The sequence below is a fragment of the Procambarus clarkii genome, chromosome 91 (assembly GCF_040958095.1).
Source record: "Procambarus clarkii isolate CNS0578487 chromosome 91, FALCON_Pclarkii_2.0, whole genome shotgun sequence".
Lineage (NCBI taxonomy): Eukaryota > Metazoa > Arthropoda > Malacostraca > Decapoda > Cambaridae > Procambarus > Procambarus clarkii.
In genome coordinates, this window is record NC_091240.1 from 1005597 (window position 1) to 1066544 (window position 60948).

Consider the following 60948-nt stretch of genomic DNA (forward strand, 5'->3'; position numbering starts at 1 on the left):
ACGCATCAGAGGGTGAGAGACTAATCCTTAACATCATGATTTAACAAGCGTGAAATTTGTAGTAGTTTCCCCTAACCAGAAGCGTACGAAACTGGGTAACCCACCTTAAAAACGAGAAAGGTCGGGGAATTAATGATGACAAGGAAATGGGTGGTATTTTAAATAAGTACTTTGTCTATTTCCTAGAGTAAAAGCTTCTATCATCTGTGGGACAAATCTATATCGGTGATAAGAGGACAAATTGGACAGGATTAGAAAAAAAAAAACCTGCTAGGGCATTAAACAGTACGTAAAGTACTACACAGAGCACAGTGTTTCGAACAGTGCTTCGCTGAAGACCTCTCTTCGAACCACATCTCTGTAAATGCTTCACCCACGTACTGCAAATCTAAATAATTTCAAACAACCTAAACATCTAACTTAACCTACGACTAACTATAAATAAAAATCTAATATAACAAATTTATGAAAAAACTATTTTGACTACGTCTTTGGGATCGATTGATAAAGATTAAGCAACACACAAAAGGTGGCACGGGCATGAACAGCCCGTAATGTTTGGGCTCGACCACCGTTTGGACGAGCCTAGTTTGATCAAAAGTTGAAATGCTTGTTAACCCAGATGCCAAACTCGGCTTTGTAAGTGAAAACCACTTTACACACGCAGCCCGTCCTCTAAACAAGCAGCCTCAAAGTTCATCCTATGCATTAGCCAAACCCAATGTTTATGAATGAAAAAGATTTACACAAAACTCACAACTGATGACGTCCGAACACTTCCGGAACAAGTGCTTCATTGACCAATTTTGTTCGAATCACAACGCTGTAAATGCTTCACCCACGTACTACAAATACAAATAATCGCCAACAGAACCTAAACACCTAATCTAACCTATCCTATGCCTATATATACACAATATGCTAATATATTATAATATTAATTTATATTTGAGAAAATTCCCGTTTTGAATAAACAGCATGTTAAAATTTATGAATGCGTCTGTGGGGTCGACCGCTGGATGTAATGGACTTGAGTCGAGGACGGGTTGCTGTAAATGCTTCACCCACGTACTACAAATAATCGCCAACAGAACCTAAACACCTAACCTAACCAATGCCTAAATATGCACAATATGCTAATATATAAAAATAATAATTTATATTTGAGAAAAGTTCTGATTTGAATGAACAGAATGTTAAAATTTATGAATGCGTCTTTGGGGGCGACCGCTGGATGGAGTGGACTTTGTCTGAGAACGGGTTGAAATCCTTCACCCACGTACTTCAAATACAAATAATTGCAAACAGAACCTAAACACCTAACCAAACCTATGCCTAACTATACATAGAACCGTAATATACAACAATACATAAATGGGCACAGACCTATTTTTAAACAGTATGTTAAAATTGATGAATGTGTCCTCTGTTTTAACGAGCCTGGCCTGAGGACGGGTTGAAATATAAATAGTTGTAAAAATATAAAAATCTAATACTCATATTATTAATTAATATAATAAAATACAGATTTTTAATACACTTGTTAAAATTTATGAATGCGTTTTTGGAGTCGGCTTGAGCATGAACGAGTATAGTCTGAGGACAGGTTGATATTAAATCCTCCAGCAGGCTCCTTGCCTGCTTAAGGTAACAATAGTGTTAAGTAGTTTATTGGCTATTGTTTCAGTGGCAATTTAATGTCGGGAAGTAGCTCGACGTCGCTCTAAAGCTTAATGTTAAAGGAAGAATAAATCTGACCTCGTTGAGGCGGGTTATATTATCCAATGGATTAACATTAAGACAATTTTACATATTGATTTTGTGTCTATCTTGTGTGTGATTTAGTGGAGCTTTGGTGGCGCGAGGGGTTATTGTTCACCTTGACTAGGACGAGTGTCGGGGCCAGCTGCTGTGTGAGAGCTAAGATGGTGTCCGTGTATCGTAGCCAAGCCAGCAGGAAACTACTACTGGCCTCGTGCCTCAGCCAACCAACCATAATGTTTCAATTCTAGCTTAAAAGTAATCTAACAAGCTCTTTACTAGTTGTTGCGCCAACCTTCAGGCTCTGGACGAGAGCCTTGAATCAACTGGGGAAGAATCTGTTCTGCTCCAGTTCACTCCCACTGCAGGATACTGGGCTAGCACCCCCTACCCCGCCCCCGAAGGTCGCCAGCCCCGACAGTCTTCCTGTAGATACAAAACAGGGTCTAGGGAAGACCTTGAGGCCACCAGGATGTGGAGGAATGCCCTGGGTAGCCGCCTTCGCCTCGCCCACCGCCTACTCTGCCTACTCTAGTGACCAAGTTTCTCGCTTTCGAATCTTGTTCATTTCTAAGCACGTAGGATATAGGATTTTTCGCATATCCCATTTATTGTCCCAAAGTTTGCAAGTAGATCCACACCTCAGAGTTCCACAGTTCATAGTATTGTTGAACTGACAGCTATAATAAAAAAAAAGAGTAGAGAGTTATATACCTCAACTAGACGACGAATATAAAGGACATATATATTGTCTACTTACACCAAGGATACCAGAGATGGAGTATATATACAGAAGTACTGCGTACACCGTTCACCAAAGCTCAAATAAAAAATAGTCGTCTATAGCAGTTTTATATAATTATCTTGGTGGCAACCTCTGTTGTTCTTAGCTGGGTTTTTATGGTCTCGTGTAGTGGCGGGAAAACCTGTTTCCAGCCCCATCAAAACAATATAATCAAGTTATAAACTATTTTACCTTCCGCATACCTGCTATTATTGAATAATAATTCGGTATTTACGATCTGTTTTATTATTTACGGACGGTCGGCTTGTTATGTGATAAGGAAAGTCACGTAAATAGTACTTGAAAATACTAGAAAATAGTACTTGCAGGTTACGGCCCAACCGCTTTGACTAGACGGTAGAGGGACAATCTTGCTTCTTTTCAGGTCGGCGTGGTCGTCCAGTTAAGTGGTTGGGCACCATTCCTTCCCTCCGTCCTATCCTAAATCCTTATCCTCATATCCCTTCCAAGTGCTATATAGTCGTAATGGCTTGGTACTTTCTGCTGATACTTACCTTAACGTACAGATTACAGCCATATGTCTTGTAGTCCACGATCTAGTGTTTGTAGTCTACACGAAAGTGTTTTGTAGCCTAAGATCCTATGACAGTAAATTACACTTGAGCGCATCCAGTCGACTTCCAGCTGCTTGTATTATACTATGAACTGATTAAACCTAAGATCAGTTTCTTGCAATTTACAGTTAGGTGCTTGTATAGTCTACGGTTTAGTGCATGTGACGACGGAGCAATTGCTGCATCCTACAGTTTCGCGCCTGTAGCTTGAACCCGCGTCTGTGATGGTATGTGCCTGTAGGCTGTGGGCAAGTGGTGGTGGATCGTATCAAAGGGTTAGAAAGAAGCTTCTCCGTTAACGGGCAGCGAGACGCTGGTGTTAGCGTGGGCGTTTTGGCATCTAGTTCAGTTTATGATGTTGGTGAGTGTGCGTCGACTTGGTGTTCCGTAGCTTCATAGTCTCTCCGGCTTGGTGCCTTCTTTTGATAATTACTCATTAAGTGTTCATTAGTGCTTGGTGCTCCAAAGAGCTATAGCGCCTTGGTACTCTGTCCGAAAACTCTCCTCGTTACTGCTCCGTTGCTGTACATGTGCAACAAATAAACTGCTGCACTCAGTCATTTGTTTAAATTTCCTTATCCTATGTATTTGAAAAATACGGGTAATGACAAAAGACAAAATACAAGACTACTTGTGAAAATAGTGTTCTTGGTTTTTCTCCACGGCGTCTATCCACATCTGAATGGGAGCTGGGCCACAACTTATCAACCATATACGGATCCACAGACGAAACCTGTGGATCTCTCTAATACTTGTGGCAGCTTTTGAGCTCCGAAACACACTCGGATTATTTATAACAATAAAATAACTTTACGAGCTTCGCAACATTATAATCCAGTGTCTAATGTAAACAAAGCCGCCTTGATTGTTGAAGATGTACAGGATTCGTAACTGGATGAGTATATGTGCGATTAGTCCTGGCCCAGGCTTCTCGGATATGACGAGAGTATATTCAATACCAGATCTTTGGGTTGAATTGCACAGATGTTTTATTAAATGAGACTCGGAGAGGAAACACAATTTTTAATAAAGAATTAGTGTGTGTGTGTTAGGACATTACTCCAGTCATGTGTTGAGCGTCAACTGCGTCATTCTCAGCTGGTACTAAACAAACCGATAAAATATTGCCGGAAAATTAGTAAAAGATTTGTAATTATTATATTGATCGCTTAATTAGTTATTCCTTAAATTTTAATTTAGGAACCGGTAGAAACGAGCAGCAACACCAGTAATATTAGGAGAGAGTTGGTGGCGTGCGTCAGGGTCCGGCCCCACCCGGCCCCGTCGACCAGGAGGCCTGGTCGACGACCAGGCCGCGGGGACACTAAGCCCCGGAAGCACCTCAAGGTAGCCACTCCGGGCTCTGGTAAAAAACAAAATAGCCAAACTTGTGCACTTTTTACGTCATCGCTGCACTATAAACAACGTACCTGTTCTGTCCTAACCCTTCATAGACGCGCCTTAACTAACCTTATATTAATCTAGCCCCTTCCTAACCTTTTTTGTCATCATAACCTAGCCAAGCATAACTAAAATAAAATAAACACTGGTTCGGCGCTAGTGACGTCATTGGTTTAATTCTTCGGCAAAGGGGGGGGGGGGATATTTTGGATACTAGGGATACCCATGCCCAACTATATATGTTCTTCGGTGTCGTCCTGTCCCGACGGGAGACATCTCCCGTCACGCAGGGTGCAGTCGCACCTCCACAGATCTCCAGTATCATCTATTGATACTGGTAATGGCTCAAAAGGGCCACCACTTACGGGCTATTCATGCCCGTGCCACCTTTTTGGTGGCTTAATCTTCATTGATCATCAATTCATGTCCTGTCCCCCCGACCCCTAGATCCAATTCTCGCGTTTATCGCCAACTCAGGACCCTCAAACTATCCTCTCCTTTAACCTCCAACAACTTTTATCCTAGCCTCATCGTCTTCCCAGAGTTCCTTTCCTTAATCACCGTCAACCGTCAACCTCCACCTCTACTTTACCGTTGCTTTATGTTGTAAGAGGAGTGGGCTTCATGATGGTATAACGGTATAGGAGGAATAGCCTCATATTTGCGCTTTCAACCTCGTTCTTTTTTCCTTTAAAATCATAATTGTCATCTTAAACTCACTATTTATACACTCGAGATCACTTGCTTCTCTTGCATTATTGAAACTATTTTTTCACAAATCTTTGCTAGCCTCTGCCATAGATGTTTCTTCTTTCTCCATTATTTCGCTTCCTTAAAATTAATGACTACATTTTGCTGTATGAAATTACTCCTTTCCAGCTTAGCTTTACCAGGCGATTAAAAAAAACTTGTAATCCTGCTTTTTTTTCATTGAGTACCGAGAACTGTAATTATTAATTTTCTATATAAACCACTAGATGGGGTACCCAGCAGTACCTGTCTCGACCCCAAAAGGTTGCCCCCATTTAAATGTTGGTCCCCAAGAATGCAAATCTCTCATAAGTAAATGCGCTTTGCTTTTTTGTATTAACACATTTAGGTACATGTGGACTTGTGCAGCTACAGGTCATCTTGCAAAGTTTAATGAGGTTAACCCCAAGCCTCTGAATTCCAACCTTTGACAGATTTTTTTGTATACGTAAGTTACTGCCCGAAACCCTATGCGTGTTAGTGGCTCTGCAAGAATGTAAGAACACCAATGTTATGTACTCCAACAACCCAATGTACCTTCTTGTATTTCAATAAATAAATATAAATAATAATAAATAAACGTTTTAAGATGGGAGGTTGAGGCTGGACTATTAAGAGATGTTTGTGTATTATCTAAATCTATTACTATTTTCATATTAATATCTTCGTGTCTATAAATAGTTTTAATGTGTGAGGCTTGCTAAATTTTAAGGGCATCGATAACTGGCCTGCAGGGGTATGGTTATCTTCTTATCTTGAGATCATTTCGGGGCTTTAGTGTCCCCGTTGCCCGGTCCTCGACCAGGTCTCCACCCCCAGGAAGCAGCCCGTGACAGCTGACTAACACCCAGGTACCTATTTTACTGCTAGGTAACAGGGGCATAGGGTGAAAGAAGCTCTGCCCATTGTTTCTCTCCGGCGCCTGGGATCGAACCCGGGACCACAGGATCATAAGACCAGTGTGCTGTCCGCTCGGCCGACCGGCTCCCTAACACCAACACTCACGCAGGATCTGGCGACTATCACTTGTTATATTTTGTTTGTAAATCTCACCCACTCTTATTATTTTCGTTTTCTCTTTTAAGCACTTTCTATTCTATAGGTTGATTGTTGCCACCGGAGGCGGCTAGTTTGTTGTGCACCCCATATTCATCCTGTGAGCGGTAGCGCAAAAGCATTACAGAGGGCACAAAAGATCTTTATCAGACCTCATCTTAGATTATTGCATAAAAATTTCATAGACGTTCATGTATCCCGGGACACCACTTACGTAGCCCGTAATTCTTTTTCCAAACACTTATATCGCAATTAGCGGCTGCATTATCGTGGCACTAGTTACCAAATTATCTCTTAAGTTATTAATGAGATAATGATAAATAGGCGATTAATAAAGTAAGCATTTTTTATTTGCGAGTAAAACATGTATGCAATAATAATAATGATCGGCTTTAAATAATGTTTGTGAATAAATATTTGTATTTAAGCATTTAATAAAGTAGTGAATTATAGATAGGAACGAAGAGAACAGATAAAAATAATAGCAAATCTTAAAAGTGAGCCTTTCTTGTACGGAATTAATTAGACTTTAGTACCTCAGAAAGCACAATAAAATGTTGATGCGCATTAATTATTATAATAGGATATTTTCCTCAATAATTTTTTAATGCTTATCGTTTACATAATACATCAAAAGCTTTTTAGTATTAAGATGGACTGATGTTCAGTTCCAAAGATCATTGAAGAATCTGACAGTAGGAAGAAAATTAATAATAATTTACTGTGTTGGGGGGACAGGAAGCCAGAGTGTGTTCATACACGTTAGGCTTTTATCGAACTATTTCCCCCGCCCCCCCTCAATGTCGAATTACTGATCCCGCCCAGGATGCAATCCCATAACAAGCTCACTAACTCCTGAGTACCTACTTGCTGTTAGGTGAAAGGAAATGTGCCCGCCCGGGATTTGAACCCGAAATTGTCGATTGTGCGTCGAGAACGAACCCGACTGTGCTACCGAGACCCTAAACAACAACAAACGAATACGCGGAAGGAATGACGGTTACAAACTAGAACACACAATACACACGAATAAAAATTAATAAATGTATGTTTTAACACAGTGTAGGCTTAGCCAACTAATACAGGAAACTGGAAGGTTCCTTTCACCACTCGGGAGACTTGACAAGCTAACTTGAATTGCTTCCGGGGCTTAGCGTCCCCGCGGCTCGGTCGTCGACCAGGCTTGCCAGCTTGGTGAGACTGACAAAAACAATAGAGTATATTTAAAGCCTCCTTTGTGCAGTTGGGATTAAAGCTTCTGACCAGGTACTCGAACCGATTAGGATATTTAACGTCATGTTTTACCTAAAGCTCGATCCGCTACTCGAAATACATTCTGGTCCCGAATAACGGCTGTGTGAAACTTAAGGAACGGTTCCCAATTTGTCCCATGGGTTTTGCCTTGGGTTTGAACCCACGTGGCGAGCCTAATAGGGTGCTATAGCACCCTACTCAAGTAGATGCTGCGTAATATAAGTCAATAAACGTTGTATTTTGCTTTATAGTTTTCCTATAAACAAAAACATAAAGCCGTAGACAGGCAGAATCTGATAACAATTAGGACTTTTTAAATATTTTGTTTATATGAATGATAACACCTTTATCATGTTTGAGTAAACAAAAGATTGAGATTAATTTGATATGTTTAAACATTATGAATGTGGTTGCTAAAAAAAAATTTGTCATGTCTAGTTGTCTGTATGCAGATGTTTACATTAGAGTACAAAATAAACATATACATATGTATATATGACAGTGTCAGACCACGAAGGAAGGATTAAGACAGGAATTTCCTGAAGTACTTTCGTATTTAAAAATACATCTTCAGAAGGATCAGTACTCTTTGATCTTTTATATATATAAACCAGACACCAGATTGTACTATTGATCCTTCTGAAGATGTATTCTTAAATACGAAAGTACTTAAGGAAATTCCTGTCTTACTTCCTTCGTGGTCAGCTGATGAACATCATTGTTCATCACGTGTGAATTTCTTTGTGAGAAATTCGTGAATTTCTTCGAATTTCAAAGTAATTCGACTTTGAAATTCGAATTACTCTGGCCAAATACACTCTGGCTTCCTGTCTCCCGACACATTGAATTTTATTATTATTTTTCTAAGTAAATCTTGACGTAAATAGTTACCCATCGAGAGACAGGAGTTGAAACAGAAAACGGTATTAGCGTAAACTGCGGTTATATATATATATATATATATATATATTATATATATATATATATATATATATATATATATATATATATATATAATGTCGTACCTAGTAGCCAGAACGTACTTCTCAGCCTACTATGCAAGGTCCGATTTGCCTAATAAGCCAAGTTTTCATGAATTAATTGTTTTTCGACTACCTAACCTACCTAACCTAACCTAACCTAACCTAACTTTTTCGGCTACCTAACCTAACCTAACATATTAAGATAGGTTAGGTTAGGTTAGGTAGGGTTGGTTAGGTTCGGTCATATATCTACGTTAATTTTAATTCCAATAAAAAAAAATTGACCTCATACGTAATGAAATAGGTAGCTTTATCATTTCATAAGAAAAAAAATAGAGAAAATATAATAATTCATGAAAACTTGGCTTATTAGGCAAATCTGCCCTTGCATAGTAGGCTGAGAAGTGAGTTCTGGCTACTAGGTACGACATATATTGACCCGTTACTTCTAAGCAATAGTTCTGTTATTTCTGTATTTAACAATAACACTGTTTCCCATCGATTGAAAGATAAATGTTTCTTAACATTATTGTGCATCCATGTTGAACAAATTTATATTGTCATAAACACGTACAAAAATAACATCGCACTGAATCGACACAGTTTGTGGAAAATATTTCCTACATTAATCAAACTGGAAAATAAGTAAATATATATATAATATATATATATATATATATATATATATAACAACTGGGAACAAGCAAGATATTTACCGAAATGTATATCCCTGATCCTCAGTGTATATACGCAAAGTTTTCACTGGACTATGAGCGCATGCGAGTTCCTGGCTTCTTTGTAAGACTATGTACCTTCAAAAATTATTGTTCCTTCTTATAAATAAATAAATATTCTTGCTGGTTGGTCAATAAATAATTTATGTTCTACCCCAACGGACCATCACCAAACCAAGAGCAGAGTGGCCAGACCAGCACGCCCGAAACGCTGTGCTTACTTTTCCCTAAATAAACAATAATAATAATAATAATAATAATAATAATACCACCACAGAAATCAGATTAACGTGAAATATATTAATGAGAAAATCCACTAATGGAGGAGTATGCTGCTTGGCATTGCCTTGATACCTGGTTGATGGGGTTCTGGGAGTTCTTCTACTCCCCACCAAGCCCGGCCCGAGGCCAGGCTTGACTTGTGAGAGTTTGGTCCACCAGGCTGTTGCTTGTAGCGGCCCGCAGGCCCACCACAGCCCGGTTGGTCCGGCACTCCGCCTTGGTCGTAGGTTTGTGCCTACCTCACTACCCTAGTGAATTTTATTATTATTATTATTATTATTATAATTATTAACAGGTGGGAGATGGGGGAGAAAGGACAAGGGAAGAAGAGACATGAGAGAGGAAGACAGGAGATGAGAGACCCGGGCACAGCCGGATACCTCGCCTAGTAATATGTAATTTGGAAATTATTACACCAGAGTCGAAGCTCCTGAGAGCTCTTGTGGGGTTTATAGATAACTACACATGGTTGTTACTGTATTTGGTTCATTCAAGTATTATATTAATATCATCAGAGACAGCTTAGAAAATCGTTTTTACAGTTTACTCTCCATATTGTATATTGTGTGCATTAGTGTACCACTTGTTGGAGCTCTTCCTAGTAATCCGTTTGTTCAGCATTGTGTGTTGTAAGTTATCTTGGGTAGGTGGTGGTGGATGGGTCCGTAGTGATGCAGCAGAGTAGAATGTGGTGGAGGTTATCTGTAGATTTTCTGGGAAGTTAAACAGCATATTTGGCAAACAGATAAAGTGAATACAATGAAGTAATTATTGGCATGTAAGCTCCTGGCTAGTTTTAATATCGTGTGTAAGTTAGTTATTTGATAAACAGCCAGAAGGGTACATAATATAAATAGTTGAGACATTGGTGGTGGTGATATAAATCAGAGAAGACTGTAACTGTATAATCAGTTCGGGTTATTCTGAGACACCGTGGGAACATGAATTAAATTGAACTGGACTGGTCGGCGTTAGTCACTTGGTTCTTGCTCTTGGGAAATCGCCTCGGATAAGTCTGTGTGTACAGTTTGGATCACTTATCACTTTGACAACTATATGTACCTTGCAACTCCAGGCATACTCAAGTTATTATGTAACCAGTGGGAGTAAACTTGGAGAGAATCTTTGATATATTATGGGGTTAAGGAACATTTTCGATTGTACTTCCTGCAAAGGTTTTGGGCCTGCTTGAGCATCTTGTTTGTGAGCTGGACAACAGTAAAGTATCACAGCCTCACCCCATCACTCATAACAGGGGAACACGAGAGAGAGATACTAGTAGGAATTAAACAGGTGGAGGAAGCAGTAGGCTCCAGGGAGAGGGTTGCACTTGAAGGATGAGAGAAGATTGTGTTGAAACATTTGCAAAGCAAGAATATCATGCATATGGCGGTGATTTTGTAGACATGTAGATGGGTGAGAGTTCCCAATATAATTTACAAAACTGCGTGTTTAAATCCACATACTCTTAAAAGTGTAGCATAGATGCTGCGTGACCTTCAAGGCAAGCAGAGGGGTGGAGGCGTAATTATGACAGTGAATGATCAGGGAGCACTTGAACCAGAGATTAACAGCACAGGTGACAATTAAACCAACCCGTCTGTCAGTAAACACAATGTACGCATCGCTGTTTGTGCGGTTTAACAAGCCGGTCCAACCTTATTTTCCGTAATGTATATGTAGGCAACCCACACACCAAAACAAGGTCACCCCCAGCACGCCCACAGCAAGACAAACCACGCCCACCCTCGTGCCAGAGGGAATATGTACGGTGCCATACCGTAAAGGCAGCGAGGTGAAGACCAAAGGCTGTCGGCCATACCACAGCCGCCGTCAACGTAACCGGAACGGCCGTCTGCCTATACGGATTAAGATGCAACGGGCCGACGGCAATGCAGAAGAGCGCTAGCAACTATGTTGGAACTACCCGAGGGCTGGTCAGGCTGGAACTACCCGAGGGCTGGTCAGGCTGGAACTACCCGAGGGCTGGTCAGGCTGGAACTACCCGAGGGCTGGCCAGGCTGGAACTACCCGAGGGCTGGCCAGGCTGGAACTACCCGAGGGCTGGCCAGGCTGGAACTACCCGAGGGCTGGCCAGGCTGGAACTACCCGAGGGCTGGCCAGGCTGGAACTACCCGAGGGCTGGCCAGGCTGGAACTACCCGAGGGCTGGCCAGGCTGGAACTACCCGAGGGCTGGCCAGGCTGGAACTACCCGAGGGCTGGCCAGGCTGGAACTACCCGAGGGCTGGCCAGGCTGGAACTACCCGAGGGCTGGCCAGGCTGGAACTACCCGAGGGCTGGCCAGGCTGGAACTACCCGAGGGCTGGCCAGGCTGGAACTACCCGAGGGCTGGCCAGGCTGGAACTACCCGAGGGCTGGCCAGGCTGGAACTACCCGAGGGCTGGCCAGGCTGGAATTACCCGAGGGCTGGGCAGGCTGGAATTACCCGAGGGCTGGTCAGGCTGCAACTACCCGAGGGCTGGCCATGCATTGATTATACTTTAGATGATGTCTTGATTAGGTCGAAAACGCTCTAGTATTTTTTTTTTAATTTTCCCTTCGTGATTATACTTTTTCACCTTATCTCGTGTTAATTTCATCATCATTTTACACACACACACACACACACACACACACACACACACACGCGAGAAACATGAGCTACGAGGAGAGACTACGGGAATTAAACCTCACTTCGCTGGAAGACAGAAGAGTTAGGGGGGACATGATCACCACATTCAAGATTCTGAAGGGGATTGATAGGGTAGATAAAGACAGTCTATTTAACACAAGGGGAACACGCACAAGGGGACACAGGTGGAAACTGAGTGCCCAAATGAGCCACAGAGATATTAGAAAGAACTTTTTTAGTGTCAGAGTGGTTGACAAATGGAATGCATTAGGGGGTGATGTTGTGGAGGCTGACTCCATACACAGTTTCAAGTGTAGATATGACAGAGCCCGATAGGCTCAGGAATCTGTACACCTGTTGATTGACGGTTGAGAGGCGGGACCAAAGAGCCAGAGCTCAACCCCCGCAAACACAACTAGGTGAGTACAACTAGGTGAGTACACACACACACACACACACACACACACGCGAGAAAAACTGAAAGGAATTTAACCTCACGCTACAGGAAGAGACAAGATACAAAAACTACATACAAAAAATTATTGGAATAGAGAGGGTAGATAAGGATAGTGTACTTGTAATGACTCAACACAAAGTAACGGATTATAATTCGGTACCGAAATGAGCCACAAACATATTATTAAGTAATTTGACTATAAGCCATTTTCTTTAGTATAGTGAAAAACAATTTAATATGGACTCCATCCTAACTATTTTGAGATTACTAGTTAAGAAAATAGTAATCTCAAGAATTACGGGAAGTCCCCGTGACGAAGCTGAAATCCAAGCAACAACTAGGTTAATGTATTATTATTGTTCACGTTGAGTAATTTAGAATTTACATGCAATGCATCAGTAAAATTGTATAAATGTCGCGTGTATTAACTTAACGAATTTCATTTAGCCAAGGTCCCCACACACAGCCAAGGTCCCCACACACTGTACACAGCCAAGGTCTCCAAGACCATCGTCTGCAGAAATATCGCACAAGGTACAGTTAAACTCTGACGCATTATTCCCACTCCAGCACCTATGCGCTCCTCGCTTCCCTACTCCTGGTTATACTCCAGTAACCTGCATGGTAGGCGAGCTGGGAGGGTGAGAGCGGTGTAAGGAGGGATGTAAAAGAGTAAATAGAGAGAGAGAGAAGAAGGTGGTAAAGGGTGCGGCTCACAGCCTCCCCACCTCCACAGTTTTTACCACTGGTGGTATATACCGATTTGGTAGCTTTCCCGGCCACCACCCTAGCAGTGTTGCCTAGCTGTCGCCCCAACACATCCCAGCTATTTACTTCCCGACAACACGCCAAGCTAGCTACCACACCCTAGACCACTTGTGAAACTAGTTACCACACTCCAACCCAGCTACCATTCCTTTACCACATGCCCGCCATCCCCCCCTAGCAAGGCACTCATCCCTGCCACACAAGTAAATAAACACAAGGGGGTTAAATTTGTCGGTTAACAATGTTAATTAAAGTCTCGTTTTCTAGCAGGCTCTTGGATGGAGGTACTACTATAAGAATAGTCTTCAAATGGTTCATGCAAATTATTTCAATATAATGTATATAAAGAAAATAAGATAGTGATGTTTCTTATAAGGAGGAGTGTGAATGTATATTTGATCCTTAAAAAGAATATTATCTCAACCTAATATTGATTTTAAAGTTCATAATAAACAATTACTCCACAGCCTAAACTAATACTAATAAATATTACAAGTTCTTATTAAATCAATATTGTGTCATTATATCATAAATATATAGTAGCCCATGTTATAATTTCACAAGATTACAGCTATAAGATGAACATATCTTCATACGCACAAAGATACACGCGTCGCTCTGTGTGCCCAGAGCCTTGGGAAGCTGATGCATATAAATGTTCTGATTGCAGCTTGTGGCGTCGCTCGAGTATTTGTTTAACAGTGAAAGTGTTAGAGTATCTGGAAGGTTACAAGGTAGTTAGTTCCATATATGACAATCTCTGAAGTGGACGAATAGTTTAGACTGGAGGAGAACATTTTGTGGTGTACGATCTATATCTTAGTGTGGTGTTGAACATTTCGTCTCTTGTATGTAATTTGAGAGTTTATCGCGTAGTTAAGGCAGCTTTATACAGTGTAACATAAATTAATGGTGTCAGGAAAGTTAAGTGGTTGTTGAGCAGTGTGCTTCTCTGTGCTTTCGTCACACTTGATTTCGTTCTCGCCTCTCAATCGAGAATCCTGAGTTCGAATCCCAGGCGAGACAGAAATAGTTGGGCACATTTCCTTTCACCCAATGCGTCTGTTCACCTAGCAGTAAATAGGCATCCGGGAAGTAGTCACCTGATGTGGAGTTGGAGGCAGTAGTTTTACCTTGGGAGGGAAGGGTGGGCCCCTAGCGTACTCACCAAGTTGTGCTTGCGGGGGTTTGGCTATGGCTGTCTGGTTCCGCCTATCAACTGGTGTTATACGTAGTCATATACTGGCTGCCTGTCCCCCGACACAATGAGTTATTGTTATTCTTAATTCTGGGAGTTTTTTTCCTAATCGTCTTGTATAAAGAATGGGTGAAGGACCACAGGCAGTTGAAAATGTCATCTGAGGATCGAGTTGCTTGCTTTTTATTGAAGAACTGGGGCGCTTGTGTATTTCGTCTAGTGAGATCAGACTGGGGCCGGTGCTAGTGCTCGCGTCGACAGATCTTGCAAGACGTCTAAACAGTCAACACAAGACGAGAAACACTGGAAGAAGGATTTGAGGTCAAGACAGACATGTAGTTTAGCCACAGTATGAAGATGTCTCCGACTGGTATATCCTCTCCAGAGTTTACTTTTTTTACCTAAGGACGACAGGAGAGGCGTTTTCTGTCCAGATTTTTCGTTTATTCCTCACTGATAAGCTTAACCCGTTCTCAGATATACTACTAAGACTCAACAAAGAAATTATAACATGCTATAAAATTAATAAATTATTGAAATGTTATGTTAGCTTAAGTTTGATACTCAGTAAATACCAAAACATTTTTATGCATTTCATGGCATTTTATATTTATATAATAATGCTTTTGGTAATAAAAGTCTCTATTATTTGATTATCACAATTTGAATGTACTTTGAAACTAACAAAATATTATACTTGCATAGGGAACGACTAATTACTGGTGGATTCTTGTCTTGTACTGGTATAGCGCTTTCTCCTGATAACAACCTCACCTTACTAGTAGTAGTAGGCATCCATCAGTCTCAGGAGACTATGGAGTAAGATCAGACTGGGGCCTCTTACCAGGTAAACTTATACTAGTAAAATTTTAATAAAGCAATGTAAAATAGCACTTTGATGGTGGAGTCCGGAGATTCAAGTTCAAGTTCAAGTTCAAGTATGTTTATTGAGACAAGAAAAAAATACATCTCAAAGGGATAGAGTAGCTTAGGCTATTTCTACCCCCCTCTACTTCAAGTCCCTCAAGGGGCGCACAAATTCAGTGAGTACAGATACACAAATCACAATACAACATTTAACATTGCATATTAATATAGTAAGTGTTACAATCATTAGGGCAAAATCCTTGTAGTTCCTAAGTATTCTGTCTATCATATCATTATCACACATCCAAACAATTTGAAGTGGTACACTACTTATTTCCTTATTTCTATGGTTATCCATAATTTGACACTTTAATACATAATGGTCTTCCAAGTTCAAGTAGGTTTATTGAGACAAGTTAAAAAAAAAAAAAAAAAAAAAACTCAAAGATTAGCTTAGGCTATTTCTACCCCTTCCCATACTTCAAGTCCCTCAAGGGGCGCACAAATTCAGTGAGTACAAATACAAGAATCCCATGTAACATATCAGGTTAATATAGTACTATCTAAGAGTATAATAGTGTACATCCACCGCACTAGATTTTAACCCATTAACGCTCCAAGATAATATTCTCACTCTACTTTCATCCATGATTTAAAAAAACTACCTTTGCCCTGTCTGTCACATTCCATGAGATACGAGATTTTCTCAGACAGACTCTCCCAACACTGTAACATTTTTGCTTTCTCCTCATTTGCACAACAGCTACTAGCATCAAAGGTGATCTTATTCATATCTAATTTCTTTCTTATTTCTCTATACCGTTTTACTTTAACCTTTGTTTCAACATTTGTCACTACAGAAGGTTGAACGCTAACACTACTAGAAAGTTCATTTTCCTGACTATCCTCTATCATCAATACGTCATGTTCTTCCTTACTTTCTTCAACGCACATTTCACGTCCTGTTTCACTTTCCACTTCACGTCCTATTTCACTTTCCATTTCACGTCCTGTTTGACTTTCCATTTCACGTCCTGTTTGACTTTCCATTTCACGTCCTGTTTGACTTTCCATTTCACGTCCTGTTTGACTTTCCATTTCACGTCCTGTTTGACTTTCCATTTCACGTCCTGTTTGACTTTCCATTTCACGTCCTGTTTGGCTTTTCATTTCACGTCCTGTTTGGCTTTTCATTTCACGTCCTGTTTGGCTTTTCATTTCACGTCCTGTTTGGCTTTTCATTTCACGTCCTGTTTGGCTTTCCATTTCACGTCCTGTTTGGCTTTCCATTTCACGTCCTGTTTGGCTTTCCATTTCACGTCCTGTTTGGCTTTCCATTTCACGTCCTGTTTGGCTTTCCATTTCACGTCCTGTTTGGCTTTCCATTTCACGTCCTGTTTGGCTTTCCATTTCACGTCCTGTTTGGCTTTCCATTTCACGTCCTGTTTGGCTTTCCATTTCACGTCCTGTTTGGCTTTCCATTTCACGTCCTGTTTGGCTTTCCATTTCACGTCCTGTTTCGCTTTCCATTTCACGTCCTGTTTCGCTTTCCATTTCACGTCCTGTTTCACCACCATCTTCACCCCGTCTACCCCCCATAGTTAATTTTTCTAATGCCTCAATCCTCTTTTCTAGTTTTTTTAGATATTCCAATATTTGAGTACCAACCTCAGAGTTCACTATATTGACCTGAACCTTGTTTCCACAAGGTTTAATTTTTTCAGCTGCATTTCCTACTTTCCCTAGGCTCGCCTTAATTGTCTCTGTTCCTTTCTCCCACACATTGTTCATAGGCGCTGTCATTGGCTTCCAACTGTTTCCTCCATGTTCCTGCTGCACAATCTTTCCTTCCTTCGAGGATACATCTATCCTGCTTGTAGCACCCGTCCTCGAGTCTCTCAGATGAGGCTTCATGCGACATAGATAGGAACCAGCATTGTGGCTTCCTCGACAATTGCAACAAGATGGGACGATTTTTTCACCGTTTTTAATCTTGACTCTACACTCTCGAGAGTCGTGTTTCTTACCACAGTACCGACACCTGGAGTCAAACTGGCATTTCCAAGCCATATGTCCCCAACGAGAACACTTCATGCATAATATGGGCTCCTCAATGTATTTTACAACTTTCCTGTAGCCTAGTCCTTGCACAAAAATTCTTTCTGGAGCCTCACCCTTTACCAAGGCAACAACCTGGCTTTGTTTTTCACCACGAACACTGTTCCTCTTTGCCCAAACAACACTATCATTGTTGAGCAATAGATAATCAGGATCCAAATAAGTTGGATACTTAAACACTATGACCTTGGTGTACATCATACCTTTTTCCGGAGTAACCATCACAATATTCTCAAACCCATCCTTCGTTAGGTGTTCCACGGCCTCCTCTGTCCCAACTGTTATATAGGGCCGGTGAAGACCCTCCTTGAATAGTGGTTCATATTCAAAAAACTCCTTAGCCAAACGAACCGTCCACTCCAGCTTTTGATGGAAATTCAGTTGACATGCTGTAGGGAACAAAAGCCTCTTCCTTCCATTAGTCTGCATCTCCCGCGTCCTGCTGAGCATGTCTTCATTTTTTGGTCTCTTTGTTATTTCCTCCTCACTGTCTTCGTCTCGCTGTCTTTGAATATTTCTCCGTTTATATCTGTTTACTACTGCTTGATACGGCCTAGTATCATCCTGTCTGCCATCCCCACTGTCACACTCTCCAGGCCCAGTACAGGATCTTCCATCACCTAGGCAGACCGCCTCAGCCATTTCCTCAATACACAAAGGCACTGTATCACTGCAACAGTCGAGAACAAATTCACAACATCTAGCTGCAGCAGCCACGTGCAAACACGAAGATGCGGAGCAACACGTCCTCCTCGCATCATGCAGCAGACCGCACTGTCCGGAGATATACCTTTCTTAACAGACTTCCTCGTGGCTGATCGGTCTGTTTTTATTATTAACATCTTTATTGACAAAATTAATTACAATTTTGCCTAATCTGAGAATTTCAATTAAGTCTTATTAGAGTGAGGATAATACTGGTATTCACTGTCACGCAGGACAGAGGATCATACACATGACAATAGGTCTAAACTAGCACATATATATCATGGTTACAATCAATGTTTTAATGTGTGAATATGTAAAAACAACTTGTGCACTGCCACACAAGGGTAGGGATGGGTTCATAAGTGATGCAGCTTAGAAGTAATATAAATAAAACTGTTCTTCATTCTTTAAAATGGACAAGCAAATTTTGGAGGCCAGTGTTTCCCACGTAGCAAGATCGACGTCCATGGCTTTCAGGTCCCTCTTGCATACGTCTTTGTACCGTAGCTGGGGCTTGCCTGTTGGACGCTTCCCCTGCGACAGCTCTCCGTACAGGAGATCCTTGGGGATCCTGCCGTCGCCCATTCGCACAACGTGCCCGAGCCAGCGCATTCGTCTCTGTTTCAGCATTGTGTACATGCTGGTGATTCTAGCTCTCCCCAAGACGTTGTTGTTTGTCACCTTGTCCTGCCAGGTGATGTCCAAGATGTGTCGGAGGCAGCGCATGTGGTAGGCATTCAGATGTCTTTCCTGACGGGCGCGGAGTGACCAAGACTCCCCTGCCATATAGGAGAGTGCTCTGGACTCACGCTCTGTAAACCTGGACCTAGATTCAGGAAGCTCTGTGTATTTCTTCGTAAGTGGGTTTGCTACGAAGGTTCCTAAGTGCGCCCTAAGAAGATGCTTAGGTGCGATTCAATAAGGTATACTTAGGAAGAAAATTGTTGGTTCACCTGCGTGCCGATAGAGGTCACTACTGTTTCGTTTGGCCAATCAGAGAGCAGCAACATTCTTCATATTGAAGATTTAGCGCTGGCTTATCGGAGCTCTACTGCCGCCTATTTACGTCGAATTTTCTTATAAAATTAGTATATTTCGAAGTAAAACAATGTTTTTTTCAACTTCTACAGCCAGCATCGACATTGTAGTAAACAAATATGTTACATTTGTTGTTTACCTACGTAATTCTAAGAGATACTGTGTAGCTGTCCTTGTTGCTCGGAAGATGCGCTGACAATTATTGTATATATTTACTGAATTTACCCAAGGGCCACTAACTATCTAGTGGCCTCGAAGAGGACAGAAAGCCGGCGGCTTGTTAAAGGGCCCGCCAATTGTCTTAATGATATTTTTTAGCTGGAATTTGGCATTTACGGCTTCAGCGGGTAGGCGGTTCCATGGGTTTATAGCCCTCTTGGTGGAAAAAAACCATCTGTTTTCAGTCCTACTTGAGAGAACATACTCTCCAACACTATATCTGTGATTGTCCTGTTATCAGTGACTTCATACCAAATGGTATGAGGTATTTTGAGCTCTGTAATTACTTCATACACTCAGGAATATTGGAAGATATTCTTGTGCTGCACCCAGATTTTGCCAGTGGAGGCTAATAGATCAGCATTAAGTATTTTGTTCTCTCCTAATTCCATGTATGACTGGCCATCCTGTGAGGTGAGGATGTTGGGTGAGCTGGTAGCTGGTTTTTTATCTACACTGTGTGGTCCTTTATACAGAATAGGAAAGCAGCACATTGCTATGTATACCTAAACATGTTTAAAAATACATTGTTTGAGAGGAGTTTTGTAGAAACTGGTAAGAGTAATTATAATATAATGTTTCCATGATTCAGTGCTTACCTCTTGTGAAAATTGCTTAGAGTTGTTTAGTCAGAGTTGATTTGTTTTTTGTATTGAGGCTGGTATTTTCTAAATTGATTCCATGTACAGTATGTCTAACCATCCTGTGAGATGGGAGTATTAGATAAACTTATAGCTAGTTTTTTATCTACACTGTGTAATATTCCATATAGAATAGGGTAGCAGCACATTGCTGTGTATACCTAATCTTCTTAATAAAAAAAATCAGTAATAAAGATTTTAAATTATAGTTTGTATTATTACAAATACAGTACTGTATTATCCTTATTAAATCATGTAGACCATGGATCATTAAGATCTCATGTTGATATGTAATACAAGTCATATTTCTTTTGAACTGCTAATCCATGCTAATCATTCATTAAATTGTGCATTATGTCTCAATTTTTCACTTCCTTGGATATACTGTACAGTACAAAAAGATAGGATAAAAATAAACCAGTAATATTATAACTGCATCAATATTTTTACAGCTGACAGGATTTGTTTTACCATACAGGTGCATTATTTGTTAAAAAAAATTTGGTTTATTGTTACACACAATGGTGCTACATAGCCTTCCCAGCTTGGTGCCTTCTTTTAATACTTACTGATTAAAAAATAAATAATAAATACATTTTATTCAGGAAAAGTACATACAGTTGATTTACAAACATAATGTTGGATTTATAGACAGAGCTAGTACATACAATACCTAAAGCCACTAATACTCATAGCATTTCGGGCAAGGTGTGGGGGAAAAAACACAGACTAAAACTTAGTAATCGGGATTAGGTATAAATTGTGTTGAAAGAAGGAATAAAAAATACAAAAAGGGGGGTTAGCATAGCATAACTCAGCAATTGCACATGTTGGTGAACAGCGTTGTTTAAAAAATAGCAAGACATGGGTTGACATTTAGGAGGTAAGTTAGGTTACATGGAGTTAATTAGGCAGTACTTGGTTTAACTCTTAAACTGGTTGAGAGAGGTACAGCCTTTGACATGATTCGGGAGGTCATTCCACATTCTGGGTCCCTTGATTTGTAGAGCACTTCTAGTTTGGTTACACACAGCCAAATTGAGTAACAGGAAGAGGTCTTGGACACAAATTTGTTCCATGCTAAATGTAGAGGAATCAGCTGAGTATTCCTCAAATAAAATAAGTTGCCTCAGCTTATAAGGTAAATAAAATAAGCATTTCTCAAATAAGTAGCTGCCTCACCTCACTGCCTTACTGCTACATAGCCTTCCCGGCATGGTGCCTTCTTTTGATAATTACTTGTTCCACACCCAAATTGTATAACAGGAAGAGGTTTTGGACCCCTACTTCCCTCTCTCTTTTTTAATAATCTACAGTATATAGTCATAATTATAGCTTTAAGTATTCAATGAATAAAGTTTGTGACATTTTTACCCTTCTCCTTACCTAACATCATTTGTGCAGCATATTTTTATTTTATGTCTCACCCAGATTTAATTTCAAAATAAAACCAAACTAAATAAATTAGAAATGGGTATGTATAGCTAAGGTACACCCTTACTACTAGGTGAACAGGGGCATTTGGTGATGGTAAATGATCCCATCAGGCAGGGCTCATCACCTTCTCTCATATTTCATGTTCACCAGTATTTATTTACTTAATAACTACTGGTATAATATCTTGCTATTATAAAACTAATTCTACTATCATCAAACACATATTTACTTCAAGTTTGAAGCAGAGAATGCATATATAACTAACACGAAGGACTCCTCTTCACTAGATTCACCAGCTATAATATTTTGGTCATGTTCCAATATCATAAATCGATCCCAGTGTTATGTAGTAGAGAAAAAATGACTTATATCCAGTTTACGTAAAGCTACGAGTGGTCGAAACCACACTTAAATCCCGGAATGAACTTACGAAGGTTTTTCCACTTAGGGTAGCTCTTTGAATACGGACCTAGCCGCCACGAAGGCGCTAAGAAGGAATTCGTTCTTAGCTAAGAGGAAAAACCTTCGTAAGTACCTTCCTGAATCCGGCCCCTGGATCTTTGCTGTTTATATATAGATTTATATATTATAGAGGGATTTATATATAGTACGTAGCTAAGTGCAACCCCTAGGGTAGTTCGGTGTTGCCTCAACCCATACCCTAATACACTCGGCCACCAAACTATGCGTTGCTAATCACTCTATATCTATTCTCCCACACCTGCATCCTAAATCTACATTTAGATAATACCTAATCCTCGCCCCCCACTCCCACTAGCTTAGACCCACATCACACATCCAAGCCTAAGCCTACACCTGTGTCTCATTACACATGCCTATAAAATGACTATGTTCAAATCATTATTGGGCCGATATGAAGGTATCAGCTGATCATGTCTGGCATCCTTGGCAACGCCCACAAATATAACATATTTCACCCGTAATGGCCGTCTGCGCCCACGCCTACCATCACATTTTCTTTACGATTTGTCTCGCGTCAAATAAGAAGGGCAGAGTTGAGAACCCACGCCTGGGTGGGCGTGGGTTGCTGAAGGGGGGGGGAGACGCGTGGAGGCGTGGCAGCTTGAGTAATTAAAGAGAAGCTGTGATCATCCACTATGTTGATTGGTTGGGTCTTGAGGGTGACCTGTGTGTCAGGCATACAGTCGGGCTTGTGAGGCTTGGGTCACTGAGCTGAATTTGAATATATATATATATATATATATATATAATATATATATATATATATATATATATATATATATATATATATATATTTATTATAATATAATATATATATTATATACACACTCATAAGATATACTCACACACGCGTCCAGAGAAACACTCACGACAATGATGCATACTAAGCATACATACTCGCCATAGAGATACTCATACACACTAGCTCTGACAGTTGAGAGGCGGGACCAAAGAGCTAAAGCTCAACCCCTGCAAGCACAACTATGCGAGTCCACACACAAACACACACACACACACACACGGGAAGAGAGAATTGGAAGGAGATACAGACAGACACTGTCGGATACCCTATATAGAAAATGATAAATTTCGTCTTAATACACCAACATTGATTAACAAAAATTAAGAACCTGCTTGACTAGTTTATTAAGAGTTTAACGACTGCTGTCGTGTCGGTAATCAGGAGAGAGAGAGAGACACGGAGTGGGAGGGCAGACTGTATCATCTTTGATTACCAGAAAACATTTGATTCCATCCAGCACAAGAGACCTAGAACATAGGCCTAAACGACCACATGACACCATACACTAGCCAGCCTATCCTGCGTACTGTTCAACCAACTCCAGACACGTACCACCTGCAAGACCCACAACCACTACCATCCCAAGGTGTACACACCACCAAACTGTCCTCTAACTCGTACTCCATCCCTCGCCCTATTTTCCCGAACTTCATCTCTTCATCTTTCTTCTTTCCCCCATTCTTAACAAGCCCTTTGGTTACTGAAACTTGGAACTGCACAAAAAACTTGTACAACACTCGAAAATAAAGCTGGTTTTGGTTGATACTGGGCTTTAGGCCTACCAACCTCCTTTTGGCCTATGTATCGAAGTGATCAACACAGTCGGATCACAACCGAAAGGTCCCAACCACCTCATTCTAGCCTGAGTTGGTTGCTGCTTGGGTCTGTAGTTGAGTATTTCTAGCCCCAGCAGTAGGCGGAAGTGCGGGCTATGAGACAACTTTGCCTCCCGGTAAAGTTGGGACCGCAGCTGCTTGTATGTTGAATGAGGCTGTAGTGTGTGGTGTTGGGCGAGCCGTCAGAGATGCATGTTTGGCCTCGGACATTTGTCTTCATTTCAGCTTGCCTAAGAGGGCACCGAGACGAGATAGCGATGCGTCACACAGTGTTCAGCGGTGGTCGCTCGCCTGGCAGGCCGTAAGTGGTGCTCTTGAGCACAGATGCTACATTTCGTGGCTTGAGTGTAAACTTCCTAATGTAATGAGTGTATTGGAAACACTTGTGGCAATGCACAGGTGGAAAATACCTCTCCTTGGTGGTATCCTGAACGTTCCTTTCCCCATTGCTGATAGTAAGCCTTGCCTTAAACGTTTTCCCCCTGGAACACTACCTGTCAGTCATATCACCAGTTGATTGAAAGTTAAGAGGCGGGACCAGAGAGCCAAGGCTCAACCCCCGCAAGCACAACTAGGTGAGTACAGTTTATAACCAGGTCGCTAAATACTGCTGGACGAACAGTAAAGCATCAGTACACGATGTATCCTCCTTGTCCAGGGCTCGAACCCGGCTTATATTTCTCGTGTGTCGTGTTTATCTTTTGCCTACCTTGTGTCCGCCTTGTGATGCTTCTGGGGATCAATATACCAGCGGCCCGGTCTCTAACTAGGCATACTGGTTGGAAGTTTGGTCAACCAGGCTGTTCAACACCGTTGCTCGCAGTCTGATGCACGAATCACAGCCTGGTTTATAAGGTATCCTTTGGAGAAGTTTATCAAGTTCTCTTATGAACACCGTGAGAGGCCGGCTAGTTGTGCAGCTGATGTTTAGAGGGAAACTGTTGAACAGTCTTGGGCCCTTGATGTTGATAGTTTTCTCTCTCTCAGCGTACCTATTGCACCTCTACTTTTCAATGGCACTGTTTTGCATTTCCTGTCATGCTCGCCCTCTCTCTACAATCCTCCCCTTGCCAATCCTCTCTACCAGCCCGCAAATGGCAGTCCCCCTCTACCATCTGACCAAGCTAGCTCTTCCTTCACTTCCCATACAAGGACTCCTAACATTCCCCCTCATTCCCCCATCCTCGCCTTCTTCACCGCCACCCTCACCGGCACAGAACATCACCGAAGTTTTCACCAATGTCACACAAATATTATACATGCAATGATGCCTGTTAATGCTGCTGGGCCGAGTTGAACCCCTGGTGGTCCGAACCTCAGATGGCTCGTACCGTATCGTGATGATCCAACCGGTTGTCTGCATCTGCCACTTCCTGAGTAATGCTCTTTGCCTTAACCGGAAACGTACAAACCCGAGCACCCCACCAAACCTGTCTCGACTCATCCTCCTAAAATGATCACATTGATAGCAACTGTTTGGTCGTACATAGAAACCGGACTGTTGCAGCTGACGAAGTTCACTTTTTGTGATATTAATTTTGAAGAGTGCATGAAAGAAAAGTCAAAACCCAAACTTAAGCATTCCTAGGCCTAGTATAGGATATATTAGGCTTAAGTTATTTTGTGTTTTAGTGTTTTTGTGATCGTTGTTGCATGTATTAGGCTTAAGATTACGGATATTGGGCCTATAGTTGGTTATTTATGTATTGGACAGGTTAGGTTAGGTTTTTTAATTACTTTTCTTAATTACTTTTCGTAATTGAAAACTGTCATTTGGGATAATTTGGTAATACAAAATGCTAACATTTTTGAGCCAGACAGTTCGTTTGACCAAATAGATGCTATAAGTAGAAACATGGGCTGCTTATCGAGATGGATACAAACTACATCAATATTATGGTGTTTTAATTATTGTTAATATATACCAAATTTAACAGATTGGTCGATTAAGAACAAAAATGCGACTACGTATCGGGTGAGACATGATCATTATGGGAGAGCGGTAAGTCAGTGTGACTATATTGGTGTCGAGGGAGAGTGGGAGTTGATCTAACCCCACCGACCTACCCTGACAAATATGACTCCTTGGCTGGCTGGCGGTCGTCCCACACTAGGCTACGGCACCCCTTGTGTGAAGATCCCAGGTGTCTTATGACACTATCTTTGATCTTTTTTTTTTATCTTTTGAGAAGCTGAGTCACTTATAATTATTGCCCGCGGTTGTTTAATGAATCATTGTGGTCAGGTTTATGGTGTTTAGCCTTCAAAGGGACTAATGTCATCTATGGCATTACATGCTCACTCGGGAACTATCAGCCTTAACTATATCAAGACAACAACATCTCTTTCAAAGTGCCAGGCAATGCACCAACAAAGCACCTTCAAAAAACATATAATCTCCACATACAGCCAGATCGTCACCAGACATATCCAGACCAGCTAAACCCGAAATGACAGATATAACGACAATAGAAGATTAGACATCGGCGAAGCACTACAAATGAAACTCACTCGACCAACTACCACCAGCCAGCTAACACAATTACATTCTACAGTCTCCCCATCAGCACCACTCCATGGTACTCTGACCACTGCACCACCTCCGGCAGGCTTAGTTCTTTTAGTTTCTATTCAGTCCCTCGTAATTATGAGAAGCCTCGTTTAAAACTTATGAACCTTTTGAGTTTTTAGATGGGGGCTCAACACGATGGGGCTGCATACTCTAAAACTGGTGTTTTGTAGGTCGTGTACAACAATCTTAAATACCTCCTTATTTGGGTTCCTGAATGATTTTTTTGCTAATGTGGTGTATGCTGCTGATGTTATCCTATTTACATGAGCCTCCGGAGATAGGTATGCTGTTAAATCTACTCGCAGGTCTCTTTCTCTAGACATTACAAGGAGGTAGTTTCCTTTTTTGTGTGTACTGTCCTTTTGATCTTCTGTCAACTGTTCACATTTCCATCACCAGACAATTGCTCGTGTTGAAATCCAGTAGCCATTTCTCAAACCAACTCGGCAGCTTGTTTAAGTCTGCTTGGAGAATCTTGCAATCCTGATCTGTCTCATCTCTTCTCATTAATTTTATATTGACATATGAAAGTGAATTCCTGTGGATAGGTCATTTAGATAAATGATAAATAGTACTGTAGCCCAGTCAATTAAACCAAAAAATAATACGAATTCGGAAAAAATTCCAGAAAGCTAACTGTATTTAAACTTTCTATTATACGAGTCCTTATTCTATAGTTCCCCCTCGGAAGAAGTATGCATTCACCTTAGGAAAATGACGCCGAAAATGTGTTTTCCAAATATCACATTTCCTGTCAGTTTTAACAAAATAGGTAACTAATATGTTTTTGTAAATTTATCTCCAAAAAGGGTCCTTATAATGTTCTATGTAGGGTTATCAGTTTCCGAGAAAAGGGTATGAATATAATTGGTCATCATTAATTTCTAGGTAAATTAAGCTTTTGGTACATTAAAATGTAGTTTATTTGCTTGCTTGCTTTTTAATTGCTAAATATACAGGTATAGGAAACTCAGAAATGGTAAGCCAATAATATTAGTAAATTATTGAGTATATTCTATTTTTCATGACTGGACAGCATTTTGACTATTTCTCTATTATTACAGCAAATAAAACTTGTGTTGTTATAGTTACATTACTGTAATCGAAAAATATTTTAAGTGAATTCGGTTTTGTGCTTCATTTGTAAAGAGTTTCTGTCAAATGATAATATTATTGAAGTTAAAGAAAGGACTTGAGACAATCAAGTGGGGGGGGGGGCTAACAAACGTTTGTGTGTGTGTGTAAGATGTTAACAATCGTACACTAGGTAAGAAAAGTGTTGCAGCAGTTAAAGAAATCTGCTCTGAAGTCAGTTTTCGAAGGTAAACTAACAATTTGTTTGATTTCAAAACGAACTACTTCATGGCGAGGCTTCGGGAAATGTTGTTGAATGGAAACTCCAGAGATCAATCGAGAAACGTAATACAGAGCAGACAATTGAAGCTTTTTACTTTAAAAATAGTGTTCTCGAAGCTGCAATAAATATTGGAAGTTAAGTGGGACTCAGAAGTGGCACTGGGAATTAGTAATGTGTCAAGAGTAGCAGCAGAGGGAAGGTCTTACAGATTGTGTTCGATAAAGTTATTTAAGCGATCTGCAAATGAATATCACTGAAGTGGCAGACCTGAAGATGTACATTTTTTTTTTTTTTTTAGATATATACAAGAGTTGTTACATTCTTGTACAGCCACTAGTACGCGTAGCGTTTCGGGCAGGTCCCTGGAATACGATCCCCTGCCGCGAAGAATCGTTGTTACAACCAAGTACACATTTTTACTGTTGCGTTAAACAGAGGCTACAGTTAAGGATTTGCGCTCAGTAAATCCTCCCCGGCCAGGATACGAATCCATGACAAAGCGCTCGCGGAACGAGCGCGAGGATAGATCTGTGTAGGCAACGCTTGGGGGCCGGGTTCGATTCTCGGCCGAGGCAGAAACAAACGGGCAGTTTCTCTCACCTGATGCACCTGTTTACCTAGCAGTAAATAGATACCTGGGAGTTAGACAGCTGGTACGGGCTGCTTCGTGTGTGTGTGTGTGTGTAATTACCTAAGTGTAGTTACAGGATGAGAGCTAAGCTCGTGGTGTCCCGTCTTCCCAGCACTCTTTGTCATATAACGCTTTGAAACTACTGACGGTCTTGGCCTCCACCACCTGTGGTGTTGTGTGTGTGTGTGTGTGTGTGTGTGTGTGTGTGTGTGTGAAAAATAGCAGTAGTTATAGTAACAGTTGATTGATAGTTGAAAGGCGGGCCGAAAGAGCAGAGCTCAACCCGCGCAAGCACAACTAGGTAAATACACACACACACACACACACACTCACTCACTCACTAGGTGAGTACACACACTCAGACCTGGTAGTGGGGGGGGGGGCATGTAACGCCTAACCTCCAGAGGCTCATATAAGCAGCATACTCTACACTAGCGGAAGTTAGAATATCATTCAGGAACCTAAATATGGTATTTAGATCGCTGTACGCCACCTACCCAGAACTGCGAGGGGATGAGATATGAAGACAGTCTGAAGGAACTTAACCTGACGAAGCTAGAAAAGAGGAGAGAAAGAGAGGAGATATGATAAAGGAGTATAAAATATTTAGGGGGGATTGACAAAGTGGAAATGTTTAAAATGAATACCTGTAGAACAATGGGACATGGATGGAAGGGTGAGAATCAGATGAGTCATATAGATGTTAGAAAGTTTTCTCTTTAGAAAGCGTAAGAGTGGTGGGAAAATGGTATGAACTAAAGGAGCTGGTTGTGGAAGCAAACTCAATTCGTAATTTTACAAGTAGATATGATAGGGAAATAGGTCCAGTCATTGCATTAGACAACCAGTTACTAGAAAGGCGGGGGTCCAAGAGCTAATGCTCGATCCTGCAGACGCAAATAGGCGAGTACAGTCACCAATAGGACGGTGAGTGTACACACAGACCCTGAGAACACAGGCGAGGTAAGCCCAGGTGCGTCATAGGGTGGCACCCAGGTGTGGGTGGGTGAGAAGTAGGGCGGGGCGAGGCAGGGCGGGGGCGGGGGCAGGTTTGGGCTCCATGGGGCGAGGTGTGAGAGCGAGGAGGGTCAGACAAACATCCTGGTCAGTGCCGTGGTGCCCGGCCGCCAGGGGCGCGGGTGGAGCCTCACGGCGCCGCTGCGTCACACTGTACCTCTAAGACGAGGTTCCTCGCCTCGCTAACTTGTTCCCTTCCTGGGTGGATGACCCGAGGTAACCTGCCTTCCTACCACCAGTGACCCGACACGTAAGCTCAGGGAAAATGATAATACATGCCCAATAAAAGGGACAACATTAAGAGACAGCGTGAGCGTTTACACAAGTGGTACAGAAACACATGACTTCTGAGCTGGCTGAGTGCGTGTGCCTTCTTATAGCCTTACCCAAGTGATTTTTCCTGGAACACGTCTCTCCAATTGGTTAACAAACAGGTCCCTAATTACTGCTATGTTAACAAGGCTACCATCTAGGGATTGGCGCCTAGACAATCCTTCCTGGCTAGGACGCTAGTAGGACGCTGGATACTCAATTTCCTGTCGAACAGAACACAAAGAGTAACAGTCAATCAAGTAAAATCGAGTCTGAGCGCAGTTAAAAGCTCTGTACCTCAAGGTACAGTTCTTGCACCACTGCTGTTCCTTATTCTCATATCAGACATAGACAAAAACACAAGTCACAGCTTCGTGTCATCCTTTGCAGATGATACAAAAATCAGCATGAAATTACCTCTGCTGAAGACATTGATAAACTACAAACAGATATTAACAAAGTTTTCGATTGGGCAGCAGAAAATAACATGATGTTTAACGGTGATAAATTCCAGGTACTCAGATACGGCAAAAATGAGGATCTTAAACATAATACAGGATACAAAACACAATCGAATCTGCCTATAGTAGGAAAACAGCATGTCGAGGATTTGGGAATAATGATGTCCGACGACCTAACGTTTAGGGAGCATAACCAAGCAAGTATTGCGTCAGCCAGAAAAATGATAGGATGAATTACGAGAACCTTCAAGTCCAGAGATCCCATCACAATGGTTGTACTCTTCAAATCACTTGTGTTGTCCCGTCTTGAGTACTGCTCAGTACTCACTTCCCCTTTCAGAGCAGGAGAGATTGCTGAAATTGAGGGAATACAGAGAACATATACGGCACGCATAGACGAGATAAAGCACCTAAATTATTGGGATCGTCTCAAAGCTCTCCAAATGTACTTACTAGAAAGGAGACGAGAGAGATACCAAATAATATACACATGGAAAATACTGGAGGGACAGGTCTCAAATCTGCACAGTAAAATAACAACGTACTGGAGTGAACGACATAGAAGAAAATGCAGAATAGAACCAGTGAAGAGCAGAGGTGCCATAGGCACAATCAGAGAACACTGTAAAAACATCAGAGGTCCGCGGTTGTTCAACGTCCTACCAGCGAGCATCAGAAATATTGCCGGAACAACCGTGGACATCTTCAAGAGGAAACTAGATTGTTTCCTTCAAGGAATGCCGGACCAACTGGGCTGTGGTGGGTATGTGGGCCTGCGGGCCGCTCCAAGCAACAGCCTGGTGGACCAAACTCTCACAAGTCAAGCCTGGCCTCGGGCCGGGCTTGGGGAGTAGAAGAACTCCCAGAACCCCATCAACCAGGTAGGATACGATCCCGGCCCAAATCTTTCGCGAGGCTAGGCGTGTTCCCACCTGCGCCTCCAGGGACTGTCAGCTATGCTGTACTCAGTTCTCTGCTTGTCTTATCTTTCAATAGCAGCTGCAATAGCTGAACCATAAAATACATAAATATTATGCTGTTGGCATACAATCAACAAATTAACTAAATTACTGTGAGCGCCTCAAAGCCCTTCAAGTGATCTCTCTTGAACAAAGACGAGAGATCTTTAATCTCTACATGAAGAATGGAAGGCTTGGTGCTGGTACACCGCACACCAGATTATGGGGCTCACGGGGATGAAAGAGACAGTGCGAGGCTTAAGATACAGTGCCATGCCAGGCTGCCCAAGGTAAAATTAGACACATTAATAAATATACTCCACGACTCTTCAACATTCTACTAGTATGTATGCGAGACGTTAACGGAACAACATCCTGCAATAGGAGCCTCATTAGCCAGGACGTGATGGGTGTTGGCGTGCCAGCTGCATACTATAGTAGCCTAACTGATCAGACGGTTCGGGACACTGTATGTTATACATTTCCAGATGACCTTAGTAATCCTGTGTGTTACCAGTCGCAGGATGAGTGTGGGGGTGCACAGTAGCTGCCTCCGGTGCCAACAATAACAATCTCAAGATGACTGCAGAGAAACATATAGTCCTATTAAATAAATAAGGCTTCATTGAATTGGACCAAGCAATGTAGATCTGTACCAAAAAATGGGAAATGTATGTCTGTCTGTACGAGGCTGGAGGCTAGATGCTTGGGGTTTGCTTCATCCAATTTTACCAGTAATTGTTGTTGGATACATGCCCAACATGGGTCAGGATCTTCATCAAAGAATACATGCCCAACATGGGGTCAGGATCTTCATCAAAGAATACATGCCCAACATGGGTCAGGATCTTCATCAAAGAATACATGCCCAACATGGGTCAGGATCTTCATCAAAGAATACATGCCCAACATGGGTCAGGATCTTCATCAAAGAAAAGGGTTCATTGTGTCTGCCAACATCAACACCCACAAAGATCTCACAATACTATATGATTCATTAAAATATAAGAATTCAGAATTAGCAGAAACTGTAAGCGCTTATCATGCCAAAATAACAAAAAAAAACTAATCATAATATTTTAAACCTCAAAAATTTTGATCTATTTTCTTTAGACTTAATGGATTGTGTGTTAATGAAACGCTTATGTGAAATGTCATAGTGTTATAGATTACTAAATTCTTTCATTTAAGATTTCACTAAAGTCAAATCTTTTGAGACACTTCCCGTCACAACCGCGGCGCCTTTGCCTGTGGTCCCTGGTACAAACAAAAATAATCTTGCTAACAAAATGTATCGTTGGTACGACAAATACATTCATACGTCACAAGCCCTGTATTATTCTCGTTTAAAATTGCAAGTTAACAAGGAGATACAGTCAGTTCAGCACTCATAAGTGGTTCTTATTTTGATAGAGGACAATACAATACAGAGTATTAGTCCAATGGACCCCCTGAAATTCTTTCATGGGCTCCTTGCGGTCAATGGGCCCCTTTTGGCCTCATGGACCCCATAGGGCCCACGGACCCCCGGTTAGGAACTACTGACATCAATCATCAGGCAGGTTTTAATTACCAATAATAATCAATCAATGTTCTTGTATCTGCAAGTGTGTCGAGGGTACGCTGCTATGCCACTAATACCCTCAGTACGAGGGCACACTACTGGGCCACTAATACCCCCAGTACAAGGGCACACTACTGGACCACTAATACCCTCAGTACAAGGGCACACTACTGGACCACTAATACCCTCAGTACAAGGGCACACTACTGGACCACTAATACCCTCAGTACAAGGGTACACTACTGGACCACTAATACCCTCAGTACAAGGGCACACTACTGGGCCACTAATACCCTCAGTACAAGGGTACAGTACTGGACCACTAATACGCTCAGTACAAGGGTACACTACTGGACCACTAATACCCCCAGTACAAGGGTACACTACTGGGCCACTAATACCCCCAGTACAAGGGCACACTACTGGGCCACTAATACCCTCAGTACAAGGGTACAGTACTGGACCACTAATACCCTCAGCACAAGGGTACACTACTGGACCACTAATACCCTCAGTACAAGGGTACACTACTGGACCACTAATACCCTCAGTACAAGGGTACACTACTGGACCACTAATACCCTCAGTACAAGGGTACACTACTGGGCCACTAATACCCCCAGTACAAGGGTACACTGCTAGAGCACTCCATCCTGCTGCGAAACTCTAAAACTCTTAACTGCGACATGGGAAAGAAAATAGAGAATCACAGCCAACCATGACAAGATTTAAATAAGAACAATAGGCTGTCTACCATTCTCAATACAATGGATGTGGAAGCTGCTCAGAATTGCATTTCACCTTCGTAAACGTACATTAATGACGTGTAAAAAGGCACATCGAAGACTTTTTAATTAAGGCAGACGTAAATCTGTGTGTTTATGCATTTCTGCATGTAGGTTATATTATCATTTTATGAGCACTGCAATTACCTTCTGTGGTTGTTCAATAAATCACTGAGCAATATGTTTAACAAATCTCTTACCCCTGTCCATGGAGGACAGAAGAAAATGTATATATGTCGGTTAGCATTTGTGAATGTGTGGCCACGTCTGTGGTAGAAGAAATAAAATCTCACTAGAAAGGGCAGGTGGGGTTAAGATCAGAGGAGACCCCCATGGATTTGTTCAATATGTTATCATTATATTCCAGCATAGTTGAGGCAGTCGACAGCTGAATGGTTTGTGATGTTGTGTACCTTGACTTCAGCATTTTTGGGACACAGCAACCCATCAAATTAATAACATTCCAGTACACAAGATTGATGAAGAAAATTACCTTGAAGTCAAAATCCAACTCCCGGAAATCCAAAAATCCAATTCTATGGCCGTCAAGATTTCCAGCTCCGACCTAGGCTGATACCTGATACCTGATCAACCAGGCTGTGACTCATACGTCAGGCTGCGAGCAGCCGCGTCTAACAGCCTGGTTGATCAGTCCAGCAACCAGGAGGCCTGGTCGACGACCGGGCCGCGGGGACACTAAGCCCCGGAAGCACCTCAAGGTAGCCTCAAGGTAGGCTACGATAAGACCAGCAGCGCCGGATTAAGCTAGTGCGGGGCCTGTAGTACATCTTGTAACGGACGGATTAAGCTAGTGCGGGGCCTGTAGTACATGTTGTAACGGACGGATTAAGCTAGTGCGGGGCCTGTAGTACATCTTGTAACGGACGGATTAAGCTAGTGCGGGGCCTGTAGTACATCTTGTAACGGACGGATTAAGCTAGTGCGGGGCCTGTAGTACATCTTGTAACGGACGGATTAAGCTAGTGCGGGGCCTGTAGTACATGTTGTAACGGCCGGATTAAGCTAGTGCGGGGCCTGTAGTACATGTTGTAACGGACGGATTAAGCTAGTGCGGGGCCTGTAGTACATGTTGTAACGGCCGGATTAAGCTAGTGCGGGGCCTGTAGTACATCTTGTAACGGACGGATTAAGCTAGTGCGGGGCCTGTAGTACATCTTGTAACGGACGGATTAAGCTAGTGCGGGGCCTGTAGTACATCTTGTAACGGACGGATTAAGCTAGTGCGGGGCCTGTAGTACATGTTGTAACGGACGGATTAAGCTAGTGCGGGGCCTGTAGTACATCTTGTAACGGACGGATTAAGCTAGTGCGGGGCCTGTAGTACATCTTGTAACGGACGGATTAAGCTAGTGCGGGGCCTGTAGTACATGTTGTAACGGACGGATTAAGCTAGTGCGGGGCCTGTAGTACATCTTGTAACGGACGGATTAAGCTAGTGCGGGGCCTGTAGTACATCTTGTAACGGCCGGATTAAGCTAGTGCGGGGCCTGTAGTACATGTTGTAACGGACGGATTAAGCTAGTGCGGGGCCTGTAGTACATCTTGTAACGGACGGATTAAGCTAGTGCGGGGCCTGTAGTACATCTTGTAACGGACGGATTAAGCTAGTGCGGGGCCTGTAGTACATCTTGTAACGGACGGATTAAGCTAGTGCGGGGCCTGTAGTACATCTTGTAACGGACGGATTAAGCTAGTGCGGGGCCTGTAGTACATGTTGTAACGGACGGATTAAGCTAGTGCGGGGCCTGTAGTACATGTTGTAACGGACGGATTAAGCTAGTGCGGGGCCTGTAGTACATGTTGTAACGGACGGATTAAGCTAGTGCGGGGCCTGTAGTACATGTTGTAACGGACGGATTAAGCTAGTGCGGGGCCTGTAGTACATGTTGTAACGGACGGATTAAGCTAGTGCGGGGCCTGTAGTACATGTTGTAACGGACGGATTAAGCTAGTGCGGGGCCTGTAGTACATGTTGTAACGGACGGATTAAGCTAGTGCGGGGCCTGTAGTACATCTTGTAACGGACGGATTAAGCTAGTGCGGGGCCTGTAGTACATGTTGTAACGGACGGATTAAGCTAGTGCGGGGCCTGTAGTACATGTTGTAACGGACGGATTAAGCTAGTGCGGGGCCTGTAGTACATGTTGTAACGGACGGATTAAGCTAGTGCGGGGCCTGTAGTACATGTTGTAACGGCCGGATTAAGCTAGTGCGGGGCCTGTAGTACATGTTGTAACGGACGGATTAAGCTAGTGCGGGGCCTGTAGTACATGTTGTAACGGACGGATTAAGCTAGTGCGGGGCCTGTAGTACATGTTGTAACGGCCGGATTAAGCTAGTGCGGGGCCTGTAGTACATGTTGTAACGGACGGATTAAGCTAGTGCGGGGCCTGTAGTACATGTTGTAACGGACGGATTAAGCTAGTGCGGGGCCTGTAGTACATGTTGTAACGGACGGATTAAGCTAGTGCGGGGCCTGTTGTACATCTTGTAACGGACGGATTAAGCTAGTGCGGGGCCTGTAGTACATGTTGTAACGGACGGATTAAGCTAGTGCGGGGCCTGTAGTACATGTTGTAACGGACGGATTAAGCTAGTGCGGGGCCTGTAGTACATGTTGTAACGGACGGATTAAGCTAGTGCGGGGCCTGTAGTACATGTTGTAACGGACGGATTAAGCTAGTGCGGGGCCTGTAGTACATGTTGTAACGGCCGGATTAAGCTAGTGCGGGGCCTGTAGTACATGTTGTAACGGACGGATTAAGCTAGTGCGGGGCCTGTAGTACATCTTGTAACGGACGGATTAAGCTAGTGCGGGGCCTGTAGTACATGTTGTAACGGACGGATTAAGCTAGTGCGGGGCCTGTAGTACATGTTGTAACGGACGGATTAAGCTAGTGCGGGGCCTGTAGTACATCTTGTAACGGACGGATTAAGCTAGTGCGGGGCCTGTAGTACATGTTGTAACGGCCGGATTAAGCTAGTGCGGGGCCTGTAGTACATGTTGTAACGGACGGATTAAGCTAGTGCGGGGCCTGTAGTACATCTTGTAACGGACGGATTAAGCTAGTGCGGGGCCTGTAGTACATCTTGTAACGGACGGATTAAGCTAGTGCGGGGCCTGTAGTACATCTTGTAACGGACGGATTAAGCTAGTGCGGGGCCTGTAGTACATCTTGTAACGGACGGATTAAGCTAGTGCGGGGCCTGTAGTACATCTTGTAACGGACGGATTAAGCTAGTGCGGGGCCTGTAGTACATGTTGTAACGGACGGATTAAGCTAGTGCGGGGCCTGTAGTACATGTTGTAACGGACGGATTAAGCTAGTGCGGGGCCTGTAGTACATCTTGTAACGGACGGATTAAGCTAGTGCGGGGCCTGTAGTACATCTTGTAACGGACGGATTAAGCTAGTGCGGGGCCTGTAGTACATCTTGTAACGGACGGATTAAGCTAGTGCGGGGCCTGTAGTACATGTTGTAACGGACGGATTAAGCTAGTGCGGGGCCTGTAGTACATCTTGTAACGGACGGATTAAGCTAGTGCGGGGCCTGTAGTACATCTTGTAACGGACGGATTAAGCTAGTGCGGGGCCTGTAGTACATGTTGTAACGGACGGATTAAGCTAGTGCGGGGCCTGTAGTACATGTTGTAACGGACGGATTAAGCTAGTGCGGGGCCTGTAGTACATCTTGTAACGGACGGATTAAGCTAGTGCGGGGCCTGTAGTACATGTAACGGACGGATTAAGCTAGTGCGGGGCCTGTAGTACATCTTGTAACGGACGGATTAAGCTAGTGCGGGGCCTGTAGTACATCTTGTAACGGACGGATTAAGCTAGTGCGGGGCCTGTAGTACATCTTGTAACGGACGGATTAAGCTAGTGCGGGGCCTGTAGTACATCTTGTAACGGACGGATTAAGCTAGTGCGGGGCCTGTAGTACATCTTGTAACGGACGGATTAAGCTAGTGCGGGGCCTGTAGTACATGTTGTAACGGACGGATTAAGCTAGTGCGGGGCCTGTAGTACATCTTGTAACGGACGGATTAAGCTAGTGCGGGGCCTGTAGTACATCTTGTAACGGACGGATTAAGCTAGTGCGGGGCCTGTAGTACATGTTGTAACGGACGGATTAAGCTAGTGCGGGGCCTGTAGTACATGTTGTAACGGACGGATTAAGCTAGTGCGGGGCCTGTAGTACATCTTGTAACGGACGGATTAAGCTAGTGCGGGGCCTGTAGTACATGTTGTAACGGACACTAAATTAAAAAAAGACACAAATAATAAAATACAAGTCATTGACTTGCATATAAAAGTAATTATTTTTTCATTTGCTATACAGGTAGATAGTGAGAAATGTCTGGCACCTCAGTAATACAGTTACATGTAGCTGTATTTTTTAAGTTGCCAAAAGTAACAAAATTGCAATTAAAATTGTCTAGATTTAACATGAGCAATTTGTTGCTGATACTGGAAATGTCTCTTTCACGCAGTTCACGTTCAATGGTGATTGGAGTGAGATTGTTCAATCTATTTTGACCCATGATGCTCCAGAGTTAATTATTAATCATTTTCAGTTTTGAAAAAGAGCGTTCTCCACTGCACTTGGTAACCATGAGTTGAGGAGTAGGTACGCGAGGCATTTTCTACATTTGGATAACAAGAACCCCAAGAATTGTCAGTTATCACACGGTGCAACTACGAGTATATAGTGTGTGACCCTCGAAAATAAGGAGCCCGTAGCAAGTGTTACTTTTGCTGTAAGGTTAATCCGGCCCTGTTCAACAGACGGTTAATCCGGCCCTGTTCAACAGACGGTTAATCCGGCCCTGTTCAACAGACGGTTAATCCGGCCCTGTTCAACAGACGGTTAATCCGGCCCTGTTCAACAGACGGTTAATCCGGCCCTGTTCAACAGACGGTTAATCCGGCCCTGTTCAACAGACAGTTAATCCGGCCCTGTTCAACAGACAGTTAATCCGGCCCTGTTCAACAGACAGTTAATCCGGCCCTGTTCAACAGACAGTTAATCCGGCCCTGTTCAACAGACAGTTAATGCGGCCCTGTTCAACAGTTAATCCGGCCCTGTTCAACAGACAGTTAATCCGGCCCTGTTCAACAGACTACTCGACTCCAAGTTCGTCAATGAGTAATCAGCAATAGCCAAAAGCTCCTTGGCAATACTAAAATTCAGACAAGCCCTGACCAAGCTCCACCGACATAAAAAGATCATTACACTAACGCTAGGATCCCCATATTCCCACTGACCTAACCACGAAAACCATCCAACTGAAAATCCAACGGGTTCAATATAGGGCCCTCCGCTTGTTTGTAAACATCACCTTTGAATGACAGAGTTAGAACAGACCAGCATCACAAGTCTCTCAGGGTGGCGCCCCTCAGACACGGTGGTTTCACAAGAAAGCAACTCTATAGGTGTTAAACATATGTGTGTTGATGTTACGTATCCGGACCTCGTGGGCTTCCTAAGTGTAAATAAACACACCTGAGGGCAGCGCGAGTGTTGTAGCTGTGTGCTCATGTTCTTCCCATGACATTTTTTAATGTTGGTAAAATTGGGAGACATATTTGTATATTGGAACATATGTTTTCAATCTTTTGTATCTTCAAGGGGTGGTTAGGACTGACCTGAGACCGTGCTGGGTGTGGCTACACCTGTACACGTCTGGGACTGTGCTGGGTGTGGCTACACCTGTACACGTCTGGGACCGTGCTGGGTGTGGCTACACCTGAACACGTCTGGGACTGTGCTGGGTGTGGCTACACCTGAACACATCTGGGACCGTGCTGGGTGTGGCTACACCTGAACACATCTGGGACCGTGCTGGGTGTGGCTACACCTGTACACGTCTGGGACTGTGCTGGGTGTGGCTACACCTGAACACGTCTGGGACTGTGCTGGGTGTGGCTACACCTGAACACATCTGGGACTGTGCTGGGTGTGGCTACACCTGAACACATCTGGGACCGTGCTGGGTGTGGCTACACCTGTACACGTCTGGGACTGTGCTGGGTGTGGCTACACCTGAACACACCCCAATGAGTGCATGTTTAGTATATCCTACACCGTGTTTACGAAGCCTCCGCCCTGGACCAGGGGCACAACAGGCAAGCTCCTTGACATCCAAGGCCTCTAAATGTTCATAATAACTTCCAGAGACCATTCAAAACTAAAAAATTTGCGTTCAATAACTAGAGAGAGTAATGGTCGTATTGCATAGATGGATAGAGCCTATCCATCCAAACACGCGTAGTTTTTAACATATTCCTTTGGGTTCTGGGAGTTGTTCTACTCCAAGCCCGGCCCGAGGCCAGACCTGATTTCAGAGAGCTTGATCCACAAGGCTGTTGATTGGAGCGACCCGCAGGCCCACATTTCCACCACAGCTGTTTCTTCCCGCTGCCGCTCGGGCCTCGCCCACGTCCTCGGCAACACCTGCCTCATTTTCTCTCCCTTCCACCTCTGCGCACTGCCATTTCGATGCAGTTTCTCGGCATTAGCCAACCGGTAAGTTTTTGGTATCGGCCAGGCGCCCGTGGCCAAATACGGCCCCAACTGACGTGGCGGGAGGTCACGCCGAGCCCACGCGGGCTCTGGAGGTCTCCTTCAGCAGGCCTTCCAGGGGGGCCCTCAACACCCAGCTCCCCGGGGGCCCCCTCAACACCCAGCTCCCCGGGGGCCCCCTCAACACCCAGCTCCCCGGGGGCCCCCTCAACACCCAGCTCCCCGGGGGCCCCCTCAACACCCAGCTCCCCGGGGGCCCCCTCAACACCCAGCTCCCCGGGGGCCCCCTCAACACCCAGCTCCCCGGGGGCCCCTCAACACCCAGCTCCCCGGGGGCCCCTCAACACCCAGCTCCCCGGGGGCCCCTCAACACCCAGCTCCCCTGGGGCCCCTCAACACCCAGCTCCCCGGGGGCCCTCAACACCCAGCTCCCCGGGGGCCCCCTCAACACCCAGCTCCCCGGGGGCCCCCTCAACACCCAGCTCCCCGGGGGCCCCCTCAACACCCAGCTCCCCGAGGGCCCTCAACACCCAGCTCCCCGGGGGCCCTCAACACCCAGCTCCCCGGGGGCCCCTCAACACCCAGCTCCCCGGGGGCCCCCTCAACACCCAGCTCCCGGGGGCCCCCTCAACACCCAGCTCCCCGGGGGCCCTCAACACCGGAGGTGGGTGAGGCGGCAGCTTACACGTGAGAGAGGCAGCAGAGGACGGGTGCCACTAGTGTACACCGGGGAGGCGGGAACCTCCAGTTGGGCACTCACCTGGACGGCTGCTACATCATCCATGTTGAGGGGGGTGTGTCTGTCTGTCTCTGTGTCTGTCTGTCTCTGTGTCTGTCTGTCTCTGTGTCTGTCTGTCTCTGTGTCTGTCTGTCTCTGTGTCTGTCTGTCTCTGTGTCTGTCTGTCTCTGTGTCTGTCTGTCTCTGTGTCTGTCTGTCTCTGTGTCTGTCTGTCTCTGTGTCTGTCTGTCTCTGTGTCTGTCTGTCTCTGTGTCTGTCTGTCTCTGTGTCTGTCTGTCTCTGTGTCTGTCTGTCTCTGTGTCTGTCTGTCTCTGTGTCTGTCTGTCTCTGTGTCTGTCTGTCTCTGTGTCTGTCTGTCTCTGTGTCTGTCTGTCTCTGTGTCTGTCTGTCTCTGTGTCTGTCTGTCTCTGTGTCTGTCTGTCTCTGTGTCTGTCTGTCTCTGTGTCTGTCTGTCTCTGTGTCTGTCTGTCTCTGTGTCTGTCTGTCTCTGTGTCTGTCTGTCTCTGTGTCTGTCTGTCTCTGTGTCTGTCTGTCTCTGTGTCTGTCTGTCTCTCTCTGTCTCTCTCTCTGTCTCTCTGTCTCTCTGTCTCTGTCTCTCTGTCTCTGTCTCTGTCTCTGTCTCTCTCTCTGTCTCTGTCTCTGTCTCTCTCTCTCTCTGTCTGTCTCTCTCTCTCTCTGTCTGTCTCTCTCTCTCTCTGTCTCTGTCTCTCTCTCTCTCTGTCTCTGTCTCTCTCTCTCTCTCTCTCTGTCTCTGTCTCTCTCTCTCTCTCTCTCTCTCTCTCTCTCTCTCTCTCTCTCTCTCTCTCTCTCTCTCTCTCTCTCTCTCTCTCTCTCTCTCTCTCTCTTTCGTGTTGGAGTCTCTCCTCAATAAGCTTTCACATGCTATAATATCCATACATACTGACATACCATTATCAATCCCGTGGAAGAACTAATGATAGGGGACTTAAGGGCGTAGGAGGCAAAGTTTATGTCAAGCAGTATTTCTCTGGGGCAGACCTGTTCCTTTCCTTGTGATTACGCCGCAGTCTTCAGGGGCGCCGCCCCTACTGCTCGACGACACGAGCACCGCTGCTCCGCCACACGGACACCATCGCTGCCGATCTTATCCAAGTGTGAGTGACTAGTTTTAATGTATGAAATATAAGTTAGAAATTGTAGCGTTTTATGTACAGATGTGGATACCGGCCTCATGGAAGGAGGCCGGTATTCACGTCGCTTAAACCTCCTTAGGCACCAGAAATAGTGAAGATAGTGTATTCTACGTCCACCGTCATACCAGCCATGGTCCGGTTTTTTTCAGACGAGGTCCTGATCTCTGACCAGGTTGCCAAACTCTACTCGTGTAAGATGGAGTCTCGAGTGGTCATAGTTTACATACTGAAGACCCTGAAGCCTGATATTGTTATTATTTCTTGCACAAGTCATCCTTGCGGACCCAAATCTTATCTCCCAGTGGTCACTATTTCGCAACTCGTTCTCAATTTCCTCATCGTTGATCAACCTTCCCTTGTGGGCTAGCACCTTGTTCAGAAATTGTCTGTCCCTGGTGAGCCTCTTTACAATTTGAGTTAAGAGGCAGCCTTCGACCACCTCCACAACCTCCTCCTGTTACTGGGTTTCTTCTTCATGAGGTCCAGTCAGTTCCTCAGTAGCTGAAGTCCAGAAGAATACGCCAGTTATTGTTTCTAGAGGCACACATAGTTTCTGGCTTCCACCCTGTTGAGACTCCATCCCGCTTCCCCAGGGTCGGGGAGCCTCTGTCCCGACACGTGGGGGGGGGGGTCGATTCACCTACGATCCTCGACTGAGAGTTGAAGATGTAATCCACTGCGCCAGAGAACCCACAAAAAAATCTTTAACTCTCTCTCTACTACAGTTAGACGCTCTCTCTCTCTCCCTTCAGCCCCTTGTCCCCATATAGTTTCTGCAGAGTCCTCAGGCTTTATTTCCTGCACAGTGCAGCGTGTCTGGGTGTAAACTGTGGGTGTAGCCCATAACTTTATAGCTAGAAGATCTCAAGAGTCTACAGTAACCCGGTGTACCCAGTCTACCTTCTCTGCCCACACGAGCGTTCTTATGTCGTCCATCTTGCATACGTAATATGTAAGAGGTAAGATTATTATCCAAGTCAATCTTCGATCATTATCCAACCCTCAGATTATTATCCAAGTCAACCTTGCCCTAGACTGTGACCCTCCGCAGGATGCAACCCATAATAGCTGCCTAACTCCCGGGTGCCTATTTACCGCTTGGTGAACAGAGGCATCAGGTGTAGGGATGTCTCATTCTGCTCAAAAATCGAGCTCAGGACAAGTGTACTGTGAGCCAGAGTGACGGGGGGAGTATGAGCCTCCAGGTAGCCTAATGAGGTAGACCTGCCTTTGTGAGAGTCATTACCCACCTGACCAGATATAGGAGTCAGGTGTATGGATTAAACCAAGCAAAGGTCAGTGATTGTGACTGAGAAGGCGAGCATCTTAAGGAAACGAGGTAAGATAAGATGTCGACAGTATGGTACGACACGCGACGTGGGTGGAGGTCTTAAGACCTCACTTGAGTTTTGCGAGTCGACGGAGACGGACGTACGTCGTGGCCTCGTAATGAAGAAGGACGTTTGTAGCTCATGGTGAAGAATTGGTGATAAGCGACGTGACCAACGTGTGAGGAAGCTGTTAGAGGACGACGTGTAACGTGTTCAGTTATCGTGGTAACGATATAGGGGCGGCCTGGAGCCTATTGGGTGGTCGCAGTGGATAAATTGGGCAGGTGTCCCTGTATGGCACCTGTTGCCTGACTTCTCTCACTCAAGTCATGACGGGTAGGATCTGATAGTGGCACCTCCAAGATAAATGTGTGGACGACCGGGCAGGGCGCCATATTTGTGCGTCGTTGGACAAGTGTCGCCACGACATCCTTTTGCGTCTGGTGAACTTTGTGTATGGCGAACTGTGCTTAGGAGGTAGAGTAATAGAACTTTATATGGTCGATTTTCAAGTGTATGGTGAAGCCTGTGTTGAGGAACTTCATGTATATGGTGGAACTTCAAGTAGCAGTGGTACTTGGCGGACGTGTTTTGTTGTTGTTCGAAGCAGCCGTAATATTGAAGAGTAATATTGCGTCGACTTGAGAATGGTCCAGGACGGACCGAAACGTCGTCGTCCCTTCACCTTCTAGTGTGTGGTCTGGTCAACTTACTTTAGCCACGTTATTGTGACTCGTCGTCTGCCTAAATATTGAAGAGGCTGCAGGAGTACCTACCTAATATGTGGACCCATTGATGGATGGTCTTATTGGTGGGCCTCAGGACGTAATACAGAGTTATATGGACACAATTATTGTTTGAGGGAGTGCATGAATTCATATGGGATGAATGACGCAGTGCAGGTTATCTTGAGATGATTTCGGGGCTTAGCGCCCCCGCGGCCCGGTCCTCGACTAAGCCTCCTTTTTGTTACACATCCCCAGGAAGCAGCCCGTAGCAGCTGTCTTAACCCCCAGGTACCTATATACTGCTGAAACAAACGTACATGGTGAGAACGTTAATATTTTCTTGTTTGAGTTAAATTATATGCAAGTAGTTTAGCCCAGACGATGAGAGGGGACAGAAGGTTGCTGGCGAAGATTGAGCAGCAGCCTAGCACAGTTTATTTGTTGTAGCACTGACATTATATAAGAGTGATGATAGCTTGTTGGACCTGATAATACTGTGATGTTGTTTTTTACTCTGTATTTTTTAAATAAATGTTTATCTGTAGACGAACTTATACATATATATATACATATATATATATATATATATATATATATATATATATATATATATATATATATATATGTCGTACCTAGTAGCCAGAACGCACTTGTCAGCCTACTATGCAAGGCCCGATTTGCCTAATAAGCCAAGTTTTCCTGAATTAATATATTTTCTCTAATTTTTTTCTTATGAAATGATAAAGCTACCCATTTCATTATGTATGAGGTGAATTTTTTTTATTGGAGTTAAAATTAACGTAGATATATGACCGAACCTAACCAACCCTACCTAACCTAACCTATTTTTTTAGGTTAGGTTTGGTAGCCGAGAAAGTTAGGTTAGGTAGGTTAGGTAGTCGAAAAACAAATAATTCATGAAAACTTGGCTTATTAGGCAAATCAGGCCTTGCATAGTAGGCTGAGAAGTGCGTTCTGGCTACTAGGTACGACATTACATATATTATATATATATATATATATATATATATATATATATATATATATATAGAGAGAGAGAGAGAGAGAGAGAGAGAGAAAATTATGCCTGCTGTCGACCGACCTGCAATATATCATAAAGGGAAACTAGAAGTAGGTCATCCCAAAGTAAGGAGAGAGAGGGTATCTTGAGATGATTTCGGGGCTTTAGTGTCCCCGCGGCCCGGTCCTCGACCAGGCCTCCACCCCCAGGAAGCAGCCCGTGACAGCTGACTAACACCCAGGTACCTATTTTACTGCTAGGTAACAGGGGCATAGGGTGAAAGAAAAAAGAAATGCCCATTGTTTCTCGCCGGCGCCTGGGATCGAACCCAGGACCACAGGATTACAATTCCAGCGTGCTATCCGCTCGGCCGACCGGCTCCCCGCTATTTATTAAAAAACAATTTCTCTGACTTTACTGTATCTTGTAGCAACAATCTACAACTACAATATATGGCCATAAACAACTGCTGGCCGACCATTACGGGAACATAAACATTCGTCATAAACTGGTTATGAACAGACACTCGGACATTCTGCTGGGTACATAACTCCCGCAAGCAGTTGTATTCTATTAAACATTTAAATTGATTTGCAGTTCCCAAGCCTCGTATATTGTGAACTTGTGGGCATGTGGGCAGGTCGTGGCTTCCTGCCTACATGTGGGCAGCCCAGCTGGGGTATGTTGGCAGGTCGTGGCTTCCCGCCTGCATGTGGGCAGCCCAGCTGGGGTATGTTGGCAGGTTGTGGCTTCCCGCCTGCATGTGGGCAGCCCAGCTGGGGTATGTTGGCAGGTTGTGGCTTCCCGCCTGCATGTGGGCAGCCCAGCTGGGGTATGTTGGCAGGTCGTGGCTTCCCGCCTGCATGTGGGCAGCCCAGCTGGGGTATGTTGGCAGGTCGTGGCTTCCCGCCTGCATGTGGGCTGCCCAGCTGGGGCATGTTGGCAGGTCGTGGCTTCCCGCCTGCATGTAGGCTGCCCAGCTGGGGTATGTTGGCAGGTCGTGGCTTCCCGCCTGCATGTGGGCAGCCCAGCTGGGGTATGTTGGCAGGTCGTGGCTTCCTGCCTGCATGTGGGCAGCCCAGCTGGGGTATGTTGGCAGGTCATGGCTTCTTGCCTGCATGTGGGCAGCCCAGCTGGGGTATGTTGGCAGGTCGTGGCTTCCCGCCTGCATGTGGGATGCCCAGCTGGGGTATGTTGGCAGGTTGTGGCTTCCCGCCTGCATGTGGGATGCCCAGCTGGGGTATGTTGGCAGGTCGTGGCTTCCCGCCTGCATGTGGGCTGCCCAGCTGGGGTATGTTGGCAGGTTGTGGCTTCCCGCCTGCATGTGGGCCCAGCTGGATTAATATGTTGCTCAGAAAGCAACTAGTTTGTCGCCACTCTTCAAGATTTATAAATATAAAGTTAGTCGCAGAAAATTAAACAAATATATAAAAAATCAAACATGCACTTCAGTGATGTGTTTAGTAATTAAATAAAAGTACTGAACTTAAATAGAAACTTAATTTTTAATTGGGATGAAAATAATAATGAAATTCAGATGCAGTACCCGGGGGGGGGGGCGAGATCCCCCAAGTTGTTTTAATCACAGCGCTGCAAATGTTTCTATTCAACCACGTACTTCAAATACAAATAATCGGCAAACGAACCTAAACACCTGACCCAACCTGTGCCTAACTATAAACTAAAATTTATATATAATAAGTATATATGAGAAATCTATTTTTAATAAAAGTGTGTTAAAATTAATGAATGCAACTTTTGGGACGGCTTCCGCATTAACGAGCCTAGCCTGAGGACAGCTTGACAGTTGCCAACAAAGATGTCTCCCGCTTCTGGGTGTATAGAGTGAGTTTACTTTAATACTGAACTATGCTTTGAACTAAATTATACTTGCTGGCTGGCCAGTAAGCTATTCTGATGGCCTTAATACCCATTGAGAGGTTAGTACGCCTTTATTACTCCAACACCAAATCATGCTCAACGGAGTTTTTGTTTTCCTCGACGCTCGGAAAAGTCGAGGCTTCCTGTCCTCGTCGAGGACAGGAAGCCGGCGGCATCTCGGAAGCCGGCGGCATCTCGAAGGTCCTACCGTTTGCCTTGATGATCTTTTTCCAGATGGATTTTAAAACCTAACAGTGTTAGTGTTCACGGCTTCAGCAGGTAGGTGGTTCCATGGTTTTCTAACCCTGTGAGTGAAAAGGCATCTCCTGTTGTCAGTGCAGACATCCACCCTCGGGATGGTGGGCGTCTGCTCCGTGCTCAGTTGGAGGTCACAGAAACAAGCTGCCGTGTTGTTGCCCAACCGGGCTTGGGGTTTTCCTCAACTACCCGGTGTTCAGAGGACCGGATGGCTCTATCGTCTGGGGTCACTGGGAATAGGGAATCGCAGGGAATACTCAAATAGTTTTCGAATTGCATATTTCACATGTTTGAGAATAATACACAGTATTAACATAAAATTTAATTAAACCTAACCTAAACCCAACCGAACCATGAATAGGTTTGATAATAGTAAAATAATAGCACTAATTCCGTAGTTGTTTTGAAGTGATTACCTCCAGAGTATCTCCAACCTGAGAACAGGTACATTTATTTTTTATTTCTTTATATACAAGACAATACATTGGGTTGTCTTCTTACATTCTTGCAAAGCCATTAACTTGGCTAGAAACGGCCAGAAACGTTTTGTTTTATTGAAATGATTTGAAACATACATCAGGGTTTTGGACTTATCGGATTTATTCGTCAAAATGTAATGTACTATTCAAGAGGACAGAGCAGAGGCTTCCAATTGATTATGTACGGAGTGTGGGTCCGGCGTCCGCCTATCCTGCGGGAATCAGGGATCGCTAAGAGTCTAACAAGTAAGAGTAAGAACACACACCAAACGGTGTGTTCTGGCCACGAGGCACTGTTATTATTATTATTATTATTATTATTATTATTATTCCCTGGCAAGGTGCCGTCGAGGCTCCCAAATCAGCAACTAAATACATAACCTTAGGGGAAGGTAGAAATAGCCTAAGCTACTCTATCCCTTTGAGATGTATTTTTTTTCTTGTTTCAATAAACATACTTGAACTTGAATACATAACTTACCTTAGGCCTAACTGTAGATCCAAATCTATGATAGAAACGTGTGTTAATATATATATATTAAGACGCCAATTTTCTAGTATGAAAAAATTGGTACAGACACAACTAGGACGGACACAGCCTAAGAATGAGTTACACAGACACTCTTCCTTAGAGTAGTGGGATATCGTCGTCCAGAAGAGAATTACAATGTGACTATTTAAGCTGAGGGCGGATTGTTACTCCAGGCCCGATAATGGGGTGATTTGGTAAGATATTTTACGATTTAGCGCCAACTGGTGATCAGGATCATATAGTAAAGTTGGCTTCGTTCTCAACTCGCAATCGGGAAACCGATTGTGAGTTGAGAAATGGTTGGGCATGTTTCCTTTATCCTAATGTCTCTGTTCACCTAGCAGTAAATCGGTAGCTGAAAGTTTGCATGGTGGGGAAGGAATGCAATGAACATTAACGTCGATTCTGTCTCTCAAGAGTTCCCAAGCTCATGCTGCTCTCAAACTCTTGTTATAGAGCAATGCAGGCAAGTCCAATACCCTGATGATAGGCGTATCTCCTGTACCATATTAAAGCCAGCAGGCGGGCCGTGGGAGGCGGCGCCAGGTATGGTGGTGGGCGTCACACTGCATCATGAACGCTTATTTGTATCTGTTATGTTCTTGATTAACACAGACCGTTGAGAAGGGCTTGTTAACTTAGTCTTCAGCTTTAAGTTAACAAACTTCAGCTTTTTTAAGTTTGTTAACTCAAAGTCTTTAAGTTATTTTTTCTGAATTGAGGACGAATCCTCATAGTTGATTAATATTAAGTATAATTAGAATTTATTTATCCTTATATTATGGTTACCTTGCGATGATTTCGGGGCTAAACGTCCCCGCGGCCCGGTCCTCGACCAGGCCTCCTGGTTGCCGGACTGATCAACCAGGCTGTTGGACGCCGCTGCTCGCAGCCTGACGTATGAGTCACAGCCTGGTTGATCAGGTATCCTTTGGAGGTGCTTATCCAGTTCTCTCTTGAACACTGTGAGGGGTCGGCCAGTTATGCCCCTTATGTGTAGTTATACTGTAGTTATACTTTTAAAATAAGATATTATGTGCCCCCTCTCTGTTCTCCTCTCATAATACTAAGCACTAATCTATCCCTATCTTACATACGGCATCTGTGCATGGAGCTCAACCACTTCAAACTACCTCAAGCCCATCACCACCCAGCAAAAATCTGATATCAGAACAATAACAAACTCGGTTATCAGACAACACTCAGCCCCCCATGTTTAAATCCCTGAACATACTAAACACAAACTCATTCCACACCTTCTCCTGTGCCATTTACATGAACAAAACCTTGTTCGTAGATGCAATCGTGATTTATCTTTATCTGCTTTTACTATAATCTCTCTCATGACCATTATGAAGTCCTCTCGTTTGTCCTCCAGTTCCTCCTTTGTCTGTGTTGCTTGCTGGCGGGCTGTAGGCATTTACGATTATCACTTTATCATCCTGATTCCAGACCTGCAGTGCCTTTGTCAACTTCTCGAGGGGTTTCAGCTATTAACACTCTTACCTTCAGGTGTTCTTTCACCAGCACAGCCACTCCTCCTCCTTCCTAGTGTTCCTGTCACGTCTCCACACTAAGTAGCCCCTTGGGAATATGACCTTATTTAAAATATTTTCTTCAAAGTTTGTCTCTGTTAGTGCTGAATTATATATTTTCAGTTCCAATATTTTTTATCTCACTCCATCTATGTTGGTATGTACAATTTTCAGGAACATTCTCCTTTCTTTTGTCCTGTACTCCCCTTTCCTCTAATGATTTTGTTGTTTTGTTTTTATGTAACATTTCACTAGCTTTCCAGTCTCTAACACTTTGTAGAAGAAAAAATTATCTCTTCATTTCTATTCCAATTTAGATATTTTGCTTCAATGAAGTTCAATTTCAGCTCTTCTGTCTTCCTTTGGGAGGCCTTGCCTTATTGACCAAAGTTTGCCATCCTCATCACACTGCAATGTCCTGGCATTTCTAAGCACTTCCGTCATTTTTCACTCTATTAAATGTCACCCTTACGGGGCGGTTGTTGTCGTTCTTATATTTTCCTATCCTCCTAAATTCATTGACATTTTCCTTTTGAATTTAGGCCTTCTAAAAGAACTATTTTCTGTGATTTTCATCTCTTCTGCTTCTCTGTCCAACCTAGATGATATTTCCTTTTCTAAACACCCACAAATTATTATGGACTTACTTCCATCTGCAGTTTTTTGTACTAGTTTACTGTTGGTTACCAATTCTTTCCTAATTGCTCGCCTGATTTCTGCTTGTTGTTGGTCATTTCTGGTTTTGACTCCAAACACACTTTCTTGATCGTCTCTTTCTCTTTTAAAACGTACGTGTGCGCGCGCGTGTGTGTGTCAGGGCGCGTGCGTGTCTGCGCGTGCTAAGTAGTGTGGGTATCTGCCCTATCATCTCCCTGAGAATTTGTTACGTGGTTTAATCATTCTCTCCTAACTCGTCTGTCTCGTGCTGGATGAACATGGGGCTGCGGATGGGGGAGAAAGGAGGGCGGGGGGTTCATGGGGGGAGGATGGAGGGGCTAATGGGGTAGGGGGAGGATAGGAAGAAAGGGGATGGGTGGGGGATGGGGGGATGGCTATGACTAACCTCCAGCCTGTTACTGTGTTTGCCATATAAGTCTCCCGCGCAGGTGCAACCAGCCTGGCGCCGGGCCCCTGCATCCTCCAGCCCCCTGGAGGGTGAACTCCCTCTCCCTGGAGGGAGGGAACTCATACCTTCTTGCAAATAATAAATGATTATTATTATTTATTATTATTATTATTGTGTAAATCTAGCAAACAGTGTAGTTGAGAGGGCGATTGGTAATGGCATAGGCGAACTGACATGGTCTGGTGAGGCAGAAGACACCAGCAGGAGCGGTCAAGGGAAGCAGCAGCGAGCTCTGGGTCAAGGACAGCACCAGTGTCCATAGCGATGTCAGCCGTCTCCGAGATGAGAGGAGATGCCGGGACAGAGTCGGAAGTGGAGAGAGGGGGCTGGACTGAAGCTTTCTTACTCGCTGGAAAGGAAGAAGGGAAGGAACCAGGCTAAAGTTTCTCACTGCGAGACACAGGCGTGCCAGTAGCAGTGTACTGTGCAACAGCCTCCACAGTCTCAGGTGGCGAGGGAGAATGAGAGCGGACAAAATAACGTCTGGGAGAAGGTTGGATGTTGACCTGGATGGACAGTTGTCGGGGAAAGTCGAAAGACGTAGGAGAAAGCTGAGGAGAAAATGGGGACTGACGGTGAAGAGTACAGTGGATAAAGAAGACAAAAGTGTAGTAGTTACACCAAGACGAAGGGCAGCACAAAACCGGGAGGGAAGGGTGGATATACGGGTCAGCAAACCACGAGGAACACCTTAGCTTGAAATCGCAGAGAAGCAGAAGACGTGGAGCTGGCAAAGGTGTCGGGGGGGGGGGGGGGGGTTTAAGGCCTGTAAATGACTGCGGACCTGATGTCTTGCCTCGGGGAAAGATTTACGGTCACGATGTTTTAAGTTGAGGATGACTTGTCTAAATTTACGGTGCATGCATGTGCAGAAGACAGGATGGGCCTCGCCGCAATTAATAATACAGCAAGCTTTGGGAGAGGAGCACCGTCTTAGAATGACCAGGATGTCTACACAAGGGGCAAAGCGACCTTTCACTAGTGCACTTCAAGTGACCATGTCCAAATTTCCAACACCTAGTGCGATGTTGTGCACAGGCTTGGAGGGGGACTACTCCTGAACGAAGCATCTGCCCCAGTAAGAATGACGGATAACGTAAGGGTCCTACCATCAAAAGTGATCTGAACAATACGAAGATGACGAAAACAACAACCACGAAGGGGACGAGTAAAGGAGTCAATGTGGAGGATGAAGAAACCCAAGACCTCAAGGCTATATTTAATATCCTCGACAGTCTTTGAAGTCATGATTACCAATTGCAACATGCTGTGGGGGAACAACTGTGCCAATACTGGCATTTAACAAGGTGTTTTTGAACACTCAAACTGGGGTCTCACCAAGGCAGGACAAAGTAGCAAGGCGCGTGACAACCTGCTGGGAAGGATTGCAACTACACATGTACTCACCTAGTTGTGCTTGCGGGGGTGGAGTTTTGACTTTTTTTGGTCCCGTGTGGCAGTCAAAGTGGAGTTAAAAGTAACCTGGGAATCCACTGAGTCAAACTAAGTGTTTATGGATATGCACATCATCAGGGTGGGTATAGGGGGTCATTGGGACAATAATATCAAATTTAGGACACGTAGCGGGGCCGAGGGAAGGGAGTTATCAGGGGAAAGCGTCAAGCCATTACCACTATATAGCACTTGGAAGGGGGGTCAAGATGAGGATAAGGATTGGGGGATGGGACGGGGGAAAGGAAGGGTGTCCAACCACTTGGACGGTCGGGGATTGAATGCCGATCTGCACGATCTGGAATGTAGTACTGGAAGCAGGAAGAGCGTGGTGATGGTGCTGAAGATCTCCATAAAGGAGGGTAGATGACTGGTGCAATTGTTACAGTAGGAGGAGCCACACCAAGAGACAAGGTAGTCACCACAGGGGCCCTTGGAGCTCAACCCAACCACAGAAGTGGAGTTTAACTTCTGTGGTTGAAGTTAACTGTGGTTCTGTTTACCTTAACTTCTCTTCACCGGGGAACTAGACCGCGCTGCCTGTCTTGTGGTACGTCCCTAACATTTCACTTCCAGATTTTGTTAATTGATGTAATGGATATTCGAAGTTTGGGTTGATTTACAAGACTGGAATACGTTGAGATAAGCAGCCCGGAGCAGCCTATAAGGTTAGGGTGCGGGTTAAAAAGTACCTTCACACTCAGAGTGCCTTCTCAACTCGCCCTCCAACAGTCAAACAAAAGAATTGTTCAGATCGGAAGTGAGTGGTCAGGAAGCTTCATCCAGAAAGTAGAAGTGGAGAGGGAAAAAAGAAACACGAGGAAAAGAAAAAGTTGTGCAGCAAAATCGGTGTACAAAAAAAAGAAAAAAATGCAGAGCACGAGGCTCAAAAAGGACAAATAAATTTACATCATATCGAGCAACACGCAAGCAGCCATCCACCACGCCCCCCTCACTCCAACAACGGAAATTGCAGGGAGAAAAAAGACTAGGTAGTCTAAATTTTTCCTAGATCTTTGACATGTTTTGTTCTACGTGCACTGATTGTGTTTTGTATCTAGTTGATATTTGATTTTCGTATGTAACTAAAATTTATCACTGGAATATCATTGTTTTCAATTGCCAAGCAGGATTTTTCTATTGAGGCAACTTTCATGATGATTTTAATATCAAAGGACAACATGAAGTTATATTTTGTATTTTTTGTGTGTAATATGAGGATACAACAGTGGTGAAAGAACAGTGTCTGGAGGTCAATGCTTTTTCACTGTGCTCCTTGAGGGTATCTTGAGATGATTTCAGGGCTAAGTGTCCCTGCGGCCCAGTCCTTGACCAAGCCTCCTTTTTGTTGCACAACCCCCCCCCCCAGGAAGAAGCCCGTAGCAGCTGTCTAACTCCCAGGTACCTATTTACTGCTAGGTGAACAGAAGTATCATGGTATAAGAAACTCTGCCCATTTTTGTTTCTGCCTCCATCAGGGATCGAACCCGGAACCTCAGGACTCCGAAACGCTGTACACTCGGCTATCAGGCACCCTCTCAGCTGCTCAGACTAATTTTGTTTTGTTTACAGTTACTCTGTGACTTGCTTTTTAGAAACTTGAATATCCATTGCCCAACTTTACCTGTTATTCCATTGGACCTTATTTTGCGGGCTGCTGCTCCATGGTCCCATTTATCAAATACCTTTGCAAAGTCCATGTATACATCTATATTTTGGTTTTCTTCTTTTCTTCTAAAGCTTCCATAATTTAGTCAGAATGGTAGAGCACAATGATTGTGAAAGGCCGGATCTTCCTGCATGTTTCCGACACTGCAGTGTACACACACAAAATGATGCCTCACTCGGCTAATCAAGGGTCATTAGGCAAGTGGAGCTTTACTGCAAAGTAATATAATTTTCTTATATATTGTATTTATTTACTCTCATATATTGTAATGTACAGATTTTTTATACAGCTTTATTACATAATTTTAGGTCATTTGTGTTAAAATATTATTAATACATGTCTTATTGTCGCTTCTTTTTTACTGAAAACAATAATAGCAAAGGAAATTGGAAAAATAGTAAATGGAGGATGCAACAAAATGTAAGATGAGGATTAGTCCCAATTTGTCAAGCACTTTCTAAAACATTTTGATACACATCAAATTACAACAATGAAGTCTTTTTGCTAATTAAAACTACTCCCAAGATTGTTTTAACATTTAAGTTTAATTTAGTTTTGCATTGACACTGAGGAGAACACTTAGAGAAAAGCCGCAAGAGCCCACAGATGTTAGCCGACTCGTATGCACTGGGATGAACATTAGAAATATATTGTGTACATGTACTATTTAACAAATACCAATACTGAAATACAGTAGAGTTCATAACACACAGTCTATGGCAACCAGCTTCTTAGTAAATAAGACATCAATAACTCAACTACAAAGACTATACAATTTCATTAAAAACACTTACATCAACCTTTACTGAAAAAGAAATTTCAATGTACAGTATATTAAAAAGAATTAAAAGAAAATACTTTCTTCTCCTCAAGAAAGGAGAATGTAATTTTTATCAAATTTTGTACCATTATCAGACAAATGAAAATTCAATATTAGCCCAATCAAGCCCAAAAAATGTCAATTTGGAAAAATTTCCAGAAAACTGGAAACTGTATTAAATTCTTTATAATGAGTCTTTATTCTATGCCGAGTTATCCCCCTCGGAAGAGGCGAACTTCAGCCCTCATCGTGGAAAAGTGGCACTGAAAATGTGTTTATTAAATCTCTCGTTTCCTGTCAGTTTTAGCTATATTGACAATGAATACTTTTTGAAAGGAAATCTAATTTTGTACAGAAATGATCTTTAGCATGTTCTATGTAGGGTTAACAGTTTCCGAAAAAGAGGGTCTGAATATACAGTAACTGATTATCGTTAATGTCTAGGTAGATTAGACTTTGTACATTAAAATGTTGTTTATTTGCATTCTTTCTTTTTACCATACTGTCCTTTAATATATAGTACTTAAAGTCTCTAATGGTAACCTAATAATATTAGTAAATCATTGAGTATTCTATCTTTCAGGACTGGACAGCAGTTTGATTGTACAGTATTACTCCTTTATATCAACAAATAATAGTACTTTACTGTAAGTGAAAAATATTTTAGTCATTTGAAATGGATTTGAAATTATTTAATTTGTGAGGAGTCTGTCAAATGATGATGAAATTGAAATTAAAAAAAAAGAGGACTTAAAATATTACGACTATGAAGTAAACAAAAAGTGACACTAAAATAACTCTCCTTGAAGAGCTAATAAGTGTTTCTGTGCATGAAAGATGTCAAAAATCATATATCAGAGAACAAACCAGTGTTGAAGTAGTTAAAGCAAGAGGAAAAGAATCTTCCTTAAAAATCAGTGTTTGAAAGTTAAGTATCAATTTGTTTGATTTAAAAACGAATTGCTTACTTTGTGGCAAGATGTTTCGGGAATTTTTTTTTAAAGGGAACTCAAGAGACCACTTAAAATGTGATGCAGTGCATTTATATTAAACTCTGTAATTACTTAAGTGTAGTTACAGGATGAGAGCTACACTTATGGTGTCCCATATTTCCAGTACAGTACTCTGTCATATGACACTTTGAAACTACTGATGGTTTTGGCATCCACCACCACTTCCCTTATCTTGTTCTACCAATCCAGCACTGTTTGTAAAAATTAATTTTATAATTTTTGGGGGACAGCTTTGTTTCCATAGCTTAACTATGATCTCCTGTTTTTGAAGTTCTAGATATCAAGAGTGTTTCTTCATCAAATTTTGTTGAGTTATGTTACTATTTTGTATATAGTGATCATATTGCCACTTTCTTCTATCTTCTAACTTTGGCATAGTTTAGCACCTCTAGCCTCTCGTCATAGTTCTTGTCTTCCAGTCCCAGAACACTTTTGTTGCATGGCTTTGCACCTTTTCCAGCTTGTTGATGTGCCTCTCAAGATATGGGCACCATACAAATGCGGCATATTCCAGTTTTGGTCTCACAAAAGTTGTCAATTGTTTCTTAATTATTTCACCATCCATATGTTTAAAAGTGATTCTGAAGTTGGAAAGCATATAGCACATGCTCCTTAGCACATGTGTTTTATGTGCTCCTTTTGTAAAAGTCTACTATCCAAACAGTTCTACTACCCTAGCTCTGCTCCCTTGTTAGTTCTTTAAAAACAGTGTTTTCGAGGCTGCAAAAAAAAAATGAATGACAAGTGGGGCTCAGAAGTGGCACTGCAAATCAGTAATGTCAGACTTGTTCGCAACAGAGGGAAGTTTTCATAGATTGTGTTCAGTAAAATTCTTTAAGCAATCTACAAATGTACATCACAGAAGTGGCAGACCTGAAGATGAACATGTAATTGAAGCAGTTCAACATGTTTCTTCATATATCAAGAAGAATGTCAATTTTCATTGAATGAAGTGTTTCAGGATTTGAAAAACTATATACCAACTGATAGAACAATCATGAAATGGCTTCATATCATTTATGATGAAGATATCATTAACTTCTGGACATAATGGAGAACTAGCCATTTGTTTTCGTAATACTGGCCATAAGATTCTTGGTCAATTTTCACAATACACGAAGGAAGAGCGAACAGGAAGAACATCTTCGTATAGTTCAATCTGGTGCAGAAATTGTTAGAAAGGTCATTAGATGCAAATTATGTGAAATTGATAAATAACCTTCAGTATCTGCATTTCTCAATATTATTGAAATTGACATACCAAAATATCTCCATCTGTTCCAGGAAACAATCATTTTAAAGAACAAAAAGAAAAGAACTAAGGATCATCGGAAAACTAAAATCACGTCAACATCACAGTTCTTACCTTCAAATTGGTCTTGGGCATTGTTAAGCATGGTACTTGGTTAAAAATATCTTATGGATATCATCTCGGCCGTAGGTTTTGGCGTTTCATATAAAGAAATTAAGTTATTTGAAGTATCAGCCCTTGAACACCCAGAACCAACAGTGACACTTGAATAATTTTCTCAATTTGTGTTTGATAATGTCGACATCAACATTGATACGATAGTTGGAACCAACATATTTCATTCAACAAGTGGAAGTTGAATACATTCCATATACTTTTTTGTATTTTCAGCTGGGAAAATTGACAAACTAAAAGCTATTTCCATTGCAAAAGTTGTTGGAGAATTAGGTCGTGAGAATTAGGTCACGGCCCTTGTGGATTTGTTCATTGAAAGAACTATTCTTTACTGTGAATGCTGCTGCAACCACATAAAATGCATATGGGACATGCTTACTCCAGAGCCTTGTGAGTAGACCTCTTGCCTCGCCTTGCTATTGCAAAGATTATTCATGCAACTTCTATGACGATGAAAACAAAATTGTGCAAAACTCATTTTTGTTCATACCTGTTTCTGATGTGCAGGTTGTCAATGGAATTCACATAGTATGTGGTGGGGTTCTTCTTCATCGTGTTGTATGGCATGAGAATGAATTATTTGATGTTATAATGAGCAAGTGTGTTGAATATGTGTAAGGAGATATTATAAAGAAAACAATGTCATTGGTATTTGATGAATACAAAAAAAAAAGAAGCCCGATGCATCAAATCAGCAGAACACCTATACAGTATTGATTGAAGTACAGTAGATACTGATACATCAACAGATACTGCTGATGTGTAGTTTGATCAGTTAATTAAAGTAACAATGTCCCTGGTATCATTTCACTCTTATGAAAAGAATAAATGTCAGCTCCATGAAATAGTGTCCGAAACTGGAGAATGAAGGATTCGTTGTAAAGCAAGCTGAAGAGGACGGTGACACTCTTGTTATCCAGATGGGACTCGACTCGTCAAACAATTCTGATTCTGTTATGGCAGTAAGTAAAGACAATTATCTGGTGATTCCAGCTGCAGTGATAACCCAAAAGTCAAATACTAGTATCTATTTCTTCAAGCCGAGCAAAGGTAAAGTGGGAGGGAGGTTATCTTCTTGAGGTTATCTTGAGATGATTTCTGGGCTTTTTAGTGTCCCCGCGGCCCGGTCCTCGACCAGGCCTCCCCCCCCAGGAAGCAGCCCGTGACAGCTGACTAACACCCAGGTACCTATTTTACTGCTAGGTAACAGGGGCATAGGGTGAAAGAAACTCTGCCCAATGTTTCTCGCCGGCGCCTGGGATCGAACCCAGGACCACAGGATCACAAGTCCAGCGTGCTGTCCGTTCGGCCGACCGGCTCCCCGGGAGGGAGGATGTATTCTTTTAGTCGCTTCAAGTTTTCTCAAGAGGTACAGAACAATATTTGATTATGTGCATTTAGTAGTTGCAATACTACTCTTTCCTTTAACTGGCAAGGTAAAATGAAATATGTCAAGCTAATGTCTGGAAACAAAAAGATGCATGATGATGTCCAGATTTTCAAAGATCCAAATGCAGATCATTATTCTATTGAAAAGTTTGGGAAGAACTTTTTAACAGCTCTATTTGGGGACAAAAGAAGAGGAAACTTCATTGGGCAATGTACGATTTGAACTTTTCGCTAATTCTGTCTAAAAATTAGTTTAACCTTACACTTTAACCGTTGGTAAATCGGGATGATTTCCTGGTAGCAATTCTTTTACCATGTAGTAGCTCAGTTGATTAAGGCAGCATCTGGGATCCTCTCGGACGTAGGTTCGAACCCTCGTCACGGCCCTTGTGTATTTGTTCATTTGTATTTTAACCTTGCTTCATTGCCTCTTATTGAAGTAACTCTATGACCTCATTCTTTCAGAATATATCATCAGGTACAGACATAGTGTGGAAAACAGAAATCTACTCAACTGGGTTTGGAAAAAAAGACATTATGGGCTTCTCCACAAACACCAGATACCCAACTCAAGATTACATCCTCAAAACAATTTAATGTAAATATAAAGGAGACTGTAAGGTTAGTTGTAGTTGTTGAAAGATTGAACTCAAATGTTTCATCATTTGTTCAAGTTGTAAGGAGAAATTGTGCAAAAATGATGTTGAATGTGAAGAGCCAGATGAACATGTCTCATTGGCTAATGTTGATGTCCAGGAAATTGCCAATGAACAGGAACACGAACAGGACAGGACAGGACACATCATAGTCTTCCAAACATAGATACTGTAGTTGGATAAGTAAAAAAAATAAATAAATAAATAAAAAAAAACATAGCAGGACCCTTGCCGAGTGGTGCAAGTACTACGTTATACTGTGACTTGCATTTGATGTCCCTAGAAACAATGGTTTTAAATATGCACTGGCTAAACCTTCCAAGTTTGACTAACCTGCTGTCTCTCAACCCTCCAGGCCCTTTTTCTCGGAAACCATTAACCCAACATAGAGCATGCTAAGGACCATTTTTGTTGAGAATTAAATTTCCTTTTAAAAAGTATTCATTACCTGTTTGGTGAAAACTAACAGGAAACAAGATATTTGACAAAAACACATTTTCATCGCCATTTTTTCAAGATGGCAGCTAAAGCTCGCTCTTGTGGAGAACTCTTAGCATAGAATAAGGACTTGCATAATAAAGGTCTTAACCCAGTTTCCAGCTTTCTGGTAAATGTTTTCCAAATTCAAAAGGTAAATGACTTGGCAACATATATATATATAATATTTATATATATATATATATATATATATATATATATATAATATATATATATATATATAATATATATATATAATATATATATATACTCTTTCACAAACAATAGTTCTGCTATTATTAAAACGTAAGATATATTTTCCTCTAAGATCCAGTAAATCATATCCACTAAACTGGAAAACCCAGATTACCCCTAAAGCTGTTGTAGGGTACATCATGCACATCATGGATTAAGATTACTACTTTATTCCACAAGCAAAACTATTATCCAGCCTTTAATAAATTATATCAAATCTTTTTTCTTTACTGTATTTGTATAATTACCTACCTACAGAGGCTACAATGCAGACAGTCTACACATGCAGCAACAAAATTATATAAATTATATAATGCCCCTATCTCCACCGAACACCGGTGTATCTGCGGCTATGCACGGGCGGACCAATACGGCAGCTATGATCTCATCTGTCGTAAGTCACAAGGAAAGATTCAATGACATCACCAAGAAAAGTTTTGTACTGGACACCCAGCTGTAGCCAAGAAAACCTCTGTTGTGCAGACCTGACAACAGTTATAAATGCCCATATGGAGTCACCCTGCAGCCATAGAGGGATGGTAGACAGGTTATGTGGGACTATACGTGTGTGTTTACATTGGCTGATACCTATCTACCTCACAGTATAGTTGAGGGAGGCATGGTGCCGATAGGCTCTGAGACCCTGGGCTAAATGTGCACTTAAGTTCCTAAAGAAGGTGGGTGAGGAACTCATAAGGCAACCTAGAGACTAGAAAGCAGCCAGTTTCCTGTTCCAGCGCCTCGGTATCGCAATTCAGAGAGGAAATGCTCGCTGTATCTTGGGCACACACCTTACATCCAAAGACCTGAATGAGGTCTTCGAACAGCAATTGTAATATTTGTGTGTGTGGTCAGTAAACTATATATATAAATATATATATATATGTACAGTACATATACATATATATATATATATATAATATAACTGAAAACTTCACACCCCAGAAGTGACTCGAACCCAAACAGCCAGGAGCACTATGCAACTGGCATACATGGTATCTTAACCAGACAGCAAG

At 43.0% G+C, this 60948-nt stretch overlaps 1 protein-coding gene across 1 annotated transcript; it reads left to right on the top strand.

The window, feature by feature from the left end:
• Nucleotides 1-32004: 32004 nt before the first annotated feature.
• On the top strand, nucleotides 32005-57442 carry LOC138359511 (uncharacterized). Its single transcript, XM_069318846.1, has 3 exons — nucleotides 32005-32124; nucleotides 39988-40678; nucleotides 57372-57442. The coding sequence occupies exons 1-3, from the start codon at nucleotides 32005-32007 to the stop codon at nucleotides 57440-57442; spliced, it is 882 nt and encodes a 293-aa protein (XP_069174947.1).
• The last annotated feature ends 3506 nt before the right edge of the window (nucleotides 57443-60948 follow it).

Excerpts from the sequence above, each read along its gene's own strand:
- LOC138359511 (XM_069318846.1), top strand. The coding sequence starts at position 32,005 with ATGGGTCAGGATCTTCATCAAAGAAAAGGGTTCATTGTGTCTGCCAAC. Across the intron at positions 32,125-39,987 it reads ATTCAGAATTAGCAGAAACT|CCAACCGGTAAGTTTTTGGT; the intron begins GTAAGCGCTTAT and ends TCTCGGCATTAG. Across the intron at positions 40,679-57,371 it reads GGTGAGGCGGCAGCTTACAC|CTGGGAAAATTGACAAACTA; the intron begins GTGAGAGAGGCA and ends TTGTATTTTCAG.